This window comes from Meriones unguiculatus, chromosome 9, assembly GCF_030254825.1.
Source record: "Meriones unguiculatus strain TT.TT164.6M chromosome 9, Bangor_MerUng_6.1, whole genome shotgun sequence".
NCBI classification, from domain to species: domain Eukaryota; kingdom Metazoa; phylum Chordata; class Mammalia; order Rodentia; family Muridae; genus Meriones; species Meriones unguiculatus.
In genome coordinates, this window is record NC_083357.1 from 57,537,053 (window position 1) to 57,606,136 (window position 69,084).

Below are 69,084 nucleotides of genomic sequence, written 5' to 3' on the forward strand. Positions count from 1 at the left end.
CCCAGTCTATCAGGAAGTGAAGCCAGGGTGGGAGTGTAAGGCAGAAACCTGGAAGCAAAAGCTGAAGCAGAGCCAGGCTGTAGCACATAAGCCAAGTCAGTGGGGGCCTAACCATTTCACCTTTCAGCCCGAGGCCACCCAGCTGGCTTGGCCTGGGGTCACAGAGCAAAGACCACAAGACCTCTCCCAAGCAGCTTGCCTGAAAATAGCCAGAAACTTTCCGTTCCTTAGCATTTTTATCTACGGAGGCTTTTCCAGGCATACCCAAACTGCACATCTTCAGGGACACACCTAACTGCATCTGACAAAAGCAACATCTATTTAGGCTTTTATATTTTGCTAACAATTAGGTTTTCTATGTACAATAATCAAATATCCGTGAGTATATACCACGTTTGTGTGGGCACCTGTAGAGGCCAGATCCCCTGGAGTTAGGGTCACAGGTGGTTGTGAGCCACCTGATGTGGGTGATGAGAATTGAACTTGGGCCCTCTGGGAGGGCAGTGCACACTCTTAACCACTGAGCCACCTCTCTAGCCCCCTATTCATTCATGATTTAATCTTGGTAGGTAGTACTTGTAGGAATTCATTCATTCACTTTTTGTAAGTTATTGGGTCTTCTTCTCTCTTTCTCTAGTGCTGGGCTTACGGGAAAGTGCTACAACCTCTGCTCCCAAGTTTCATATGCAATTGCTTGTAACATCCTCACGATTCTATCTCTGTGATAACACAACCTTTGCTACAATGAAGTGTGAGCTTTCTCGTCCTAGTTTCTTTAGGACTCTTATTGTGAAGAGATGTGGATTTTTATCTTTTTAAACATTAAGATTTATTTTTACCTATGTGTCTCTGTGTCTTTTACTTATGTCATGTGTATACACAGGTATCTGTGGAGACCAGAAAAAGGTGTCAGAATCCCTGGAGCCACAGTTACAGGTGGTTGTCAGTGCTATACTTGAACTTGGGTCCTCTGGAAGACCACTGTGTGCCCTTAACAGCTAAGTCATCTCTCTAGGTAGAAATGTTGAATTTTTACAAGATTTTTTTTTGTTTCAAAGAGATTATCTTTAATATGTATCTTTTGCTTATTATTTGAAAAATTCATATAGATAATACTGCATATATAATATTTAATATATTATACATTTCACCTATAATATTGCACATATGTAAAATTTCCTATATAATATTGCATATATAATTTTACAGTATATGATCATAACCACCACCAACTCCTGTAAGGACAGCACTCAGCACATCCCCCTCCTACTTCCGCTCCTTTCAGGGGGTGTATTTTGTTTTGCTTTGTAACACAGTGAGTTCAGTCAGTATCACTGGCTGGGACCTTGAGTGGTGGTGGTGGCTTGATCCTTTGCTCGTAACCACAGCTACAGCGAGTTCGAAAGTCAGGTCCCGTCATGTCAGGAAGATGGCGTCTCGCAGCACTCCCTGCCATCCTCCAGGTCCTTCCCCACACTCCCCGGAGTCTTGCCTGGATGGATATGGATGCCCCGTTTAGGGCTATGCACTCAGCAGTCGCTCACTCTCAGTCCTCCGACGGTTGCCCACTGCAGAGAGAAGCTTCTTTGGCCGAGGCTGACCGCAGCAGTGCCCTGTGTGAAAAAGCAGAGACATTGAGAAGGCAGTCTGGCAACATGTCAACGGAGCGCAACAACAGAACTTCTGGAGGAGTCACGTCGTCTTGGCTTTTTATGACTCTAATATTACTGAGTTGGGGATTTATGTGCCTGGTGTTATTTTCTTGCTCGGTTCATTTTTTTTTTTAAAAACAGCTGTATTATTTCAGTGGAAGTATTTGCTGTGTTTACATGGGACCTGGATGTGGCTGAGTTGAGTGTGTATCCCGGAAAGTAATTCCTCGGCCCAGGAACGGTGGGCACCGGGTGGAAGCTCTGTATTGTCCCCTGAGTGGGATGTTAATTGAGAGAACAACACAGTTGCTGGATACTCCCACTACCGCCGGGATTGTGCCAGTGCATTAATACACTAGCGAGGCAGAGGCAAGAGGGTTTGCAAGTCCAAGACCAGCCTGGTTTACATAATGAGTTCCAGGACAGTCTGAGCTACACAGAGAGATGCTGTCTCAAGAAGAAGAAACACAAAAAAGAAAGAAAAAGCAAAAAATCAGAAAAAGAAAAAGAGGGGCCCCAGGGATGGCTAATGATACAGGCTGCTCTTCAGAAGACCTGGGTTTGATTCCCAGGACCCATATGGTAGTTCACCACCGTCTGGAACTCTAGTTCCAGGTGTCTTAGTTACTTTCCCATTGCCGTGATAGACACCATGACTGAGCAACTTATAAAAGAAAATATTTAATTTGGGACTCATGGTTTTAGAGGGTTGAAGTCCATGACCAGCATGGCATCAGGCAGGCAGCCATGACACTAGTGCCGTAGCTGAGAGCTGGGATCTGATTCACAGGCAGGGGCAGAGAACTAACTGTTCAGAAAGGCATGAATCTTTTGACACTTCAAAGCCACCCCCCCCCCCCCAGTGACATATCACCTGCAGCAATGCCATCCCTCCTCATCCTTCTCAAACAGCTCCACCAACCTGAGCAAGTGTTCAAAAGCATGCACTTACTGGGGCCATTCTCATTTGCAGGGGATACCATACTCTTTCTGGCCTCCATAGGAATTGCATGCACATGGTACATAGACATACACACAGGCAAACACATACATAAAATGAAACAAATCTAAAAAATAATGTTAAAACATAAAAAGGAGGAAGTGTTAGGGGTGAAAGAGGAAAAGATGTAGTAATAAGAAAAGCATAAGAATGTACATGAAGTACTGAGAGGACCAGGCCCGACCACCCCCCGCCCCCTCATGCCCCTAAGTTATCAGTCCTAGGAATTAGGCCATGGGTCACCAATTCCAGGTGATCCATAAAAATCAAGAAACAGCCTGGAGATAAGCACAAAAATGGGAGATATCTTATTTCAGGATGGGGTATCTGTGCTGAGCAGCTTCATCTCTTGTAGTAAAACATTCAAGGTACGGGAGTGCAGCCCACCTCTCACCTGGACTCAAGCCAATGAGGAATTGACCCTTGTAACTTCCCTGGCACCCACCAATGAGGTTTTAGATCACCTATCCCTTGCTAGTTTCCTGTAAAAAGGCCTGTGTGCCTTTGTCTAGAGATAGCCATTTTGCAAAATGGTTTGACCCCTGCATGTAGGTTTTTGAGAAATAAAACACTCTTGCCAATTGCGTATGTGAGAGGTGGTCTCCGTGCAGCGCTTTCGGATTTAACATTGTGAGAACAGCATTAAAATATACGGGTAGAGGGTATAGCAAAGAATGACTTGCTTAGACCGGGGGAAGATGCATTCACAGCGTTCCTAAAGCCTTACTGAGCAGTACACAAGACAACAGCAAAAGCATCCCAAGACATGTGTGCAAATGTGGAAATAAAATGACCACAAAATAAGGGATTAAAAGAATACTTTCGGAGCAGATTGCTGGCGCAGCCGAGCAGAGCTGAAACGTCAAGTCCTCAGATCTCCTTGGCTCCAGCAGGCTTGCACAGTGCTGCTCCGGGGATGGGAGCTGTTACCTATAGCATCCCTGGAGTTGAGGCCATTGGGGAGGGGAGACTGCAAGTTCTTTCCTATTAGTTGTCTGGAATCCCCAGTGTCCCACTGGGCCTTCTCCAGTGCTGCAGGTGGGGCTTGTGGGAAGAGCAGCCCGCTCTCTCCAGAGCAGCTTTATCCAGCGAGAGCTGGATTGTAGTTGTGTCCTGCCATCCCCCACTCAGCCATCTGATTCTTGACAAAGGAGCCAAAAATATACATTGGAAAAGATCAACATCTTTAATAAATGAGGCTGAGGAAACTGCCTCACACAAAAGAGCTAAAATAGGTTCCCCTTGCCCTGTAAAAACAAACAAACAAACAAATTCAATACTTACCAAAGCCCTTATTGTAGGAACTGGGACTTTGGAATGCTGGAGGAAAGTTCAAGACCTGGGCACAGGCATGTTTGTGAAGGGAGCTCCAGTCGCTTCTGAAATAATCAGCACAAGAATTGACAGAGGGTAAGACACAGAATTTAAAAGCTTCTTGTAACAAAGAAAACAATTACAGATAGAAGTCAGACTACTGAATGGGAGGAAATCTTTGTATAAGAACTGGAAACATTAAATACCAAAAAAAGCATACAGTCCAGTCGTGAAGGGGCAAACAGTTCTCAAGGTGTTTTCTCAAGAAAACACCTGGGTGTGGCAGCACATACTTGTAGTTCCAAGACGGTCATCAGCTACTCTACAGCCATGAGGCAGCCTAGTCCACACGTTGGGCTCAACTGCAATCTAGGCTATGCAGTAAAAGCAGTAAAAGCCTCTTTCAAAAAAGGAAACAAACAAAACCCCCAAAGAATGGTGAGGAGGAGAAATTTCCACAATGAATTCATGAAAAACAAAACAGAACAAAAAAACAAACAACAGCAACAACAAAAAAACCTACTACCTTTATCCGCCAGAAAATTGCAAGTTAAAACTACATTGAAATTCCACCTCTTCCTAGTAAGGAAGGCTAAGATCAAGAAAACAGTGGGGCTGAGAGGTGTCTCAGCGGTGAAGTGTACCTACAGAAGACTTGGATTCATTTCCTAGTGCCCACATGGTGGCTCACAAGCATCTGTATCTCCAGTTCTAGATTTGACACCCTCTTAACTAATTAAGCCTGGAGCAGTGGTGTGTGCCTGCAATCCCAGCAGCCTGGGAGACAAACTGGATCTGGGAGGCAGATCTGTGAGTTGGAGGCCAGCCTGGTCTGCAAAGTGAGTCCAGGACAGCCAGGGCTACACAGAGAAACTGTCTTGAAAAAAAAAATAAAAAAGGATAAACAAAAATCCCCAAACCCAGCACCTGTTCAGCATGTACTAGGTTGAACCTGTAACACAAATACACAAAAGATACTGTTCTGCCTAGTTCATGAACCCCAAAAGACCAGGAATAAACAGACTCAGTTGTAAATACATGAGGTTCTTTTTATTGTAAATTACAAGCTGCAGCTTGGGCCCACACCCCCAACCGCCTAATCGGCGAGAGCTGAGCGCTCTGTGCTCAGGTTAGTTGGGTAATTTAAAGATTCTGGTCCCTCCCAGCATGCCCAAGGCAGGGGCGATTCCTGCCTGGCAAGCATCTATTGGTCAAAATGCTACATTTTGAATTGATTGGCTATAGGAAGATTCCCAGACCATTAATGACCTGGTGTCCCTCCATAGGGGGATGGGCCAGTTTCCTAGCAACTGTATCTCTAGTGGGTGGGGAAAAATGCAGTAAGGTGGTTCTTCCCCTCAGGGCATTCCTGGACTTCTCCACCCACCTAGTTCAGGCTTTAAATAATAGCTGCTAATTTTTAATCTTTTGGTCTCTCAATACAGGCAAAGAGGAACTTTTATGTTTCATGAGCTTGTTGGCCATTTGTATGTTTGCTTCATAGAAATGTCTTTAAGATCTTTGTTCTTTTTTTTTTTTTTTCTTTTTCTTTTTGGTTTTTCAAGACAGGGCCTCTTTGTGTAACAAGCCCTGGATGTCCTGGAACTCATGGAGATCTGCCTGCCTCTACCTCCTGGACGCCGCATTGTTTTTTTTTTTTTTTCTTCTAGCAAGACAACAAGTGGGTGCATCCATAATTTAGCAATGTATGTCTACAGTTTAAGAAATGTATTCTGGGCCAGACAGTGGTGCATGCCTGTAATCCCAGCACTCAGGGAGGCAGAGGCAGGAGGATCTATGTGAGTTCAAGGCCAGCCTGGTCTACAAATTGAGTTCAGGACAGCCAAGGATATACATAGAAACCCTGTCTCAAAAAACCAACTAACCAACCAACCAACCAAACATACAAACAAACAAAAGTAATTTGTTCCTAGGTATGGAAATACAAAACTATAACCTAGCATTAGGGAGGCTGAAATAAAAAGGGTTTGAGGTTACACAGTGAATTATAGGGCAGCCTTAGCTACATAGCACAAGCTTGTCTCAAAAACAAAACCAGTGGCTGAGGAGATGGCTCAGTTGATAAAGTGCTTACCACATAAGCCACCACACCCAGCCCCCTTAGTTCACTTTCAAATCGGATAAAAAGTGCTTTTTAAAAAATTAATATATTTTGGGATGTATGACATGCGTGTGCAAGCAGGGCTTGTGAGTGTGGGGTGCATGCGTGCTGAGGCGACTATGTGGAAGCCCGAGACCGTCCTTGGGTACCGGTCCTTGTTTTCCACCTTGTTTAAGGCAGAATCAATTTGTCATTTTTCTGCTACATGCACCAGGTTGGCTGCATGCATCAGGTTAGCTGTGTGCACGAGGTTAACTACGTGCACCAGGATATTTGCATGCACCGGGGTAGATGCATGCACCAGGTTAGCTTGTCGCTAAGTTTTCTGATATACTTCCATCTCTGCCTCTGTCTCACTGTAGGGCACTGGCAGGCTCGGTGTCTTGTGGAGGTCTGTACTCTGCTTCCAAAAGGACATCTTTTTGGTGTGTCCTCCAGAGAGGATAAACACTGTGTCCTCCAAAGGCAAAGGTAAAGAGGGCTGTAGAGACAGCTATTGGTTAAGCATCTACACGGAGTCTCACAACCTTCTGTAACTCGTGTTCTAGGGAATCTAATATCCTCTTCTGCCTCTTTGGGTAGCAGGCTCACACATGGTATACTTACCCACATGCAATCAAAGCACTCAGATAAACTCATATTGCCATTGCTCTTGGTTATCCATGGAACCCTGCTATTAAGGTCAAAGTCTGGTGTTTCCAGATAGCCTCTGAGCTCTGTAACGATGGACATGACGGTGGACTCCATTTCTTAGTGGGGTTCCCTCTTTGCTTGATCTGGGGAACCCCAGATCCCCTAAGGTGTGTCACATAGTCCTCAGGGAAGATTACAGGCCCAACGACCCTTTCCTGATAAGAACCTTGTTCAGCAAGTACCCGGGAATTTCTGGAGATACCCACCTATGCTAATAAGATGTCTTGGAATCTTGGTTTTCAACCAATGACCTTTAACTGTACCTGGAGATTATCACCCATAGGATAATTAAGTACTGCTCTCCCTTCTTATGATAGGGCTGTTCTGTAACATGCAAATAACTATCCCTGGCACCCCCTAGTCCCAGCAAATCAACCACATTCACCCTCCAAACTCCTAATTCATGAAAGAAAGCTCTCTCACTCCACTCCTCCACCATGGCTGCCTGAGACTCGCCATTTATTCTGGAGAAGGAAGGGCTCCTTGAAGAATCACTGCTGAATGCCCTCAGCTTCGCTGCTAATTAGGCAGTTGCCTGACCAGCCACCCTTGGGGGCGGAGGGGGGTGGGGAGCTTGACTTCCAGTCAGTCAGCCACACACTGCTGGCAGACCAGGAAGAGCGTAAGAGCCAGAGCTTGTGTATAACTACAATGAAACATTATCTTCTCAGTACAGCAGGGTGGCTGCACATCCAAACACAGGGTTTCAACAGTACGTACAAAACCTGTGCAAGCCCAAGCTAAAACAAATCCCAGCATGAAGAGGGTTGATTGGGCACACAATACCACCCCCAGCCATTTATTAGCTGCTGGGAGAGGCAAGGATAGTTTTCGCTAAGTATATAGCCCCTGGCAAGTTGACTACTCTCAGGGGAAGAGCACACATGCAAGAATATTTGGCCTGCACTAATTGGACTTGATGGGTAAAGAGTGAAAGAAAGAGGAAAGAAATGTAGGTGGATCGTGGAGGGGATTAGATCTGAGAAAGTTGGGGAAGGAGGGTGAATGTCATCAAAACGAGAGCAAAAATCTCAAAGAAGTAATGAAAAGTAAGGAATAAAAGTTAAGCCAGGTGTGATGCTGCCTTTTAGCATGGCACCACCATGTGGGCACTGGGGTCAAGCCGTGGTCCTCTGGAAGAGCTCCAAGTGCTCTTAGTCACTGAAACCATCTCTCCATTCCTCTGGCCTTGAACTCTTAAAGTAAAGGAGTGTGATGGCTCACACCTTTAATCTTAGCACTCAGGAGGCAGAGACAGGTAGATCTCTGAGTTTGAGGCCAGCCTGGTCTACACACACACACACACACACACACACACACACAGAGAGAGAGAGAGAGAGAGAGAGAGAGAGAGAGAGAGAGAGAGTTTCAGGACAGCCAGGGCTACACAGAAACCCTGTCTCATAAAATCCAAACTAAATAAAAATAAAAATAAAAGGCAAACAGCATGTTCAAGCCAGCCTGAGCCACATAGGGAGTTCCTGTCTCAAAATAAACAAGTAGGACTCTCTGTCAGTGCATAATGGGTAGTTTTAACAAAATGTAAGTTTAGAACTGTATATAGAACACTCAGGGGCCTGGAGTAACACAACCATGGTGGTACAAGAGGCCAAGGGAGTGGATGAGGTCTGAACAGATGGAGCCTTGAAGGATAGAAATAGCAACTGCTAACTGGCTAGGGCTGGATACAACAGCTTGAGTAAGACTTGGAAGTAAACATATATGCAAAGTGAGAATTTTTGAGTCAGCTATTTTGACATGATTTGACTTCCCACCAGCGTTTTGTTTTAACATCTCACTAATATATGCAACAATCAGTCCTGACCCCACTTCAGCCTGTGGCTGAGTCATTGCTGTCATCATCACATTGGGCTAATCAAAAAGGGACAGAGATAAGGTAGAGATATTTGGCATATATATGTGTGTGTGTGTATAACTTTAAAATGTTTCAATTGTATTTTAAATTATGTGTCCATTTGTGGTTTTGTGTGTAGGCCTACACATGAGTGAGGGCAGGAGCCTACAGAAACCACAAAAAGTTGCTAGATCCCCTGGAGCTGGAGTTACAGGCAGTTGTGAGCTACTATGTGGGTCCTGGGAATTGAACCCTGCTTCTTTGGAAGAACAGTCAATGCTCCTAACTACTGAGCCGTTTCTCCAGCAACCAAACAATTTTTAAGCGATTTTAGGTTCTACATTAATGCCACCTTCTTCAAGTTACCAGATGGTGATGTGCAGGGAGAGGGATGTGAGAGGTGACAGTGGAAGCTAGGTAGGAGCCAGATCACAAAAGGCAGTATCCCATTCTACAAGGGTTGGACTCGGTCTTTTGGATGAGAGGGAGGACCGAAGGGCTTTTAAGCATGGTCACGCTTATTTGGTGACACAAAAGCATAGGAACAGGTTCAGCATCTGTAGTGCTGCTGGAGAGAAAACGCTATAAAATGTGGCTGTGCTCGGCTATCAGAAATGGAGGTGGAGTGCGTAGCACTGAGCAGTGTGACTAAGTTGCAGCTCCGCTCAAGGCAAAAATCTCAGAAGAAGGGACTGGAGAGATGGCTCAGGAGTTAAGAGCACTTACTGCTCTTGCAGCAGACTAGGCTTTGATTCTCAGTGCCCACATGGTGGATTAAATGGTCTATAACTTTAGTGGTAGAACAGCCAGTGCCCTTTCCAGCCTCTGTGGGGCCAGACTGGCAGGCAGTATATGTAGGCAAAACCCACCCATACATGTATGGTTGTGAGCCTAGCCTTTAATGGCTGAGCCATCTCTCCAGCCCAACCCACCCATACCTATAAAATAAATCTTAAAAGGGGGTGGGGAGGTGGAGAGAGCTAGAGAGTGGTTAATAAAACTGGCTGCTCTTCCAGAGGACCCAGGTTCAATTTCCATCACCCAAATGGCAGCTCTCTACTGTCTATAACTCTAGTCCCAGGAGACCTGATGCCCTCTTCTGCTCTCTGTGGGCATTTCAGTCATGTGGTGCACTTTCAAACATGCCTACAAAATACTCATACACATAAAAACGTGTAGAATGGCTATTAACATTTAATATTGATTCTTATAATTATTAAGGTGGAAGTTACTCTTTAACCTGATATTATATAAGTAAAAGATAAAGAAACCTGTTAGATTTTTAATATGCCTTAAGCACTGTCGTTGGGCAGACTTTAACCCTCTAAGCTATTTTGCTATTTCAAGTTACTTGCATCCCAAGTTACTTGCCACTAAGTCATCCGTTTGGACTGGATCTGCTTCATCACTCTGTTCTCATGGCCACATGCTCATGCTCCATTCTCCCCATGGAGACTTCTTTCTCTCCAGCTTCCTCTCCTCCTGCTCTCTCTTCTGCTCCTTCTCTTTGCATGCATGAGGTCTCAGGACCCCAAGTCTGGGAACCTAAACTCCACCTACCTCTCTTCTGCCCAGTCACAGGCTTCAGCATCTTTATTAGCAAATTAGGGATAATTGGGGAACATTCCTTACATCACATGGATATAAGAGATGGTTCAACATTCATAACGACGCCCATGGCAGGGCAGTAACCAGATCTCAGAGCACTGAAAAACCAGTGCACAAAACTCTCCGCCAACAAAAAACAAATAAAAAATTTTAATTGAAAAACAAAACAAACCAAAACAAAGCAGCTTGAAGGAGGCAAAGGAGGAACGGCAGCAAAAGCAAGAGGAGAAATGCAGACATCTGAACGTGCTGTTTGTTCTTGCAGGCCTTTTGTATGTCTTCTTTAAATACAAGGATCTTGAGAATGTTGACATCTTTCTTATATCCTTTTAGGACATTCCGTCTCAAGGCAAGGCAGAATGATTTTTTTCCTTTGAGGTCTACCTAGCAAATTTTGGAAACATTTTTGGTTGTCACAGTAGTGGGGAGGCCGAGTAGGTTGGGGCCAGTGAGGATGCCAGGACAAAGGAGTCTTCCACAGTGGACACCCGCATGATCCAAATACCAATAATGTCAAAAGCAGAGACTCCGTCTTAGAAATACCAGCCACCTTTACAATTTTGCCCAGGGTCAGTCTTTCAGATTAAAGAGTATGGGAGTATCAACTAAAAAATATTGAACTGGGGCCTGGAGAGATGACTCAGCAGCTACGAGCATTTGTTACTCTTGCAGAGGACCTGGCTTCAGTTCTCACTTCCTACAATCATCCACACAGGAGTTCACAACCATCCATAATTCCAGTTCCTGGGGATATGAAGGCCTCTTCTGACCAAATCAGGCACCAGGCACACATGGTACCCATACATACACACAGGCAAAGCAGTCTCTCTTTCTCTCTCTCACACACACACCAGAGGCTGCTGATATGGTTCAGAGGTTGAGAGTGCCTGCTGCTCTTGCAGAGGACCTGAGGCACAGACAGTTGGATATATGTTTGAGAACAGCTTGGTCTACGTAGAGAGTTCCAGGCACACTTGTAATTCCAGCACCCAGAAGACAGAGACAGGAGGATCGCTGTGAATTTGAGGACAGCCTGGTCTTCCAATTAAGTTCTGCACCAGCCTAGGCAATGATATCCTTTCTTAAAAACTTTCTTTTTTGAAATAAAAATTAAACACTACTGAGAGACCAACAGAACTTGAGTGTTGAAAGAGAAGTGAAAATCCATCCAGTTCAGGCAGTGATTGTGAATTCTTGATTTAACAACCTGTCAACGCATGAGAAAGCGCGCTGTACAAACTCCAGCACAGCCATGTGTTAGGAGCCCAGTTTCAGAGCAGCTCCTCTCTGGAAATTGGTTCCGTGTCTTTCCTTTTTCAATTAATATTAGCTTCTCTCTAGTAAGAAACCATTGGTGTCCGTTTCACAGGTTAGGTTTACAAATGGACAGTTCCTCTTCATCATAATTTGAGATTTATAACAAGGTAAACTTGTTTCTCTTATGCCAATTTGCTTAGTATTCTTACTGGAGCTTAGAAGTGGGCACATTACATTATACACAGAAGGAAGCATAATTATGAAACTGCAAAACAAATTATACCTTGATGTAAGATTACTAAAGAAACTTTATTACTGACATACAGAAGTAAGGTAAGGGATGGACTAGAGAAAGAAGGGGAAAAACAGAACAGCAGATGATGTCTATCTATTGGGTATATTCTTTTTAACGTGTATTATTTTATATGTATATCATTATTTATTTATTTATTTATTTGAGATGAGGCTTCTCAGTGTAACAGCCTTGGCTGACCTGGAACCTGCTTAGTAGACCAGGATGGCCTCAAACTCACAGAGCTCTGCCTGCTTGTGCCTCCCAGTGCTGTCATTAAAGGCATGTGCCACCACACCTGGCTATTACTATTTTTTAAATGTGTTTTTCGTTGTTGTTTTTCCTCCAAGATTTATTATTTAAACAGTATTTTGCCTACATGTATGCCTGCAAGCAAGAAGAGGGCACCAGATTTCACTATAGATGGTTGTGAGCCACCATGTAATTGCTAAGAATTGAACTCAGGACCTTTTAGAAGAATAGCCAGTGCTCTTAACCACTGAGCCCTTTTGCTTCGTTTTGTTGTTTGAAGACAGAGTTTCTCTGTAAAGCCCTGGCTGCCCTGGAACTTGCTCTATAGACCAGGTTGGCCTCACACTCAGAGTTCCAAACTTAGCCTGCCTCTGCCTCCAGAGTGCTGGGATTAAAGGCGTGGGGCAACACTGCCCAGCCTCTATGTTATTAAATAGTGGGACAACAGAGAAAATGTTCCTCATAAATTATGTCAAGCAATGGCCGTATCTTGCCTAAGGCCTAGGAAATTACACCAGCAGGGCCTTTCCTCTCAATTATAAGGAGTAAACAGGTTAAACAGGTACCTGTGTACACTCTCCTGTTGGGTTTGAACATCTTAGGCTCCTGAGTACTGGGATTTCAGGCCTGTACTACCACACTTAGGTGTTTTAGTATAAGGATGAATTTAGGAGTTATGAGGGATGGGCAGTAAGAGAGCCAACTGAGAACAGTTCTGATTTTGTGTTAGTAACTTCTTTCTTTTTTTTTTTTTTCTCCAAGTTTTTCATTTACGTATATGTGTATGAGCCTGCCAGAGTACCATGTACCATGTGCGTGAAGTGACTGCAGAAAACAAAAGAGGGCATCAGCTCCCCTGGAATCAAAGTTACAGGCAGGTGTAAGCCACCTCGTGTGTACAGGCAACCAACCTAGATCCTCTTAAAGAGCAATGAACGCCCTTAATCCCCAGCAACTGGTTTTTAAACCATACTTGCTATATGAACACTGCTAATGAAAACAAAAAATAGTACCAACTGAAAACGCCTTCCCACTTTCAGAAACGGAGTCACTGCACAGCTGCCCTGCAGTCCAGCTAAGGGCAGTCTCCCAGTTTCCCGGTGACAGACCTCAATCACCTTTGCGGAGATCCCTTTGTGTTCACGGGCGCTATGGGACCACACCACCGCCATCCTGCTCAGCACATCAACTGGATGCGGAATCTGCAGTAGTTGGGCCAGCCCAGATAAAGGACATAGGTACAAAGCAACAGTAGGCAGGCCTAGACAAGAAAATGGCACCAGACACCACATGGGTGCTATCACTAAGAAGAGAATTCCAGGTCTGGGCACATGAATCAGGCCAAACACACGGCAGGTCTACTTCCCATTGCTCCTGGACATCGGAGTTTACTGATCTGGGTTCTCCTGGCCAGGAATATCTAAAAAACTGGAGGCCTAATGGGGTCTAGCGCCTCCTGCACCGCCTCTACTCCACTCCCTCCCCCCTCCCCGCCCCCAATCGAGGCCAGGTTTCCCGGATGCCCAATGACGCAAGCGATCGGGGGCGGGGATGGGGAAGTCTGGCGAGGCTTCACCAAGTGGAGAGGAGATTCTTCGCCCCCAACAATGCCACTTTCTAGTGCCATTTCTAGGAGGAAGACACGTTGTGAGACCTCAACCCCGGCAACAAGGGGCCAGGAGGTGGCAGCAGAGGACCCAGCCTGGGCCTTGAAACCTGAGCCAAAAAACAGGCCGAGGAACGGAAGAGAATTCACTTGGGAAATATCGTCAGTTGTATTCAGTCAGAATAAACGACTGAATTTCAAAGAAATGAGAGTACGATTAATCAGAACGGGTTTCTCCCCGCCCCAGCTCTCACTGGCCTAAGCTGCACAGGAAGCCACCTAACGTGAACTGTCTCTTCAATGGGTAGAAACCAAGAGAATAGGGGGGTCGTGACCTTTAAAAACTGACGTCAGCAGGAGCCTTGTCACAATCTCTTTTTGTTAAGTTCTTATTCAAATAAAACGGGTGACCTCCATAGAGGCTGCCAGATTGGTGCAGATTGGGACAGACGAAGCGGTCACTAGGAGGACGGTAGCGATGCAGAATGCTGTTCTAGAGCAGCCAGGGGCTCTGGCCAGTCAGTGTGGATGGGGCACTCAGGAGAAACGCAGAAGCCTCCGTGTTGGCTTGCAGCAGGCTAAAGGTAACGGACCGAGGAGGCGCACGGGAGGCAGTCGCCTGATTTATATGCTAATGAACCCTTCACTCCCATTCCCTTACCACCCCCACCCCTAGCTGACCATCAAAAAACTCTTCCGGTATTGCAAAATATCCCCAGCAGGCAAAATGACCCTTTCCTGGAAAGCGATGTCTAGAGGGGTAACTCATGTTTAATCCCTCCAACACTGCCAGATCTCACAAGAGCCACACTAACCATATTGTACATACCCAAACCAGAATTCTTCTAGTTTTTTTGTTTGTTTTTTTCAAGACGAGGTTTCCCTGGATGGCCCTGGCTGTCCTAGAACTAGCTCTGTAGACCAGGCTGGCCTTGAACTCACAGTGATCCTCCTGTGTGATTCCACCCAAATCTGCGCAATATATTCGCATAACAACAGAAACTGACATTTACATCTACAGAACTATAGGCTGAATCTGACCCTTGAATTTAAAAAAATCATTATTAATGTTTTAACCTCAGAGTGTCTTAAATTTCTGCCTTCTATTAAGAAGTGGAAACCACGGCACCAGGTCACGCTGCAAGGGCGAGAGTTGGTGGAGTGCAGACATTCGCACGGAGGTCCCGCCAGTCCTGTTCCCTCTCACACCCTATCTGCCTCACTCACTCACACCATGAACTGCCTTCTTAAACTATTTTCGACCCCCTCAAATGCCTCATTATTTTAATTTTCCTTGTGTGACTCTTACAGTTCAGCAAGTTAAACAGAAATAAGATGATAAATAAAAGAAATAATGGCTATGTGACAAAGTATAATTCAGACTGAGTTCATGTGCCCAAGTAACAGAAATCAAAACCTAAGTTTCCTGACACCCAGTCTTGTGTTTCTCCCACTAAGAATTTCACATGGAAGTTCACTGAACTAAAGTAGAAATGGTCATAACCACTAACGGACAAACTCCAGCTTCTGAGCGATTCAAGATTCAACGCAAATTCCTAACTTTTCCCTCAAGTTATTTCTGCCTCCTCTCATCTTCCACATTATCTGTCCCATGAAATGGGGTGCAGCTTTATGACTTAATTTGAGCAATGAATTGTTATATAAGTTAATATGTATCCGATTGGGGAAGAGCGTTGCAGAATTTAGGAACAATTCTTCATGCTTATTTCACATTGTTGGGGGGTGCAACAAACTTCACGGTGACATGGTAGGGTAAGGCTTGGGCAGGCATGGTGGCACATGCCTTTAATTCCAGCACTCACAAGCAGGTGGAACAAAAGTAAGTTCAAGGCCAGCCTGGTCTACAAGGCAAGTTCCAGGCAGCCAAAGTGAGACCCTGTCTTTAAGAAAAGTAAAAAAGTGCGCCTCAGCATCTTAGGGATCTTAATAATCCACAGCGAGCAAAGTCCCTTGCCAGTTACTCTGGACACGAAGTAATGAGAAATAAAATCAGCGGTTTTGGCCCTGAGCATTCAGCATTGTTAAGAGACCCACCGGCCAGGTCCCAGATCCAGAACACAATATCCAGGCTTCTGATCACAACAGTAAAAGCTGAGAGGCAGCAAACTGCTGATTTCCCCCTATAGTTTCTCTGGTCACTACGTTCTGACTTTGAAGAAAAATGTTCTTTTCTCAGAGCCCTTCACACACGAGCCCTTCACTGTTCCTGCAGTTTGATTGGGGGAGAGAAGAAATGGAGGAGGCCCAGATTGCGTTCTCTCCATTCCAGAGCCTGATCCCAGAACTGTCTCCACCCACTAATACTCACACGTAACTTTGTCATAGGGCGACTATTACCACTCCCAAGGTGTCACAAACAGAAAGGATCTGCAGCTGGCGCCACTGCAATGTCAGGGCAAGCCAGCCAGGCTGCGCTCTAGCCTCACTGGTACCTGGGCTTGCCTGAGCCCGGAGAAAAGCGGCATTCTCTAGGGGAAAGAAGCCTTCTCAAGTGGGAACAAAAATGATGTGAGGCGAACACACATCCCGGGCACTATGTGAATTTGGGGTGAGTTCTCTTAGGCCTAGTCAATTTCTACTTTCCAGCAGCTCCTAAGCTGCCCCCTGGTGTGATCGGGATCCACCGTTTTCCTGGGCTTTCCCCCAAACCACCCGCGCCTGTCATCTTTGTACACTTGCAGAGGTCATAAATGCTGTGGGCTCAGTGAAAGCAGAGCTCCAGCGACGGTACCGCTGCAGGGATCAAAGGCCCGCCGGGGGCGGCCGCGAGACTGAGCCTGCGCAGTCCTGCTCCCGCCTAGGAAAGGGTGGCGGCCACGCGGGCTCGGTCCACCAGCGTGCTCGCTGGAGGCGGGAAAGTCTTAGGTCGGTACCCCACGCCTGCCCAGCCAGCCTGTTCTCTCCAGCGCCCGGCCCGGGGGGAGGGGGCGAGGAGGGCCGGCGCCTCTGACTCATCATCTCCAACCCCCTTCTCGCGCGCGCTCCAAGTCTCAGGACTTTGAACCTGGGCGCCCGCGCGAGGGGCGCGGCGGCGGCACCTGGGGCAGCGCGGCTGGGCCAGGCGCCGGCCCCCGGCCTTTGCCAGTGTCGGCAACTGCAGGCACGACGGCTGGAGACCCCCAGCCGGCTGCGGTTGCCTGGCCGCGGTGGCGGCGCCCCGAGGCGCGGCGGCCTTCCCGGCTCCTCCCCGCACGCGGGGCCAGTGGTCGCGTCCGAGGAAACTCGGCTAGGCCCTGCTCCCGGCGCCTCGCGTCACTCAGCAGATGCACAGCGCCCCCGCCGCCGAGGGAAGGCTCTTTATTTTCCAGTAGGTCACGGGGTAGCGGGGCATCTTGGGATTTGTAGTCTCTGGTAAATTAGGCAGGACCCGGATCCAAGGGAGACCTGGAGCACAACCGACGCGGATTCTGGGTTGGCCGGTGCAGCAACCCGGCTCGGAGTGGATGGGATTGTGAAAGGTGAACAGACGAAACAAAAACAAAACAAAACAAAACAGTGAGATGAGGCAGATGGGAAGCTGGATGGAGAGGCAGGGAGGAAGAAGGCGAAGAATGCGAGGAGGAAGCAGCTTGACGAGGAGTGAGGTGAGGGAAGTCACTAGTCCAGACATTATCTTCCTCTAGTAGGAAAGAGAAGAGAAACGGGCCTGGTTTGAGGGGAAAGTAAGGGCACTCCTCCGGGCTTCATGCACTTTTTGGGGGAGTCCAGTTGTAGTCCAAGGGAGGGCCATGATGCAGAAGTGGCTGAGAATGCCCCCCTTGGCGTAGGAAGACAGTGGCACCTGTCTTGCCCACTCACTCATCTGTTCTACTTCCTGTGCTAGCCACCACGGGACTGTTCTCCAAACCAGAAACCTCCTCCACCTCAGGGAGGCCCTGAAAACAGATGGGAGCAAAGCATAGGGTCAAGAAAGAACCCCAGGTAGGAGGGAAACCCCTCTCAGTTTTTCCAGTCTTTCCAATAATACGTTTTCAGCAGCTTCTTAATGTTTACGCACGTGTGTAGTCCCAGTCGTTAGATACCCAATCCCTTCCCAACCATCGTGAGGGATTCCAGAAAGCCAATCAGTTTCAACTCTTCCTTTCCCTGCTGCCCCACTATTTGCCCTTCAGTGGCACAGACTAGGACAGCCAGAAGAAAAATTAGCTGGAAGCTAGACGCCTCATGTTTTCCTCCCCGCACGCCCTACCTCCTGTAGCTCCTGGTAGTGCAGACTTGATTTCTTGAAGCATCCCGGCTTCCTCTGGCTCAGCAAGAACAGGGCGTATGTTGAGACCAGCACTGCCGCTAGGGTGAAGGCCTCAGCGCTGAGCTCTAGCACCAGCAACCCTGTCAACTGCAGGTAGCAGGGTGAGGATGCGTTCGTGGGCACAGTCCCTGTTTTCTTCTGCCCTTTCTCCTCCCTGGAACCTTTGTCCTTCTTCACCAGTACCTGGGAGGGGTCAGTCGAGGCAGGCCCCAAGGCTGTCTTCATCACCTCTGTCACCACCACAATGAATCCCAAGAGCAGGTTGAGTGTGTTGGATATCATCATGGCCCGCACCTACCGGTGAGCCAGCTCAGCCCTGACCAGCCCGAGGGACTCATTCCAAGCTCACACTCCTCCTACAGCCTAGCTGAAAACAAAGCTCAGACGCAGGACTGGTGGTGTAGGCCTGTAATCCATGACACTTGGGAGGCTGAGGCAGGAGGATCAAAAGTTCAAGGCCTGACTGGGCTATAGAAGACCATCCTGAGTAACTTATTGGGGGGAAATCTGGGGTTGTAGGTGAGGGGTAGTGTTTGCCTATTGCACACACACCAAAGGAACAAACAAAAGTAACAAAATTCTGCTCCTGTTTCCGTACTTTCAAACAGGATCATTAAGCCCTCTAACATTCTCACTTTCTTGCTTCAGTCAGTGACAAACAGCTTGAGAGGATAAATGGCTTTTTGGGTTGAGGTGTGTGTGTGTGTGTGTGTGTGTGTGTGTGTGTGAGAGAGAGAGAGAGAGAGAGAGAGAGAGAGAGAGAAGTGGGAGGCCAGGCCTGTATTCCCTTCTCTCACCTTCCAGATACGAGGTGCTCTTCGCAGCTCGAGGGTGATAAGCCCAGTGAGGAGACCCTAAATGGCGAGACGGGCAAATTGTAAACTCTAGTTTTGTCAGAGAGGGGTCCCTGGGACATTCCTCTCATCGTCCCTCATGGTGAGACTTACCGAGGCTCCAGGCCAAAGTGGCATTGCTGTGGCCATGTGACAAGCCGACTTCAAGCACGCAAGGGAGATAGTAAAGGGTACCATGGCTATTGCCAGCCACAGTTGGCTCACCTGGAGGCCAGAGAGAGGTAGTTAGAGGGGCCTACCAGAGATTCTCTCTTCTCTTCACACTGTTTTCACCTTTTAGATGTCAGTAATTGGGATAAATGCAAGTCGGAGGAAAGTAGTCATCCTAGGACAGTTAAAAGAGTGAAAAATCAGATGCCATTTTCCCCCTCTGCCTAACTTTATAGTTTACATACCTTTGTGTTTTCCCCAGAGGTGGAGGCAAGCTAGTTGGAAATGGGTTTTGCTTTGTTAATTTCTGCCTTTCTTCTTCCCACCCCAACCCCAGCTCAGTTCCCGGCACATGGTACAGGCACACTGAACACGGGTGGGACTGAACTGCATACAGTTAGCCAAAACCTGGAGGGGGGGCGGCAACCCGGCCTCACCGCCAGCACCAGCAGGTGTCCGCTCTGCCTGCGTCTTGCCCAGTGCTGCAGCTTTTCCAGGCGAACGCTGGGTCTCTCCTGTCTTGGCTGATGACCATTTTGATCCATTGTTCCCTTGACTAAGCACGTTGCTTCCTGGATTGGAAAAATTCATTATGGGACCTTTCAGGAAACGGGAAAACACAACATCTCTTTCATTTACCCCTCTGCTCACCCCCACTAAAGAGCTGAGACCCAGAATTTTACACCTACCTAGTCTGAAGCAGCCACTGCAATGGGTTGGAACTCAGCCGGGACACAGTACCCCTTAGGGGCCTGCTAGCTCAGAGCAGACAATCTTTTCCTGGCACATAGTCTGTCATCGCTGAGGTGTGGTGGGGCAAAGGTCAATATGAGGACCTAAAGATACAGGGAGTGGCCTTACGTAGACAACAGCCTAGTTCACTCCACAAGCTACCGGGCTTGCCTCAGTATTTCCACTTCCTGTTGCCCTATATTTCTGCCCATCTTCAGGGTTCACTTACTTCATCCCCATGGACAAAATCACCCTGGACCTCAATCTCCCCTAATTTCCATTCGGTCTTTGTTCTGTGGCTCCCTCCTCAAATTACTTGTTCTGCCCCTAGTGAGATTCTGTGTTACTATGTTTCTGCTCGGATTGCTCCACCAGAACCCTGTTTCCAGACCAGTTTGCATTCCTCTGGCTTTTCTGGGCAGTGTCTTCCTCCTCTTCTTCTAAGGGTGGCACAAATGTTCAGTCTTGAAAAGGATACTATAATCAACAGTGTTTTTGAGAGAAAAGGGTCCCTGGGGTGGAATCTCCGTTCTGTTGCTTTCCCAGTTTGGTGACCTTGGCTACATTATGATGGACATTATTTTACCTGCCTGAGTTCTGCTTTATTGCCAGATAAACAGAACTAGCTAACAACAATGTGTCCCTGAAGGGTGCCTGATTCCATTCTGAGTGGAGCACCATTAATGGCGCTGAGAAAGGTGTATGGACAGATGTGCTCCCTGTCCACTGACCACAGGGCTGACTCAGAAGCTGAGGTGAGAACATTTATTTCCACACTTAAGAAAGAGAACCAGCCTGCCCGAATGTATACTTTACAGGTCAAATACAGGATAGCACCTGAGGTCTGGAGATGAGGCCCCCTGTACTTGTGCCCCTGAGTCTGGCTGACCTCGAGTTGTTTAATCTGTTTCCTTCTCTATAAAGGGAAATTAACAATATCAGTCTCAAGGGGTTGCCTTGAGCACGAAGAGAAAATGCCTGCGAATTAGCTTGACCCAGCACATACCACACGACGAGGTGGCTATTATTATTTATAACCACCAAAAATTAACGAAACGGAGCCAGAAGGTCCCTGGGAGTTTGGGGCCCAGGAGAAAGGGAAGAAAAGTGGCTTTCCTCACGAGCCACTTCTGCCCTACTCACTGCTGAGCCAACATCATTGGAGCACTGTATCCTCGCTGATTTTCTGGGCACGGGGAATTGCAGTTTAAAGGGAACCAGACGGCTGTTGGTGCCCGGTTCCTCTCTTTTCAATCACTAAGCGAGAGTTGACTTTATTTAATGGCAAGGTTTGAGATGTAGGCCTTGGGATGAGAGTCTCATCCCCGGTCAGTGGAAGGAGAGACCTCGGGCCTCCTTTTTCTTACCTGTAAATGGGAGGATTACTGGAAAGATCTCATGCTGCTTAATACTTGAACAAGCATCGAGTAAATATTGACTAAATCTGAGTATGCCACTTAGGAGTGTGCAGCTACCGTTTGGGCTATAATCGCGTCGGGAGAAAGTATCACATCCCCCCTCCGCTCTGCATCCCCCCTAGTGTTGAGCACAGCGCCGGGTGCTTGGTAAGCACTCAGTAAATATTGTCGTATTGAAGAGCCATTAAAGCGTCCCAAAGAATGGAAAAATAGAATTCGTGAAGCAGGAGCGAGAAGTGTTTATCAAGAACGGCAAAGGCGGAAGAGTAACTTTAATAATGTTTCTTGTACGGCAGACATTAACTATCTCTATAATCGCCCCTCCTCCTCTCCCAAAAGAGAGACAAATTGTAAGGGAGAGGCTTTGAGATAAAACCCCAGGAAGAACTTCCCGAGCCTGTGCATGTTGGGGCAGAAGCAGCGGCAGAGCCAACTCCTTCCCTGGTATGTCCGGGTCTAGGGTGGGAGGGGCAGCCTGCTTGGAGGCTGGGGGAAGGACAAGATGACCTTTCACAATCTCCTCCAGTCCCCTCGAGGAACGGTCTGCGCGCCCCACCCCCGCCCCCTCCTCCTCGCGCGACGCCCCCGGACCCCAAAGGCCCGCACCCCCTGGCGGCCGACTCTCGCCGCTCCGGGGGGTCCCCCGGCCCCGGAGCCCGAGCGCGCAGCCCGCCGCGCCGCCCCCCGCATGCTAATGGCCGGGCCGCCTCCCGCCGCACACAATGCGGGCCGGGCCGGGGGCGGAGGGCCGGGGAGGGGCGGGGGCCGGGCCGGGGGCGGGGGGGCCGGGGCCCGGCGCATCTCCCCCGGCCCCACGTAACGCTGACGCCCGCGCCGCCGGCCCGCCGCCGCCGCCGCCCGCCCGCGCCGCCGCCCGCCGGGGCTCGTGAGTAGCCGCTCCCCCCGCGCCCCCCCGCCGCCGCCCTCCCCGCCCCTCCCGGAGGGGGCGCGCGCGGAGCAGGTGCAGGGGGCGGGGGCGGGGGAGGGGCGCCGCGCGGCCCCGGCAAACTTCGCCCGCAGCTTCGGGGGGCGGGGTGGGGGCGGCGGGGCCGGCGTGAGAGTTGGGGGGGGGCCCGGGGGAGGGGGCCAGGTGGGGGAGCCGGGAGCCCCGCACGGAGGGGAGGGCCGTGGCGCGGGGCGGGGGCGCGCGGCTTTGTAGGGGCCGTGAGGCCGGGCGCCGCGGCCTGGGGCGCAAGGGGCCTGGGGGTGCGTGGTGGGAGGGCGGGGAGCGTAGTGGAGGTGCGCCCCCAGTCTAGGTGCAGCCGGGGGGGTGGGGTAGAGGAAGGAGCCCTAACTCTCGGAGACCGGGCAGTGCACGGGTGGGGGGGGAGGGGAGAGGATGGGGGTGCTTCTCTGTGTCCCAAACAAAGTGTCACAAAGAGCTCGGCCCGCGGCAGCCGCGGAGGCGGCTGTAACTCTGCTTTTGTTCTCCTGGCCCGGGGTAGCTGAGCTCTGGCCTCCCTATCTCCCAACCCTGCCCCCATCATCCTCCTGGATTATTTTCCGCGGGTGGGGTGTGGGGTGTGCTGGTGGAGTCCCTTGTATGAGATCACAGGTCGAGCCCTGCTCGCCTCCCAGTTTTCGGGAGGGGTATTTTCCCAGGGGGTCTGCCACCCACCCCCCGGCCTGAGAACTGAGCCTCGTACAGGCACTTCACACTGACTTTAAGGGCCAGCTCTAGTTAAAGGGACTTAAAGCTGTATATATGTCTTCCTTACCCCCAATCCCCAGGCGCTCAGAACTTTCAGAATCGGGGTCAAGTTAGGACATGCTAGAACATGGGTCCAGGGTGAGATTGTGTGTGTGCGTGGGGAGGGGCTGTACCTTCCTCTCACCTCTTTATAGTTATTTGGGAGCCAGTAACTGGAATATCTCCCCCCACCCCCGGCCTTTTCCAAGAGCTCACTCTTAAAAGGTGTCCAGGTTCCGTGTAGTGTGGATTTGCAGCAGTTTTCAGAGCAGTGATGTTCAGAGAGCCATGGAGAGAGCATAAAAGTGAATTGTGTATGTGTTCTCCAGGTGGTCTCGGCTCTGGGCTGTTTAATAAGCCCCTTTCCATTTAATCTCACCTAGCGCTGTGGCTCATATTCCTTAGCTGGTTTAGGAGAGGGGAGATTGCCAACAGGGGGAAAAATCATGTGTTAGGGATGACCAGAGGCAGAGGCCTAATTACTGCTAGGCCCCAGAGACCCTGATCCTTTGCTACTGAACACTTGACCTTAAAATTTTTCAAATCACAAGGTTTGGGGTGGGGAGGGGCAGCCTTCTTGGTCCTTTATTTAGCTGATTCTTTTTTAACTCTTTTCACCATCTATCCATCCCCAGTAAGATGTGGTGGTCCGTCCCCTCCTGCACCAGCTCTCCTAGCATGTAAAAGTAATTGGCCTGTTGCTTTGGAAATATTTCTAATTTGTAACGATGGCCCTGCATCCCTGCAAAATACAAACAGGAGCAAGATAACCCCTGATTCCCACTGGGTGTGGAAAGTAGGTCAGTGCCATTCTCTGGCCAAGGCTCAGGGGTGGTGTTTAAGCCTTGAGTATAGAAAAATGTGAGGACTGTCCACAGACAATACATGTCTGACTTAGGTTCCAAACCAGGTCACAGACTCAGTCTCTGTTGGTACCCTCCCCTATTGAGAGCAATTTATGAGATCTGGTGCCTGAGACCTGGTTTGATGTGGTGATGACGGAAGCCATCTTGACAGGGCCTAGGAGGTCTCCGTGGATTTTACTGATTTTAGGCCACCTTCTGGGAAACTTCCCCTGAGGAGAAATTCATCTTCCGTTTGTGCTGCCTTATGTGTCACTGCTTTCCATCCTGGAAACTGCTGCATGCAAAAGTGTGGGATTTATTCTTGTCTAGGGGAGGAAGCCATGCCTTGTTTCTCCTCTTTTTGCCTCAGATATTAGGCCATTTTTCTGTGAGACATTTTGCTTGGTATTTTAGAGGCCCTAGAATCTTCTCAGAATCAGAATATGTGCCCATAGGTTAGTCAGCTATGACCATGCAGTATTCACACACACACACACACACACACACACCCCTCCCAGCCATCTGCTTCCTCTGAATATACCAGATTGGCTGTACACCAGGATGTTCCGGGAATCCCCAGGAAAGCAACAGAATGTGATGGACTCAAATACGATGCCTCAGTAACTCATTCCAGGATGTACAAACTGTAACTGTTATGACATTCTGTATAGCTAATTAAAAAATGTCTAGGTGTATGTATTTTGTATGACATCCAAAAGGCCAGAGTAACTCCTCTGATAGATGACCCCCATTGTTTCTCAGATAGGCTTCCATATTCCAAATAGGATTTAAAAAAAAAAAAAATTCCTAATCCACTAGTTTCTGTGTCCTCTCTGGTTCTAAAATGGCCAGTGTGGCCTCTCTAGCACTTCCTAGCCCTATCTGTGGTACTGAGGTAGCCAAAGTGTGACCTCTGCTAGCCCACTGCACTCTCCATGGTACTGAAGGAATGGCCATTTGTTTTAACATCTTTTGGGTGACTTATAACCACACAACTTTCCAGTTGGCAGGGACCGTAAATGTAAATTTAGCGCAGCTCATTTCACAGAGGCTAAGTGACTCACTGAAGGCTGTAAGGGTGAGGCTTGCAGTAAACAGCCTTGCACACCTTGGTTGTGCTCTAACTCAGCCTTTCTCAGGTCCCAGGGAAGGGTTTATTTGGAGGACCCGGAGGGCAAGAATGGCTGGCCTGAATTTGGACCCACAGAAACAACATCTTACCTGACAGTGGTTGTCTAGTGATGCTCTGGCAGGCCATTTTGTTAGTTCACCTGTTAATGTGCTCCTAAGTGAGGTTCTGCCTGTGACAGGTGTTTGCCCCTTTCCAGAGTCTTGGCACATTCACTAAATATTGAAAATTAAGCTTTGGACGTCCAGTCTTTTCTTTGCTGATAAGCAGGGCTACTGCGTGTCCCAGTTCTTTTTGATTAAACATTTGTAAGTAAAGTAATGCTGGAGTCCTCTTCTTTCTCAGCAACCCATTTCAGTTTCATAATTCTCATTGTAAGGAAGTTTATTATCAAATGTTATGTCTGAGGTTAAAGGAAAAGAAGGCCAGGCCCAAGTTCATCTGCCCTGAACAAGATACAATTCTATATGCAAGGAGGAGGGTAGATTGGATGACTTCTGGTCATCTGCTAAAGCCTAAATTCCATGGCCTTGTCTGCAGTTAAATATCAGGAAATCCTCCCACCACCATCCTCTTCCTCAGCTCTCTTCTTCCCAGCCCTGTGCAGCACTTGTCAGGCTAGGAATTTTAGATGGAGAATTTTAACCCCTTCCTGCTCAGAGCATGTGTGGATCCCCTATCTGTGCAGATGGCAAGGCCCCGCCCCCCGTCCCTCACTCCAGCCTCTTGAGCTCAGAGCCAGTGTAATCCTCCTCTTGTGTGAGGAAGCCTCTCCCCTGCGGAGAGGAGGAAAGCCTGCTTCGGAACAGCTCTGGACAAAGGGGCTGAGATGCCCCATCAAACCACAGCCTCCAAGGTTTGAAACGGGGTGAAACCTAAATGGGATTTGCAGTTTTTAAACCCCTTCCTTAGGCTGGTAGTGCCCCTTAACTTCCACGCCTCCCCCAACTCTCTTCATTTCCCTCTGTAGCTGGCTCTCCCTTCATGCCCCTCCCCCTCTGTCTCCAGACTCTGCTGCTGGGAGGTGTTTCTCTCCCATGCATGAATGAGTCTCTGTAATGAATGGAAATGAATGGATCAGGAATCCAGAGAGGGGGAGGGGGAGGAGGAAAGACCAGAAGACTGGATGCCGGCAGAAGCAAGGAGGGGAACCTGGAGGGATTTTGGCTGGCTGGCCCTGGCTCTGAAAGGAGCTGGTACCACTTGAGTAACAGGAGTATGGCTAGCCCTCCACATTTGTTTATCCAGTGGCACAGCCCAAGGCGAGTGGAAAGAGGGGTGTACTCTGATGGCCTCGTGTGTGTGTGTGTGTGTGTGTGTGTGTGTGTGTGTGTGTAGTGATGGTGGTTCTGAACTAGGTGTTTAAAACATCAGTGGAAGGAAGTCTGTCACATCAAGGGGCGCAAGTTTTGAGGAGAACAAATAGAGAGCTCGTGGTACCTCAAGGTCCAGGCAGGAAGAAGGGATGGGTTTTTAAGAATACAGGCTGCTAAGTGGGGTGATTTTACTGCTGAAAGCCAGGGCTCATCTGTCCTCCAATCAATCTGTCTTGTTTTAGCACCTCCGCACCTGTTGCCTTCATTAGCAGCTTTTCTTCCTCCTCCTTCCAATCCTCAGAACCAAAGAATGTGAAGGGGGTCCATGGAGGTGAGTGAAGTTCAGCCCTTGACCTGCAAGTACCTTCAACGGGTGCTCCCTCTCCTGCCTACTTTTTTTTTTTCCACTTCCTACTGTAGTAACACGTGTTATTAACTTGGCCCCAGCATCTAACTTCCACCCGTCCCACAACCTCTGGAGGTGAGAGGCACCGGTGTAGTCAGGTCAGGCCCCAGCCCACGGACACATTCTTCTTTCTGTTCTTCGTGCCCCAGATGCCTTTGCGTTTTCTACAGATGGGCCTTTTCCACTTCTCTATGTGCGTCTTTCCCCATAGGGCTCACGTCCCCGCATCCTGGTCGGCCCCCTGGAGCCTTCCCCACCAACCTTCGACGGCGAGCTGGATCTGCAGCGCTACTCCAACGGGCCAGGCGTGAGCGCCGGGTCACCTGGGATGGGAGCAGTGGGCTGGTCTGAGACAGGCGGACGGCGCTTCCCTTGTCCCGTGTGCGGAAAGCGCTTCCGATTCAATTCCATCCTGGCTTTGCACCTGCGAGCCCATCCGGGAGCCCAAGCCTTCCAGTGCCCACATTGCGGCCACCGTGCAGCCCAGCGTGCTCTGCTGCGCTCGCATCTCCGAACGCACCAGCCTGAGCGTCCACGCAGCCCTGCTGCACGGCTGTTGCTGGAGTTGGAGGAACGCGCCTTGCTACGGGAAGCCCGACTAGGGAGAGCCAGAAGCTCAGGAGGCATGCAGTCCAGCCCTGCGGCAGAGGGCCTGGCACGCCCTCAGGTTCCCTCCTCATCTGCCTTCCGTTGCCCTTTCTGCAAAGGCAAGTTTCGCACCTCAGCGGAGCGGGAACGCCACCTGCATATCCTGCACAGGCCCTGGAAGTGCAGCTTGTGTAGTTTTGGCTCCAGCCAGGAGGAGGAGTTGCTGCACCACAGTCTGACGGCCCACGGGGCTCCCGAGCACCCCCTGGCGGCTGCTTCTACGCCTGAACTCCAGCCTCCACCCCAGCCAGAACCCAGATCTGCCCTTGAGCCTGAGCCTGAGCCTGAGCCTAGGCCAGAGCCTGAGCGTGAGGCGAACCCTGCCCCGACTCCTGCACCTCCGGAGGAGCCCCCTGCGCCACCTGAGTTCCGTTGCCAGGTGTGCGGCCAGAGTTTTACACAGTCCTGGTTTCTCAAGGGTCACATGCGCAAGCACAAGGCCTCCTTTGATCATGCATGCCCTGTGTGTGGCCGCTGCTTCAAGGAGCCCTGGTTCCTTAAGAACCACATGAAGGTGCACACCAGCAAGCTGGGTCCTTTGCGTACCCCAGGGCCTGCCTCTGCGCCTGCCAGAGCCCCGCAACCTCCTGACCTGAGCCTGCTGGCTTACGAGCCGCTGGGCCCTGCGCTCCTCCTGGCCCCAGCTCCCAGCCCTGCTGAGCGCCGAGAGCCCCCGAGCCTCTTAGGCTACTTGAGTGTACGAGCCGGGGAAGTACGGCCCAACGGTGAGGGCGCCGAGTCTGGAGGTGGACGAAGCTATGGAGGATACCGCCCGCTGCCTTCAGCCCCTCCCAACCGGGCTCGGCGACACCGCACAGAGGAACCAGAGGAGGAAGAGGAGGTGGGGGAGGCAGAAGAGGAGAGCTGGGCCCGAGGCAGGTCGCTGGGCTCTCTGACTTCCCTGCACCCCCACCCAGGTGAGGGGTCAGGACAGTCTGCACCTGCCGTGGGGGCCCAGGCGAGATCGACGGCCACCCAAGGTATGTACGCGCTGTCTTCTCTCCGGTTGCCTGCATTTCGTTCTCGGTGTTTTGTCCAACACTCCTGTAGCTTCGTTTTCAGAAGACCCGTCTTTAATTTCCCCTGGGCTAGTTACTGGCCTCCCTGCCCCCATTTTCCCCCCACAGGTAGCTTTGTGACTTCCTAAGGTTATTAACTCTTTAACAAACCTCTGTCCCCCTGAAACCTCCTTCCTCTTAGGCCCAGAGGGATGGTGGGTGTATTGGGTGCCTGGCCGGGGCAAGAGAGCGGAACCCTCTAATTTCCTTTTAATGTGTTGCAGAGGAAAACGGGCTGCTGGTTGGAGGGACAAGATCCGAAGCTGGCCGAGGGGCCACTGGCAAGGACTGCCCCTTCTGTGGAAAATCTTTCCGCTCGGCGCATCACCTGAAAGTGCATCTTCGAGTGCACACAGGTGAGGGAGGCATTGCCCCTGGGGGAGGGTGGAGGAGGAAGAAAGGTAAGAACAGCCAGGAGGCTGGAGGACGTGCTGGGCTCCTTTCAGACATCTGAGTCACCTAACGGGGAGCTGGCATTTGTCCCTGGTCTTTGGGATGAAGGCTGGAAACTGAGCAAAATGCCAGTGTGGGTGTGCATGTGATAGTGCCCCCGTGACCTACTCTAACCCACTCCCCAGGTGAGCGTCCCTACAAGTGCCCACACTGCGACTACGCAGGTACCCAGTCGGGCTCGCTCAAGTATCACCTCCAGCGTCACCACCGAGAGCAGAGGAGCAGTGCAGGGCCTGGGCCTCCTCCAGAACCCCCGCCCCCTTCCCAGCGGGGCGCAGCCTCACTGCAGCCGCAGTCAGGAGCCAAGCCAGCCCAGGCCTCTGCCACCTGGCTAGAGGGCACTGCAAGTACCCGGCCTCCTTCGAGCAGCACCGGGCCAGGGTCCCGCAGGAAGCCCGCCAGCCCTGGGAGGACCCTGCGCAACGGGCGAAGCGGTGAGGCCGAACCCCTGGACTTGTCCCTACGGGCAGGGCCGGGAGGCGAGGCCGGGTCAGGGGGTGCCCTTCACCGCTGCCTCTTCTGCCCCTTTGCCACTGGAGCTCCCGAGCTTATGGCCTTGCATCTGCAAGTACACCACAGCCGTCGGGCTCGGGGCCGCCGGCAGCCCCGAGTTGACACTTCTCCACCCTATGTCCGAGCACCATCAGGAGAGACCCCTCCCAGCCCTCCCCTAGAAGAGGAGGGCAGCCCAGGGCTGTCTAGGTCCGGAGAGGCTGGTCTTGGGGGTCAAGAGCGATAGGGAGCCCTCTTAGGAGTGATTAGCTTAGTAAGCTTACCCCGCAGGAGCGGGGAAGTGCTAGAGGTAGTTGGGTAGAGCAGCCAGCAGGGAGCAGTGTGGGACCCGTATCCCAGCCCAAGGTGGACCAAGAGGTAAAGTGGACAGTGGGTAAAGGAGGGTGGGCAGGCAGTACCCACCCAGCCCAGGGGAGTCACAGTGCCTTAGAAGTGGCAGAGGTGAGGGTCAAAGAACGGGGTCCTAGGGCTGGTAGAGGATGTGTTCCTGTTGAGGAGCCACTCTGCCAGTTTCTGCTGGTCCATAGGCATGAGAGTTTATTTTTGTATAAGGGGTGGGGGTGGGGGCACTGTACCCTTCTAGCCCTATCAGGGGCCCTGTAGACGTTGCTATTTTTGGTACGATTCCTGTCATCCCTGTTGAAGAGTCATGTCCCCAATAAACAGGTGTCCTGAGGCACAAGGCCCTGTGTCTGCCTGTGTTTTGCTCTCCCTAGGCACTTCATTATCAGTGAGCTTGGTAAGGATGCAAAACTTTGCCTTACCTCTGGACTTTGGATTCAGGGACTCTGGATGGGCCCTGAGAGTTAGCATTCAGGATAAGTAGCCTAAGAGAGTTCTCTTGCTCTGTGGCCTGAGGACATCATTAGACAACTACTGGACTGTGCTGGACCCACCTGACCATCTCAGCCTCAAGAAGTGGGTGCAAGACGGAGGGGGAGGAGGAACTTCAAACAGCTCATTGAGCTGAGGAGGAGGAGGCTCATTCTCCCACACTCAGAGCTATCAGTGTTGGGCCAGTGAGGGGTGGAACAGCTGCTTTCTGGCCTTGATTTTATTTTCTGAAGCCTACATAGTGGTTATAGGGAAGTACTCAAAGTCAGCTCAAACACCGTAATCCAGGGGCGCGCTCTGCCTCCCGGGAGGCAAAATGAGAGTAAATACATTTAATATAACAATAGTACAGTAACAGTAATTACATATATAAAGTCTGCAGTGCCCACCCCACCTCCTCCAGTGGCTTGCAACACTTCATTTCCCATGACACCCCAGAATGGAATTCCATTCGACCCGGCAGAGATGAATCTTCTGGGAGAGTCGGGAGGAGAGAAGCGGGCTGTCGGCAGAGCAGCGTCCTGGGGGTGTGCAGTAGCACAGGCTGGGGAAAAGCTGGAAGAGGGCTCTTCCCCGTCCCCCGGGGCATAAAGGCAAGCGAACAGCACCACCGTGGTTCCTGCAGCAGAAGGCACCAAGCAGGGGAGAGCTAGAGATAGCAGTGGCAGGGGAAGCTCTGGTCCTTGCCCTCTGTCCAGGAAGCTGGGGGGCACGGGGGGGACTTGAGAGCTTCAGTCCTTCATTATGTCCCCTTGGCATCCCAGTCTAAAACGTGCTGAGCAGGGGCTGTGGCCGAGTTCTGGGTCTTCTCTGGAAGCCAGGAGAGAAGAGGGAGCTGGTTTGGGAGAGGCAAGAAGCTGACGCCCAAGCAACTGAGGTCAGGAAGGAGGGTCCTTAAGGAAAGGCATGCTGGATGTGGGGAAAGGGGGTTGCTGACTCACCTAGGTCACAGAGGCGTGGTGGGGTCACTCAGGGCTCGGGAATGACTCTGAGGACACAGAAATTGCAGTGTGTTTAGACATAGTCTCTAGTGTGTGTGTCTCTCTCCCCACTTCTCAAGATTTTGACCTCTGACCTTGATTGCCTCTCAGCCAGGCCTAGGGGAGAGGAGAAAGGCAGACTGGGTAACAAACCCAATCTGCAGCATCAGCTGAGAGTAGTAATGTCTGGTTCCTCTACGCCCCAGTTTGTCAAATGACCAGAAAAGCCCATCCAGAAAGAGACCACCTGCCCCCAGTCTTACTGCAGGGACTCACCTGCCGGGAAAGCCCTAAGATCCCTCCACTGGCCAGAGTGGGAGTGCTGCTCCCAAGGTGGGGGGGCTGCAGGCTGGGGCTGTTTCTTGGTCCTGGGGACACATCTCCAGAAGAGTCAAGTGTTTCTGAGGCTGGAGGGGAAGCTAGGGTGAGAGTAAGGTAGAAAACCCTTCCGAGATTACCTTAAACAACCAAGCTCCTCCGGCAAGGAAGAAAAAGCTCCATAGCAACAGGAAGCTGTGAGTCACCATAGCAATCCAGTTGCAAGAGAACCCCCCTACCAAGAGGCAGGAAATTGTCAGCAGCATCATTAGAGCAACCAGGGAAGAAGCGACAGGAAACTAAGAATTGCCGTGGTGAACCAGGAGGGTACAACAGGAAGCTGAGGCAGTTTCCATAGAAACTCAAGGAGAGCTAGAGAGAAAGGTACAGAAGTGCTTCTTAGCAAAAGGCTGCTGTAAGCATCTCCCTAGCAACCAGATGGAAGGCTCTTTTAGCAACGGGGAAGCTGTATGTAGTTGTCATGGCAACTGGGCTACTTGGCTAGAAAAAGGAATTGCTCAGCAATAGGCAGCCTGAACATCACCATGACCCAGCGGTTGGGGGTCACCCCTTGAGAGGTGCCTCACCCAGGGAAATCTGCTTGACGTCCAGATCCCAGGCCTCCTCCTCGACGCGGGCAGGCAGGGAGCAGGCTCCCGGTGAGAGGCCGGGAAGGGACGGGCCAGCATGCTCAAAGGATGACACGGCTACGGAGGCCCGGGTGCGGGCGGCTGCAGAGAGTGGGGAGTTGGGGTGGTGGGGTGCTGATGTGGAAAAGTCCTCCTGGCTTCCTGGGATAGCTCACAGAGGGCTTCCCAAGGAAACCCACATTTTGGGAAGAGATGCCCACTCAGAACTCGGTATTCCTTCCTGACATCTCCCCATTGTTTTGGTATCATTAGCAAGGTCTGACTTCTGGGGGCACACCCCCTCCCCCAGCACCCTGGAACTTACCTCTTCCAGTGAGCAGGGCACTCAGCGTCCGCTCGCCAAGGGCTTTGATGTCCAGGAAAGGTTTGTTCCCGATGCCCATGGAAACCATCTGCTGCACTCGGAGCTCTGGGAACAGAGACCGGGCAACCTCTTGGCCCTCCTGCCTCTGTGTTAGCCCATCCCTGTCCACTCTCTGATCTCAACTCTCACCAAGCCCCCCTTCTTTCTTCTAGTATCTCCCCTTCCTTGACTGTCATGGCATGGACTGGGACAGCCATCTTTGACCTCTTCAGGGATACATCTGTTCTCTCCTATGGATTTCATCTTGCCCATTTGGCCTCCTAACCACCTGACGTGTGTGTGTGTGTGTGTGTGTGTGTGTGTGTGTGTGTGTGTGTATGTGATATGGGTGTGAATGCAGGCATGGATATTTGGAGTTGAGAGGACGTGTCAGGTGTTGGTTGAGTCTTGCTCTCCACCTTGTTCTATGGCTGATCCTCTTAGTCATTTTGTTGTGCATATGCCAGGCTGGCTGTCTAGTGAGCTTCTGAGGGAAATTCCCGTCTTGGCCTCCCATCTCCTCTGTAGGAAGGATGTCATTACAGATGTTCCCGTTATTTACTAGGTCTGCCGTACTGCTGGCTTCCATGTGGGTTCTGGGAATTTGAACTCAGGTCCTCACACTTGCATGACAAGCACTTTTACCCAGTGAGCTGTCTTTCTGGCCCCTGAGTTTCCATGTAATGCTCAGCTTCCCTTCATCATGGACATGAAGAGCAAAAGTCGTGTTTTTCCACATCTCTGTGGTTTATGAAGTGCTTCCGTGTGTATCAACCTACTCTGTCCTATCACGCTGAGGTGAACAAAGTACTATGCTTTCTTCAGATTGATAGAATGATTCAGAAAACTACAACAACAACAAAGAAAAGATATTAATCCAGGTCACACAGCGAGTAAGTGGTACCAGTTCTTAACCACAGTGCAGTATATAGTTTAAACCTCTTTTGTTTAGACATTTGCTCTTGTTCCTTGGAAATGTCTAGCTTTCTCTTTCATCCTGGCTAATTTCCATCTCAACAATATTTTTTTTTTAAACCAGACTTCGAATCCTCAGTCTTTCTCTCACTGTCTTTGGTTTTTCAAGACAGGGTTTCTCTGTATAGCCCTGGCTGTCCTGCAACTCACTCTATAGACCAGCCAGCCACAGATTCACAGAGATCTGCCAGCCTCTGCCTCTACCGAGATTAAAGGTGTGTGCCACCACTGCCACCGCCGTCACCAGCTGCACACCACCACTTAGCTGAATCTTAAGGTGTCCTTTCAACCCCCTCTACAGTTTTCCAAGCCATCGCCACACACTCCAGGAAAGCTCCTGTAACTCCGAACCCAAGCCGAGCCACCCCGGGATCTGCCTGTTACCCTTGTTGTGGGCTGCCTGTCTCCACAGCAGCTGGGCAATAGAACTTGTCCACTTGACTTTGGTCTCTGGTGAGCTAGCCTGCAATGTGTATGCTTCTCGTGTGCGCCGTCGCCGAAACCACAGTTCAAAGCAGAGTCCGCTGTCCCCAATGTTTTCTGTCAGGCCCATGTCAGCGGTCTGAGGAAGGGCAGAAGAGACTGGGTTGAAGATGGAGGTGTGTCTTCATTAGCTGGCACCACACTGACAGGCGCTATGTTTAGCTTGTTTGATGTTCAGTAAGCATTTGCTCAACATCTATCAGATGCCAGGCTCTACAGTGTCTGTATGACAGGCCTAATTTAAAGAAGGGAAACTGAGGCTCAGAGACGTGAAGCAAGTTTTTCAAGAGTTTATCCGAGTATTAGGATTCAGATGCGTGTCTGTGCTATTCCAAAGGCAGACATTCTTTTTTTTTGTCCTATGAAGAGTTGGAACTAACACAAGGACAGTTTGGAAAGCTTTAGTATCATTCTACCTGCTGATCTAGGACCATGGGTTGCTATGGATGTTTATATCTGGCTAGATGCCTGAAGGGGGACCTGCCTCTTGGGTTCTGCTTAGTTCAGTGGAACTCAGTTGTGTGTGTGTGTGGTGTCCTTTCTCCTCATATACCAGGGAACACCTCTAACTCAGAAGTCTATTTTTTTTTTCCTAGTCAGGGTTTCTCTGTGTAGCCCTGGCTGTCCTGGAACTCACTCTGTAGACCAGGCTGGCCTCAAACTCAGAGATCCACCTGTCTGCATTTGAAGTGCTGGAACTAAAGGCGTGCGCCCCACCACCTGGCAGGCATGTGTTCTTAATGGGATAGTCTTTTTCCATTCTCTTTTGAAACGCCTTCTTAAGTCTTCTACATGAATTATATAGAAAACCCCAAAGGGGTTGACTGACAACAGGGATTTTTTTTCACCTCTGACACCCTAAAATTGATGACTAATTCGAGGCCAAAACCTATTTTAGGTGATGACGCTCCTGAACCTGGTTTGAGGTTGAACTCACAGAACATTTTCTCAAGGAGAACATGACCCAATATCCCCAACTCCATGTGGTATACCTTGAAGGCCTGCTTATAAACAAAGGTCTCAGATCCTCCCTCAGAGCCCTTGAACTTGCTGAACAAGAGCAGATCCTCAAAGAGGAAGACATGGCGGAGACACTTTTTCCGGCCACAGATGACAGTGAATGGGTCCCGATGCAAAAGCTGCCCCTGTTCCTTCAGATCTATCTGGAGAAAGAGGGGAAAGGTCAGTCCAGGGGCCCTTGGTGTGAAGTTACGGGACATAAGAGACCTAGAGGGAAGGGGGCCTAATGGATTGTTGGCATGGTCAGGAAGTCAGGGAGGGCCTCTCTCTAGCACCCTCTCCGCTGTTTCTCGTGCACACGTGCCTAGCAGCACAGTCATTCCTCCGAAGATAAAAGATGCACTGCATAGTTGGCACCCAGCCTGCCACAGGGAAGTGAAAGAACATGGGTAGGTCTGTCTCAGAGCAGCAGTTCTCAACCTTCCTTCATGCTGCGACCCTTTAATACAGTTCCTCATGTTGTGGCGACCTCCCAACCATAAAGTTATTGCCATTGCTACTTCATAATTGTAATTTTGCTACAGTTATAAATGGTAATATACATATTACCATGTATATTACAGAAGGGGAGTCAGAGCCTAGGGCCCTAGACCTCAGGTCTGCCTTTATGGTCACCAGCCCACACAGTCTCTAAGACCACAGAGTTATACAGTTAGAGCAAGCGTCAGTGGAGGCCAGGACCTTACCTCACAGCCTCGCACGGCTTCCACAGCGAGCAGATCTCTGCCTCGGGCCTCTTGTTCCTGGAGCAACTGTATAGCAGCCCTGAGGGCCTGGCGTTCGGAGCTTAGCTCGGGCCCAGCTTCCCTCAGGAGCTCCTCCAGCAGCTGTCTATACCGAACCAGCTGCTCCAGGGGCTGCTGCAGGGCCCGGGACAAACAGGGGCTGCCCTCCACAGAACCCTAGGGTAGAACCACAGCAGGGGATGAGAGGAGAGTCTGGGGCAGGTAGGAGCCAAAGTCAGGACAATATGTGAGAGGCTGGATAACAGAGGAAGACCAGGCAGCCTTAAAGGTAAAGAAAGGGGTCTGAAAGATGGCTCAGTGGGTAAAGGTGCTTTCCACTACGCCTGACAACCTGAGTTTCACCCCCAGGACTCCTGGGAAAAAGAGAACTGACTCACAAAGTTTGTCCTCTGACCTCCACGTGGGCACCATAGCGTGTACACACATATATATTCACATATGTGTGCACGTGTGCACACATACACACCGATAATAAACATGTAAAAAACGTCTTTTTTCTTTTTTAAGAAGAGAGAGAGAGAGTAGAGGTTAGAGATAACCCAGAAGCTAAAGGACCTTGCCACCAAGCCTGGGAATCAAGTTCCATCCTTGGGACCCAGGTGGTGGAGAGACTCTGTTGGAGTTTGTGTTTTGTTTTGTTTTTGTTTTTGTTTTTTTTTACACAATTTATTCATTTTATATCCTGATTCTAAACTCCTCCCTCAACTCCTCCTGATCCCACCCTCCCTCCCTCTTCCTCCCTATCTCCTTCCCCTAGTCCACTGAAAAGGGGAGTTCTCCTCCCCTGCTATCTGCCCCTAGCTTATCAAGTCTCATCAGGACTGCCTGGATCCTCTCCTTTCCCTTAGCAGAGGAATGGATATAGAAATTATGGCACATTTACATGATGGAATACTACTCGGCTCTTAGAAACAAGGAAATCATGACATTTGCAGGCAAATGGTGGGATCTGGAATAGATCACCCTGACTGAGGTAACCCAGAAGCAGAAAGACACACAAGGAGTGATGTTTTTGTGCACTGTGTATTCACATGCTGATTTCTGTGTGCAGAGCTGAGCACAGGCTGGACCCTGGCTTTGTGGTTTTCATGAAGCATCTCCTGTCTTAGTGTTTTGTGAACTTTGTTCTCCATCACCTTCTGATTGGTTTCAATTAAAAGCTGATGGTCAATAAACTGTGGCAGAATTAAGAAGTGGGACTTCTGGGTGGAGAGAGAAGGGGTCCCATGTGGGGACCAGAGAGAGAGATGGGGGGGAGCAGCCGTCGGAAGGAGTCAGAAGGATGAAACTGAGGACAGATAAAGAACCGTGTGGCAGGACTTAGATTAAGATGAATGGGTTAGCTAGTTGGGAACAACACCCTCAAGTAAGGCTTAAAGTTATTTAAATAAATGTAAGTCTCCATGTCATTAGTCAGAGCTAGAGCAGGCACAGAAAACCAGAAGATTAGCTGGGCAAGGTGGCACACACCTGTAACCCCAGCAGCACCTGGAGTGGCAGAGGCAGGCAGATCTTTGTGAATCTGAGGCCTACAAAGTGAGTTCAGGATACCCAAGGCTACACAAAGAAACACTGTCTCAAAAAACCAAAACTAAACCAAAACAAAAGTAAAAGAAAACCATAAGATTACAAGAACCAGCTCCTGTGAGTTGTCCTTTGACTTCCCCACACATGCTTAGCGCGTACACACACACACACACACACACACTGTAATTTAAAAAATAAAGCAGCAGGCAGGGGGCCTCTAGGAGACTTGCAGCCCTCCTGTGCTAGAAAGGAACTCAGGTAATGGCAGCTTATACCCTCTGGCTTTTACAGCCTCACATCTCTTCGTGTGAAATCCTTGGATCTTCATGCTCCCAGTGAGTCTGACAAAGTGTGTAGTGCCCTTACTTATCATAGTGGAAACAGGCCTTGGGGCTGGAGAGATGGCTCAGCAGTTGAGAGCACTTACTCTTGCAGAGGACCTGCGTTCAGTTTCCAGCACCCACATCGAGGCTCACAAGTGTCAGTTTCAGGTGATCTGATAGCCTCTTTGGGCCTTTTTGTGCCCTAGGCACAGTCCCAACACACACACACACACACACACACACACACACACACACACACACACCTGCAGGCAAATAGTTACACACATAAAGTAAAAATATAAATAAATCATAACAAAACAAAGCAAGCAAGTAAGGGAATAAAGAAAAACCCCAACAAACAAACAAAGAACAGAGGCTCAAGGAATCAAGAGTTTTGCCCAGATTCCCTCCAGTGGGGAACTATCAGTAGGAGCCCCAGCCTCCCTGGCTCTCACTGCACTGCTAGGCGACCCTGTTGGTTCCCACACAGAAGTGTGCGAGGTTACTGGAGATTTCTGCTGAATGCTCCTGGGGACATCCATGAAGGACTGCTTTCCCTGAAGAGTTCAAGGTGGGGTGAATTCTTAAGTCTTTCTGATCCTTTTTCTTAAAAAACATTTTTTTTCCATTTTATTTATTCAGAGAGAGAGAGAGAGAGAGAGAGAGAGAGAGAGAGAGAGTGTGTGTGTGTGTGTGTGTGTGTGTGACAGTCAGAAGACAACCAGCACAGGACTCAGTCCTCTCGTTTTACCATGTTGCTTCCGGGATGGAAGTCAATTGTTGGCCTTGGTGGCAAGTGTCCTGACCTGCTCAGCCTTCTCATTGCCCCACTTTTCTCTCCTGAGAGTTGAAGAACAGTTTACCTTGGTTGAGGGAACGAGTGCAGCCAGTCCGCTCTCCAGCTTATGCCTGTGCTTCACAAACTGTGCATAGAGGTTGAACTGGTCCCCCTGTGCCAGCAAGGAAAAGGTAGTGAGGCTTCCGGTGAGCAACCTGTGGACAGATTTCCTCTCCCATCCCCTCTGCCCAGGGAGGGAGAAGCAGACGGCACTCTGCCTGCCTTAAATTATAAAGGCTCTTTGGAGAGACAGTGAAGTCCACACAACGCTTGAGGACCAGTAACACAAGGGCCAAGGTGAGAGGGTGGGGAGCGGCAGCGGTCAGGGGGATGGTGGGTGAGGTAGAGCACGGGAAGGGAGGAGACCTGAGGTGGGGGACTGCTCACATGGCGAAGGAAGCAGGCCCCAATGCGCAGTGGATGGGTGACGCAGCCCTGAAGCTCTTGGAGAAAGTGTGTCCCATGGAAGCTGCGAAGCCTCTCTCGGGCACTCAGGGCTGCGGCCCAGGTGCCTCGGAGCTCAGGCGTCAGCTCGGGCCCAGGCGGTGGCACTGGCTCATTCAGAGTGGTTATGTATTCCTGCTCGCAGGCAATCAGTTCAGACACTAGACGCTGCTGGGCACTGTGGGTACAACCAAAGCGGCAGAGGTGTCACTCTGGGGTGACAGTATAGCGCCCTCTCTGCTTGCTTAGGAGACAACAGTTGTCCACTCACCTGATGCTTCGTTTGCGTTCCATGCGAGGGGTACCTATTCCCCAGGGCCCGTCTGGCCCTCCAGCCCGACCTAACAGCACGTGTTCTCGGGGTGAACATGTTCTGTCCACCACTTCAGTACTGGTGACCTCCAGGCCTCGGATCAGCACAGCCCTTGGGGGTCTTCCATCTGCTTCTGGAGCTATCTCAAGGCCTTCTTCCTCATAGTCCTCCCCACACGGAGTCAGAGAGCAATGTGATGGGGCTGCCCGTGGCCCGGGGCTGCTGGGAAGCAGCAGGGAGCTGAGGCTGGGTGAAGGGCTATGGGCTCCATGCTGGGCCCCTGCGCTGCTGGCACTATCTGCCCGTCTTCGTCGGTGGCCTCGTGGACTGGCCTCCTCTCCCAGCTGCTGCTGAATCCTCTTTTCCAGCTCTTGGCAGCGTGCCCGGCATCGGCCCCACTCTCGAAGAGCTGCTGGGCTTCCCAGGTCCAGGGCCAGGGCTCGCATCTCTTGGAAGGTCCCTGCACTGGGCTCTGGGGCCCTCCGTAGGGCCAGGGCTGCCAGCACAGCCTCACGACCAGGCCCAGCTCCTGCCAGCCGAGCAGAGCCCTCGTCTACCCATTCATGTGCCTACAAAAGCCGAACAGGTTAGAAATAGAAAAAGGTGAGGATACATACCACTCCCAAACACATATTCCATTGCCAATGGCTCCCCGGAAGCCATCACCTCCCCTCCTCTCCCAGGCCCAGCATTGCAGTATTAGCACGTTATTCAGAGATGGCATGGGCATATACCCAGCACATACATGGGACATACATACCAGTATGGAGTCAGGTTTGTACTAAGCCCTTTCACACAGCGTGTGACCAAAGTTTCATAGCAGATGTGTCTACAGAGGACCTACCTCAGGGCTCGGTCATTCAGCCTGGGCAAGGTAAAAGTCAAAGCCGAGGAGATGAGCTTCCAAGGTACCATTCCTAACAACTGCCTGACCAACCTCTCCAGGCTGAAGAGAGAAAACCAGTCCAGAAGGATGCACTGTACCCACCTGCTGGAAGAAGCGCTGTAGCCGAAGGGCCCGATGGAGGCCACTCTCAGCCTGCTCCAATCGTTGTTCAAAGATATCCAGAACTTTCTGGGAGGGGACATCCTCCTCCAGAGCCAAAGCTTCCCGGGCCTGGACTAGGCGCTCCTGGAGAAAGGAGTCTGTGTTCATGCTTAAGTCCCTCCCAGTGACCCCGCCCCCACCTCCTCTCTGTCCTTACCTGCACCTCAGTGCTGAAAGCCCGGAATCGTAGTTCTGTCTCTTGCAAGACTGACAGTGAGTTCCCAGGCATGGAGAAGCTGGCCAGCTGCTTTTCCCCTGGGCCAGAGAGCCACTGTAACACCTGAGACCCAGTAGGAGCTTGTGAGGAAAGGGGAGGCTGTGACGTGACCAGGCTAAGATCCACTCAGCTGCCATCATCCCAATGTACAGGCCCTTGGTTATCCCATTTTGTCTCCCTGATGCTGTGAGGCTGGAAATACTGACGGATAACTGTTCCCATAGGATTAAATGAGAAACTGGGTATGTCATCCTTGGCAAAGTGCCATGTGAGGCAGAGCTGGCAGGAGACACCGGTTAGTGTGCCAGGGCAAGACCAAGATGAGGAAACGGATAAAACTGATATGAACCAAAGACGGGAGGATGAAAGTTACTTGGATAACAGGACCAAGAGGAATCTCACATCCACTGCGCTCCACTGAGTAGTGGGCAGGAAGCCTAGGCATGAAGCCTGCAGGATGGCCCATAAGATGGTGTGTGTGTGACTGGGTGTCCAGTCCTACTTTCCTGCTGTAGAGCTGGACGGAATCTCCTACTTGTTCTGAAATGTTTGACTAAGTTCTTTTTTTTCCTCTAAGAAAGTCTGGAAGCTGGGGTGGAGCAGCTGGAAAATGAGGATTCTCAGGACGTTCCTAAAGGCCAGTGCCAACCAGAGGCACATTTAACGCCTCCTGCTGAACTCCCTTCTCATCTTCCCACCTGTGTGGGTGCTAGCTGTGTAAGAATGGGTGACTCAGCAGCAACACCTCATACCCAACAGAGCTAGACCCCAAAGCCAAGCAGTTGAAACTCCAAATTCTGTTCTCAGAGAAGGGTTTTAAACGGGCAGGAACATCTAATCAGTAGGGGCAGCTACTAAGGGGCAGAGGCTAACGGGCAACAGCCCTGGACACAAATCCCTGGCTCCCCTTCAGCTCAACTTTGAAATGACCCTTCCCACATTGACACGCAGGTCCATGAGGCATATACTCACAGTACTGGGAGCTGAGGAAAAACAACCAGGTTTTAAAGCCCCCCTTCCCCTCACAGTTTGTAGACAGCAAATCCCCACAGGGGATTCTTTTGAGTTCAGAAGAGAAGAAACAAGGTCATTTTTATTCTTAGATCTTAAGACGCCTGTGCTTCCTCGCAGCGGCTGTCAATATGTTCTCCTTCCACAGGGCAGGAAGAGATAGGGCCTTCTCCCCTCCATTTTGGAGGATGACAATGCATAAGGAGTCATGGCAAAATGTAGAGCCAACAACTCTAACAAGAGATATTTATTGTTTCGTGGTTAGGCCTGCAATCCCAGCGAAGGGAGGTGAAGGCAAAAGCACCACGAGTTCCACGGCCAGTACCGGCTACATAATGAGTTCAAGGCCAACTGAGCTACATCAGATCCTCCCTCAAGAAACTCCCCAAAACAAAACATTTATTATCTTTACACTAAGGCGGGAGTACCCTGAGCCCACGAGCTGTTGCCAGGGTTCCCTGTGGGTGGTGGACACTTTCCACAATATCTAGTGATTCTAACCAGAGATAAACAGAAGGCTGACCACCTGACTTCTCCTCTTTGCTGGTGCCGAGATGTTCCTGCTCTCAGGTCGACTCTCACACTTCTGTGACCAACCTCTAGGGGCAGGAGGAGGGGAGCTGGAAGAATGCCGTCCATGCTTAGTAATAACAGGAACGCCAAGAAGCAGAGGCTAGGCTCCCCAGCTAAGTGAAGATACGGGAGTCTCCTCACCTGCTGGAGCTGGCGCCGGTGTTGGTGTCGTTCCTGCTTCTGCACGTGTAGGTTGGATAGACGCACAAGTTGGTGAATGGCTTCATCGACCTCCTGGTACAGCACAGCTGGGCCTGGACCCTCTAGCCTGGGGAAAGAGCGGCGACACTGACTCCTGCCCTGGCCGAGCTTTTCGGTTCCGTGTTTGTATCGTGAGGCATGCAAACATCGGAGGTGTCACGGCACTGTGAACCAGGGTCGCACTGTAACTCCCCTTAGTGAATTAGCTTGGCTGAGACATTTAGCATCTCTCATCCTCCAAGTCCCCATTTCTAATGATAGCCGGCACACGGGGCTGTTGTGGAAGACGTAAGCGTAAAGGCATGGTATCTCGTCCAGATAAAAGTAAGGTGAGGGGGCTGGAGAGATAGCTCAGTGGTTAAGAGCACTGTCTGCTCTTCCAAAGGACCAGGGTTCAATTCCCAGCACCCACATGGCAGCTCACAACTGTCTGTAACACAAATTCCAAGGGATCTGACACCTTTACACTAACGCACATAAAATGAAAATTAAATAAATTAAAAAAAAAAAAGTAAGGTGAGGATTATCTGTCACTGACAGCTCTCTGCTATCTCCCTCCCGCTGGCCTCTGCACACCCATCTCTCGTCTCTCATACTTGCTGCTATGGGTGGAGCGTAGCCGCATCAGGATGGCTCCTCCGTTCCTCTGTAGTGCCGTCAGCCGAGGATCCGCCAGCACCTTTTGAAGGGGCTCAGGCATTCCCACTGCCTCCTTGAGACAATGAAACATTTTGATTTCCACCAGAGAGTTCCCACCCCAACCCCATCCCTTTCACACCTGCCACTATTCCACCTCATTCCATACCTCTTCGTTTCGCTCTGCTGTTCCCTCTAGCTCCTCAATGGCCTGCCGTACAGACGTCAACACACCTTGACACAAGGTGCACAGCCTTGCCACTTCCTGAAACCCACATACAGAGAGGGAGTAAAAGGCCAGGGTTTAGGATAAGAAATATGCTGGGTGTGGTGATGCAGGCCAGAGACAGGTGGTTGTCTGTGAGTTCTAGGCCAGCCTGGTCTACAGAGTGAGGTCCAGGACAGCCAGGGCTATGAAGAGAGACCCTGTCTCAAAAAATGGAAGACAGAGAGAGGAATCACAGGATGGAGAGGAGAGTCCTGAAGACTGTAGTGGAAATAAGGCTGGGTTCAGTTTCTGACTCTGTTGCTTCCAGGTTACACAATATTGAGCAGGCCCACAAACCCCAGAACTCATTTGACTCAATGGTAAAGTTCGACTAAAAGTAGATTTTGTAAAATTTCGGGAAACGGTGTCAGCCTGGCGCCAGGCATGCTTGTGGCAGCACGGCTCGGTGTGAGCTTCCCTTTCCTCTCTTGCCTCTGGGCTTCATGCTGCCAAAGTCCCGCCTCCACCTCATCTGCTTTCCCTACGAGACACAGGCGTGCTGGGAAACCCTGTTTGTTTTCAGTGTGCTCATGCTGACTCCTCTGTTCTGAAACACAGCACTTAGATTCCTAGCTGGTGCACTTGATGGTAAATGGTCCTTTGTGGATACTGGTGCAGTGGGCAGGTACAGAGACGACACCATCTCCGGAAGTGAGGTAGATTGACCCTCCAGGCCATGTGGAACCAACCTCCCAACTCTCAGAACTTTCTAGAAACCCTCGGAACCAACACAAACACTTTTCTACTTGTTTTATGAGGTCTTGGTATCTCCCACTAGAAAGCATACAATACTTAATGTCGTATTAAGAACCTGACAAACACAGGTACGTGTGTGTGCAGGAAGCCGGAGAGATGGCTCAGAGGTTAAAAGCATGTATTGCTTTTCCAGAGGACCCAGGTTTGATTCCCAGCACTCACAAGTTGCTCACAACGGCAGGGGTCTAATGCCTCTGGCCTCTAAGGACACCCACACACATGGCATTCACTCTCATAGACACACAGACATATATACATGCTTAAAAATGAAACAAATCTTTAAAAAAATTTAAAAGAATTTAAAATTTTGGGTGGTGACTAGAAAGATGATCCACAGGTGAAGAACCCTTGTTGCAGTTGGCTGATGATGGCAGACACCTTTAATTGCAGCATGCAGGCAGATCTTTGTGAGCTCAAGGCCAGCCTGCTTTACAGATACTGTTCTAGGACAGCCAAGGCTACAAAAAAAAAAAACCCTGTTTCAAAACAAAACAAAACAACAACAACAACAACAAAAAGAAAACAAGAAAAAAGTTCTTGTTGCTTTTGCAGAGGACTGGGGTTTAGTTCTCGGCCCCGTGAAGTTAGTGGTTTACAACCTTCTGTAATGCCAGGGCATCTGATGCACTCTTCTGATTTGAGGGCAACAGACACAAATGTGGAAGACCTATATACATGTAGACAAAACATTCATACATATAAAGTAAATACATAAAAAATAATTCCTCCCATCTTTCCAATAGCCAACAATAACTGTTCAAGGCTCATGAGCCAGAACTTTTTTCTGAGCTGAATGGAACTGTCTTTTTGTGTCTTCTCTCCTAGACTATGCTTAGCTGGGTCATTTCCAGCTCCCAGTGTCCTAGGTGCTGAAGGAGTTTACCTGGTGAATCTCTACCCAGTGATTGGGGGAGAGGTCCCTGTGACCTCCTAAGTCCCACTGTAGTTCTTCTGGCTTGGCCACTCTCTTCAGCTCCTTCTCTGACAGCAACTCGGCTCCCTGTAGACATGAAAACAGGAGTTTTCTGCACAGGCACCTGGTGATTCAGACCAATCTGAGAGATCACCAAGCTTTCCGTCCCCTCCCCGTTACTGATAGGGGACTAGGTAAGAGAGAACCAACCTGAAGACCACAGAGTTCAGCTGGAGGGTCTTCGTGAAAGAGAATCACGAGCCGCTGAATGAGCGGAGGGTCGCCCGAGTCCTAAGTGCAAAGAAGAATAGCCCTACATTTTGGACAGTTGGATGACCTGGGATGGCTGCCCCTGGCGAACACTGAGGATCTAGCGGACAGGCCTGTCTCGGGGAGTTGATTACCTGAAGCTGACTCAAGGTAGGCATAAGTGCTGGAGGCAGTGTGGGTGCCTTGCGGAGATCTAGCAGGATGGTCAGCCCCAATAACTGTAGATCAGGCCTGTGGAGGCAAGGAGAGCCAAAGGTGTGCGTATGTGTCTGTGCGTGTTGGGGCGATAGCAAAGAGAGAACAGGAAGAACACAGGTCTTCCAGTTTAGGGCTGACAGTCTTCAGAAGTTAGTACTGCTTTATTTGAGAAGCAGTGAGTAAATGGTCAACGCCTGGGGCATGTGCCCAGCAGGCAAACTAACGATCGAGAACCTATGTTGACATGACTACTGGGTCAGAGGCCTAGCACTCCATGTGCTATAACAGTATAAATTCAAGGTCATGGCATTTGTCTCCTGGGTACTCAGTGTTCACAAAGTATCTGTCGGATGAATGAATCCACGCACTGATAGTCCAGGCGCTGTCACAGAATACTGAGACAGTCAGCAGTGCTGATTTTGAATATCATGAAGATATCCTGGAAGCCAGAACTGGCAAGGTCAGGGTCAATGACTTGGAAATCTGAGGATTGAGGTAGCAGGCCAGTGCCGTGAGAAGGAAAACGGGTCCTCCTGACGCAGCAAGCAAAGGCCCAGGGTGCTGAGGTCTGCACGCTTACCTGAGCAGTGAGTGGAGGTAACGAAGAGTGGTCTTCAGCGTCTCTTGGGAGGGTGAGGGCTCCTCAGGAAGGCACGGAGGCGGAGGCGTGATCGTCAGCAGAGCTCTCCCAGTCTGATCTACCCCTCCTGAAGACAGAAAGCGGCCAGGCTGTCCTGGCTGGGAGCAATCTTTGACTACTCCCTTCCTCCTCTCCTCCCTCCCAAGTCCACTTCAACTGCTTCACCTTCCCAAAGCCCCCTTTTGCCCACCCGTGTGTTTAACATGCCCTTGTTTGCATGTGTGTACCCACATGTATCTGGAGGCTGGAGGTTAATGTAAGGTGTCTTTTTCAATCATTTTTCACTTTGTTGTTGTTGTTTTTTTTTTTTTTTTGAGACAGGGTTTCTCTGTGTAGCCCTGGCTGTCCTAGACTAGCTTTGTAGACCAGGCTGGCCTCGACCTTTCAGTGATCTGCCTGCCTCTGCCTCCCTGAGTGCTGGGTAAGTTAAAAAAAAAAAAAAACAAAAACAAAAACAAAAAAAACCCAAAAAAACAAAAAATCAAAAACAAAAGCACAACAGCAACAAAAACCCAGGGTCTCTCCCTGGACCCGGCGAATCTCTGGCCCAGCTAGACTGGCTGGCCAATGAGTGCAAGAAGTCCACTGTGTGAACCGTCCCTTGCTTTCCAGCACCGGGGTGCCATGCCATGCCCAGCCCTTATGTGGATGCTGAGGATCTGAACTTAGCCCTTGTGCTTGCCAAGCAGTCACTTTACCGACTGGGCCATCTCCCCAGCCCCTTTCCTTTGACTCGCTGATGTCCACTGACCAGTCAAAACGAAGAATCCAGATGACATCAAGTCCCAAGCTACAAGTGGGTCATCCAAAATGGAAACTGGGGGGCTTTGTTCTGGGATGCTGTCTTCTTTTCCATCCTGCATGGACTCCAGGGGCTGGGCTGGGGGGTCAGATGGGAGCCATTCTGGACCTGTGGGTCCTGTGCAGACAGATGAAGAATTACTCTATTTTATCCCCAGTCTAACCACAGCTTCTCCTCCAGGCCCCTTCCCCAGGCCCAGACTGCCGTGGCCTTTGCCCCTGAACCTCATTGTCGTCTCACCTGCCATACACACCGGAAGCAACCCTTCTTGCCCACTCTCTCTGATCTCCTCTTCTGGAGGCCCACAGTCTTCTGGGGAGGCAGGCTCTTTTTCTTCTGCTGGCTTGAGTTCCTCTTTTGATTCAGACTCTGGCTTCCCAGAATCCTCTCTTTCCTTAACCAGGCTGCATTCTGCAGGTTCCTGCTCATGGGGCGAGGGCAGACTGACAAGGACTTCCTGCTGTCTAGCCTCTTCCTTGTCCCTCGGGCCGAGCGGGGTACTCTCCCCTCCACGGCTAACAGCACCTCTGCCGCCAGCTCGCTTCTTTCTTCTGTTTCCTTTGCCTGTTCTTCGAGGGGTACCAGGTGCTCCTTCAGCCCCCTGGGCCACTCCTCCCCCAGCCTCCCCTGACAGGAGGCAGGACTGAGAGGCCTCCCCGAGAGCCTCTGCTGGGGGCTCGGATGCCTCCGGCACAGGCACCTCTGTGTTTGGGTCAGCCTCAGCTCCTGGGGGCGAGTGAGAGGACGCTCCCGCGCTACTCCCCTCACCAGGTGGGCGTGCCCCGTCCTGGTCCCGAGACCCCAGGCCTTTGTGGTGCATCCATGCCCGGTGTCTCCGGTGCCGGCCCTTCCCTCCAGTAGTCTTACGAGTGGGTACTGTGCGGGTCCTGGAGAGGCCTGAGGCCTCGGCATCTATGGGGCTTCCCCTCACGGGCAGTGTCACCTCCAACAGCTCTACATATTCACCCTCTGGACCTTCGGCGGGAGCATTGTGTCCATCCCCAGGGCTCCGGGTTCCCAGCGCCTCCTCAGGGAGCGGGGAGCTAGGAAGCCCTGGAGGTCCCGAGGGCAGTTCTGGAGGCAGTGTGCTGGGACGATGTCCAACCATGAGGCCCTCTTTGTGCACAAATCTTGGGCAGATGAGCTCAGCCCAGGGCAGCCGCTGGATCCCAGAGGGTGCGGACAGGAGGCAAGTGCTGAGGCGCCCTGTTGGCCGGTCCTTGTTAATGCCTTGTAGCCACTCGGGTGTGAACAGGTAGGCACAGGCTTCATTGGGCACTGGCAGCTCCTGTACCCGCCCACCTCCTGGGGCCAGGCATTTCAGTGCCAGGCGGGGCGCTTGGGCAGAGGTGGGCACTACCTGCAGGTAGAAGTCTCCAGGGCGCAGCAGCTGCCAGGGAAGGGCTGCCAGCTGCACTACCACCTGCTCATGCAAGCAGAGCGGCCAGCCCTCGTGGAAGAAGAGGAATCCACTATACTGGGCCTGGAGAGAGAAGTGAAGAGGCTATACTCAAGGCCCTTGCTGAAGAAACCAGCAGGAGGGGGCTATGAGAATGACTCCCACACTAGGCAGGACTAGGCTCATGTCTAGTGGGTTAAAACCCCTGGGGGGGGGGGGGGGAGGAAAGGAGGTCACAGTGGCAGGGGAAAGAACCAAAACTGTTGGTGGAAGGGAGTTTTCCTAGAAAGCTCGTTGTCTGTGTGGGAAAGTGAGGACCCACTCATTACAGAGACCTGCTCGACAGATGCCTTTTTCCGAGAGGACTCAAAGACTGTGAGTCTTTGTGTCTGTAGAAATGGAGAATCTTTTCTGAGGGACTGTTTTTAAGACAGTCACGAGGAGATAACATTTGAAACTTGTTCTGGAAAAGTCAGGGTCTTTTAGGGGGAGTCAACATTTGTGTTTAGCGAAAATGGATATGCCTGCGCATGCGTTAGTATTTGAGTAGTCACAATTAGTGGGAAACCAGCAGATGAGACCTAAGGGCTCCTGTGGAGAACAGTATTGGGAAGAGCGTGTCTCTAAGCGGGAGGAAATTGGCCTGGCAGAAAAGGGTTGACAGCCACTCACACAGGCTTCCTGCTGGACCTTGGCAAGCAGGTGTTTAGCAGGTACTAGGAAGTCCAGCGTGTACCTCAGCGCATCCTCCTGGTACGTCCTCTCCACCACCTGGAACACTTGGCCCAACAGGGTTGGGGCTGTGGCTTCAAAGGGTGGATACAAGGCAGCAAGTGTGCTCTGCACGCAGTCCTCCACTGGTTCAGGCTCCTGGGAGGGAAAACACCACGCTAGAGACATCTAGGGATTAGGCGAGCATGGCTCCTTGGGAGTTGGCCGGTCTGCAGACGGCCATGCCCTATATCATACGTACACCGTGAGTAATTAGAAAATGCTGGCCGAAGGAGCCAAGGGATGGAAGAAGCCTGGCCGGTCAGTGCACACAGGCTTAGCAGCGCTTCACGCTCAACCTCTTAGCGACCCAGGGAGAATCTGTTAGGGTGCCTCCGGATCAGGATTGTTTCCAGGCACTTGTTAATTAAGGTGATTGCTTAGGTTCACCCCACGAGAAAAGAGACAGGCTGGGCCACTGGACCCAGCTGATGGTTAAGAATTCTGGTGGATGGGGGTGGGAGGTGGGGTCTCTACATAGCCATCTTGACAATAGATTCTCCCATACCTCACCACGCAGATACCTTCGTTATATTTGGAATGAGTGTGTGCCCACTCACAAACCACTGCATCCTGGAGATGGTTGGTTGATGGGGGGGGGGAGAAGATTGTGGCTAGCTCAGGTCTTTGTAGCATCCCTTTCTTCCATTTCCAGAGCTTGGGGGATTGGCTACAAGGAATTGGGTTGAGCCATTTGAAAGAAGATAAAGACAGAGATGAAACTCTTGGAGAATTGATGCTATGCATTTCAATTTTGATTTTTTTTTTTTTCCTTCTAATTCCAGGGGGTTCCGTCTGACAACCTGGACCCACTGTCTCAAAGACTAAGCCGTGTCCCATTCTGACCCACCTCCCTAAGTGAATCATTGGGACACCCTTCTTGTCCTCATTCCCTTGGGTCTATTTCTTGGCAAGTCTCTTTCAAGATGGCTTTTTTCAGTTCCTTTTATCAGACGTCTTTGTTATAAATAAGGAAAGTACTCTGCAGTATTTACCATAGCTCTCTGCTCATTGCAGACGGTCCTGCTTTCACCACAAGACAAAAATTACTTATTTTGCTCTTAAATCTCTCCAGCCAGAGTTGCTTAATCCCGGCTGTTTGAAAAGATTAGGGTCTTCAGTCACCCCAGAGACCAGCCTTCTGTGTTATCAGCGCACAAACTCGGCTCCGAGGTGTGGGCGAGCAGACAGACCCCTCACTGTTCCCGGGACTGTGTACGTGGGTGGGAAGCAGGCTAGGGGTGAGGTTGAGTGGGCCCCTGCTCTGAAGTTAGGATCCGGGGAGCTATTGCTTGAGCAGCGAAGCAGCTGCAACCCATTAGGGGCGGTGAGCTCATGGCTGAACAAGAGTCGCAGCCACAGGAAACGGCCTCGGCAGGAGGGGAGGAGGGGTCTGGAGCAGGCGGAGGTGGGCAGGAGCCCAAGACACCAGGCCTCTGGTCGGCTGGGACCAAAAAGAAGAGCGAGACTGAGTCAGCTCTCACTGGCCTAGTTCCTGTCTTGCTCCAACCCCCTGAGCGGGGAGATGCTTCCCGGGTTCTCTCCGTAGCCATCGCCCCGGCAGGGCCTCTCCTCCTCCTCCACTCTGCAGTGAACGCTGTAGGCTGCACCCTCCCGGGCAGTGGGCGCCCTAGCTGGCAGAGCCTGCCCCTGCCAGAGTTCTTCAGAGCACTTTTGGCCGGAAAGTTCCCGGCTGAGTGTTCGCTCCCGTCGACATGGGCTTCTGGTACCCTTAGTCGCTGCTCTCGGAGCCACCACCTCGTGCACAAGATTCCGTCCAGCTCCCTCCCAGCATCAGGAGTGCCCCGAGGCTTCTGTTCCCTGCATTGGCATATGCCTTGGGGAACTTTGTCCCCAAAACTCTGGTTTGGGCTCTGGCAACGCCACGCCCACTGGTACTGCGGAACACCCCTGACCGACCCTCAAACAGCCCCCTTTCTGTGAGGGAATTTCCCTTTGGACAAGCCCTTTGGCCCCGGCCCAGGCACAGCTGTGGCTAGTCCCTCAGGGCCGGATGGGTGGGCCCATCTCACCGGGCTGGGGACAGGGATGGAAAATGGTGGTTCCAGGCAGGTCAGTTCTCATGACCCCAGACAGTATTGCAGGGCTGCCGCCAGACCAACTCGGAGAGGGTCTCCAGGAGTGTAAAACTGGGATAGGGAGGGGGAGGGAAAACTCAGAGGGGGTGAAAAAAAAAGGACTGGGCAGGACCGAGAAGGCCGGGGGGTGGGATGTGGGCAAAGACCACGGAAGGACAGGGGGGTGGGGAAGACGCGGCAGAGGAGAAAGGAAGGGTCAAGGCAATACTCGGGGAGGACCTGGGCAGGCAGCGGGCCGGCAGGTCGAAGAAAGAAGCGGGGGGATGGGAGGGTGGAGAGTCCCCGGCGCCGATCAGCGCTAGGCGGGCGCAGGAGACACGGGGCTGGGGGCCCGGAGCGGGCTGCGCGAAGGCCGAGGGACGCGGGGGGTGCTCCGCGGGACTCACCATGACTGGGCGTCTGTGGGCGTCCGACCCTCGGGCGGGCGGGGCCGGCCAGCCGCCGCCTCCCCTCGCGGCGTTCAGTCTCCCCGGGGTCTAGCTGCAGGACAGCTCGCGGCGACCGCGGCTCTGCCCGTTCGCTCGGGCGCCCAGGCCGCGGGGGCCCCGCCAGGGAGGGCCGAGACGGCCGCCTGCACGGCCCCGCCCAGCCCGGGACCCCAGCCGAGACGGCCCCCTGCCCCCCTCGCCGTCAGCCTCGCCTCCGCTCCCCTGGATGTCTGCGGCCAGCCAGCCCCGCCCCCTCCGAGAACCCGCCCCGCTGAGGACGCCCCGGCTTTCCCGCGTCTTCCCGCTCCGCGGGAGGGATCGGCTCAGCCTCAGCTCGGGACCCGGCCGGGGACCCGCCTAGGATCGAGGTAGCCCGGTGGCCAGAAGCCTTCCTCCTTCTCTGAGGCCCACGACACTTCTCCTGTCCGTGGCCAGACTTGGCAAGGTCCTGGGGCCCAGGTCGACCCCCCACGCTTTGGTTCCCTTTAGGAAGAGCCGGGGAACTGAGGGTATTCCCCCCAAGCCTTGGGCGTTTGCCCGCCCTTCTTTCCACCTTCTTGGGTCTCGAGCCTCCAGGCGGCTACAATGGGCTCCTGTGTGCTGCCCGGGGAGGGCGGGGGATGGGGGGAATTACGGGGGAGTAAAGGCTTGGCCTTGAGGGTTGGGGGTGTCATGGCCGAGGGGCCTGGGTTCCAGGATCAGGAGCCCTCTGTAGGGTTCTGAGGACGTTTTTGGAGTTGCTCCTCGCTGCTTTTTTTGTGCACCTCATACCCCTGTTGCTCTTCCGATGGAGGGAGGGGAGGCAGCAGCTCCCGGATTAGCCCTCGCGCTCCCGGACTGATGCTAGATCGCTCCTTCTTGCTGCAGAGCGATAGTGGCCTGTTCGCTATCTAGGGCTCGTGGTGCTGACTATTATCTTCCACGACAGACAAGAGGGTCTAGGTTCCTGTAAACATTTCCAGCCTCACCCCTTCTGCCTCACCGACAAACTGCAAGTACCTCTTCTGCGTGGAAAATCAAGGCCGGGCGGGGTCCCCCAGAGGGGCTTGGGGGACCTCTGCACAGCAAGGGGTTGCCCTGCCCCTCTGAGTCACCGAGGACTTGGCCAAAAGGTGGACATTTGGGAGGCGATCTGAAGCTACCGAGTTCCCAGCCAGGGCGGGAAGGCGTTGTCTTGTCTTGCAGCTGGAGGGTAAAGTTTATTTAGAAGACTGTGAGGTAGTGAGATGAGGCCGCAACAGCAGGAGGGGAGGGAAGGGCCCCTGTGGCAGGCTCCTCTCTCCTCAGGATGCTAAAGGCTACCCTTTCTCCTGTGGGTCTGGAGAAGGGAGAAACGTAATTCAAAGGTTCGTAGGGTCAAAACGGAATCCCGGGTAGGGAAACCCTGTGACCCGCCGGCTGGAGCTATTTCCAACCTTCCAGCTAAGCTAGACTCTCCGGTCTCTGTGTAACTAGTGACAGGAAGCCAAGAGAGCGAGATTTTGCTACCCCCTGGTGTCTGCCCGGTACATACTGCCCACTGTCAGACCTTCTTGGGAAATGTTTTCAGAGGACGGCCTATGAAGCTTACTCATCATTGCCTCAAATCTAGTTCACCTAGTCTCTGTCTGGCGCGATGGAATCTTCTCATCCTGGAACGTAACATTCCCTATCCTCCAATCATTTGGTAGAATACGGGGTTTCCCACAGCTGGGCAATGGATGTAAACACACGCGATGGAATAAGGATCCGTTAAAAAGTTTTGAACTGGTGAGAGGAAGGAGTTTGGATTCCGGTTCTGGGATACAAATTAGCCCTTCTTTGCAGGAGTTTCCGCACACGGTGTGTGTGCTCTTAGTGGTTAATAGCCCTTTCTCCATAGCATCTCTTACGTACGGGTGAATGCACAAGGTAATCAGCGTTGATGTGTGTGTTCTTTGACAGATGTTGTGAAGGATGAGGTTAAAGTCAGATAGGAAAGGTACCAGGCTAACGCTTTTCAACTGTATCTGTATGTAGTCACTGTATCTGTATGTATACCCCTTTCATAGAAGAAGAGATTTCACTGTATTGAAATTATGTAACTTTCCATAAGCTGTACAATACAAGAGGAAGCCAGGGCTTATGCCCAGGTGTCTGACTCCAGAGCTTCCACTTTTAATCAAGTTGTAAAGTTATAGAGCTTTAGCTGTCAAGGTACAGAAAAAAAAAAAAAAAAAAAAAAAAAGAACTGTATTATACCACCTTTTCTCTCCCCTCACTGTCCCATTTCAAAATATATTAACTTTGCTTTCGTGGCGGTCAGTGCCGAGTGCCTAAAAGTGATGAATGAATACGTGGGCTGGAGGAAAAAGTCTGCTTCTATCTAGACTTGGTTTAGAATAATAGCTAAATTATTTCCTAAGAAGTTTCAATGGTTCCAGTGGAGAAATAACACCATGCGTAGTAGTATCCTAATTCGGGAGAAGAAGAGACAGCTGTGTCTGTCATGTTTATTGCCTAGCTAATGGGCTGCTTCTAAGTGAGAAAGTTTAAACATGAATCAGGGCCGGTGAGGTGGCTGAGTCAGTAAAGGTGCCAAGCCTGACAACCTGAGCTCTGTCCCCCAGGCCCACAAGGTGGAGGCAGAGAACCAACCTCCCCAAACTCTCCTCCTGACCTCCACGGTGTACGCGTGTGCGCGCACTCAACTCGCACACACAAATAAATAAAAGTAATAAAAAATATAAAAATATGCACCGGGGGCTCAGTGGTATGAATGCAGCTCAGTGGTAGAACACTTGCCTAGCGTGCACAAAGCCCCGGGTTTTATCCATTTGACAGCACATAACTAAGTAAGAATCCGAGTCCGATCTTGGCAACCCTCCCAAGAGCCCTATGTGTAGCTGGTGACTAGCCATTCTGACGTGGTCTCACTCTGTTCTGTTATCCACACTATTCATATCTATCTTACTATGTGTTTATTTGTCTGTTTATTCCCTGCCTCGTGCTGTAGGCCCACCCCCTATCACATGAAATACAAAAACAAACTTCGTGAAGCTAGGAATCGCATCTGTTTTTCACCGATCCTTGCCCAGCTAGTGTCTGGTCAGCCCTCCAAAGATTCTGTCAGTCCAGGTGCGGACTGTAAGGGGAGCGAAAGTCCCCATGGAACAGGAACGGAGGTGGGAACACGGGAGAGGTAGAAACTGGTTGGGAATGGAAGTTGGGGGGTTGGGGTCGGTTTCAGATCTTTCCCAAATTTGACTCTTACTACTTTGTCCTCTTGAGGTTATTTGCAAACAAAAAAAACACAGTACAGAATTTAAAAAAAAAAAAAAAGATACATCTGTAGGCCAGATGTAAGTTCATTGTTTTATAAGGGTTGGAGAAGGCCGGGCTTGAAGCTCAGAGATCCTCCTGCTTCTGCTGGGGTTAAACAAAGGCGTGCGCCGCCGCCACCTGGCTAAAGAAGGGCTTCTGAAAAGACTGCAGATTTAGCACAGGAACCCTTTTGTATAGCTGTTACTCCATTTAGAAGCACAAGGTTTTTAAAATTAATTTATTTTCACGTGCTTAGGTGTTTTACCTGTGTGTGTATCTGGGTACCACAACCTAGCTTGGTGCCTGTGGAGTTCAGAAGAGGGTAGATCTTGAGGGATTGGAGCTCTCGGTGGGATGGTTGTGAGTCACCCTGTGTGTGCTGGGAATAGAATCCGGGCCTTCTGGAAGGGCAGCCAGTATGCGTTAACTGCTGAGCCACCTCTCCAGCCCCATGTTCTGTTTCTTCCTACAGTATTGCTCATACCTATTTCCATGCAATGGGGTAACTTTCAGGTCGGCTGTGGTAGCACATACCTATAATCCCAGCACTCAGGGGGCAGAGGAATCCTAAATCTGAGGCCAGCCTGAGCTACATGGCAGATTCAAGGGCAACCTGTGCTACACAGGAAGATCCTGTCCCAAAGAAAACAAGCCAAGTTCTTTACACATACTGTCTTCCGTCAACGCATCAAGTAGATGCCCATCATTTGTTAAGTTGCTTTCAACTTCAGGGGGTTTGTACTATTTTAAGTTTTTCTGTGTTGTGCAAAGGAAAGTATAACATGGATTGCACAACTTTACTCCTTATTTTGAGCTATTTCTGCCTGGTGTATTTTACAAAGTGTGATTACTGGGTCAGAATGTAGGAGACATTTTATAGGTCACTGTGATGATTCATCCTGGTTCTCACCTTGGCCAAATGTGGAATCAACTAAAACAGAAGCCGCCGGGCACTCCTGCCAGGGATTTTCTTGGTCAGAGTATTTGAACAGAGACCCACCCTGAATGTGGGCAGCACCTCCTGGTACCAGCCCAAATGAAAGGATGTGGGGGAAGGAAGCTGCTTTTTATAGTTTGCCTTCCCTTCTTCTGGATAGTCTTTCTGTCTTGTTGCTGTGGTATCCCTTTGGTGCTGTTCGAACCAGCTTCTTCAGGCTTCCAACACAGACTGAAGACAGTGGCTGTCAAGGAACCCCCGAGGACGTCAGCCCCAGACTGGAAATGGTAAGACTTGAAGCAGCTCTGGGAACCTCTGCTTCTCCGGGGTGAGACAGCTGTTGCTGGACTACCAGGACCAGTTCCTGTAACTGGTCCTGTAACTGGTGAGTAAATCCCCTGTAATATGTGTCCTCGTTTGTGTCAGCTCTCCTCTAGAGCACCCTGGCGAGAGGCTGTCTTATTGAGAGATAAGGCAACATTTGGACGTCAGGCGTCACGAGAGCTCTCAAAATATTAAAAGGTTGGCTGTGAGGAACAAGACTTATTCTGAGTGGCCCAAAGTGGAAGTGCATCCGAGAATTGTTGTAGTTAAGCAGAGAAGCTGAGCAGGGTCTACTTAAGGGAGCTGTTAACACTTGGAAATGCCCGAAATGGAACAGTATCCCCTTACGTGGTAGTTTCCCCTTGATGAAAACTTTTATGCATGGTGAAAGAGTTTTTAAAGAAACTGTTTCATAAGCTTTCCAGATTAGTGATCTTTATGTTTTCCTAGGCTGATTCTTCTGTTCCAAGAATAAAGGCTGTTAAATGAGCATATATTAAAATGGAAATCATGGCTAGGCATGGGGACAAATGCCTTTAATCCCAGCACTAGGGAGGCAGAGACAGGCAGATCTCTGTGAGTATAAAACCAGCCTGGTCTACATAGTTCCAGGCCAGCCAGGGCTACATTATAAAACCCTGTCTCAATTAAAAAATAAAAAAAAAGTTCCTAGGTTGGGGAGATGGTTCAGAGGGTGAAGAAGCTTCCAAATTAACCTAATTACCTATGTTCAAGTTCTAGGTACCACTGTGAGTAGAAAAGACCAAATCCTGGAAGTTGCCTGACCTGTCATGGCATGCACACCTGTACTATACACACACACACACACACACACACACACGCGCGCGCGCGCGCGCACCACACAAAATACATAGATTCCTAGTATTAAAGCTGCAGATCAAAAGGCTGTTTTTCCTTTCTGTGTTTATATCTAGCTTTGAAATTAATTCTAAAAATTATTTTAAAGAACCGTGTTTGATGACCATTTAGTTTTCCCATTTATAAACACAGTCAACGAAAGTTTAAACAGTGAAACATTAAACAATAAACATTTAAAAAATTTAAGACAAAAGTTTCTAAAGGTTTATAATTTTTTTTTAAACTATGGGTACATGTGCTTGGTATAGTTGGAGGCCAGATACCTTGCATCTGGAGTTACAGGTGCTTCTGAGCCTCCAGATTTGGGTGCTGGAAACTCCTGTCCACTGCAAGCAAGAAGAGCAAATTGTCTCGTCCTCCTCTTCCTCCTCCTTGTCCTGTTCCTCCTCCTCCTTTTAATAGAATAAGAGATAGCTTATTCTGGAACCATTTTGAGTGATCATGGCCTGGGAACACAGATTTCAGTTACCCATTGTTCCATGTTCCAGCACTGAAGGGGGTTCAAGAAGGTTTATAGTTTTACAGAACAAAGAAAGTCATAAATCAAGGCAGGTTTGAAATACATTGGTTGGTACCTCAGAGAGGCACGTATACTGAGAAGGGGGGAGCTTTCCTATAGGCCCAAGATGTTATCTGACTGCATTCTTAGCCTTTGGACTGGTGGGAGCTTGTGATCTGCCAAGTTAATAGAGGTCAAAGGTTCCATCACTTAAGCCACAAGATGTTAGTTTTGTTCACAGTCAGACACAGCTTCTTTTCAGGAGTTTCTCTTCACACTTCTCCCTGTTGGCCAATCATCACATTTTGTGCATGGAGGGGCCACATTATTATATTATTATATAATAATAATATATTATTTATTAAATATCTTAAGGTTCTTCATTGCTAGGATGCTCGTTCCTAGGGTCTGAGGTCCATGAGGCTGCTTTCGGGGCAAGGGCATCAGTCTTCAGGAGAAAGGAGTATCTGGTAAAGACCATTCAGAAAGAAAGTCCAGGACTGTAGTAAAACTACTGGCCATTATAATTTAGATCCAATGTCTTAAAAAAAAAAATCTCTGTATCTGGCATAACATTTACCTGTGATACAGATTGCTATATCTAAAATTAAGTAATTAAGAACATAATTTGGCCTAAAGGAGTAAAGATTATAGATGAAAGAAACACATCTAAAATAATCACAATTTACATATATATATTTACAAAACAGGCTACATAGTTCCTCCTGTATCTAGCCATTTGTACTTGATGGGCTATCTTACTTATACTTAACAGTTGGAAATAAGGCTTTTGAAGGAGTCACTGCAGTACTGTGTCCTTTTTGTATTAGTAAACTAAAAATATTGTTCAATTTTTTATTTCCAGATAATGGTACTATGTGATATTTTAGATACTGATTACATCAAGAAATATAAGTAAGTATAAATCATCATGGATGTTGTTATTAGAGATCAATTAGAAGAATTAACCCAAACCTCTGGGTATCTCTAGCCAGAGCAAATGGAGTTAAATTTAATTTAAAAACAAGATTTTTGTTTTGTTTTATACAAGTTATACTGAATACGAGAATATATGCATGAATATATTTATAAAGACAATGAAAAACTTGAAGATTTCAAAGGTTAGTTTTGAATAAGGAAGGGGTTTAGGATGAGCCAACAGTCCTAGCAGAGTGAAAGGACACAATATTTTCATTGGTAACTTCATTAAAACCAACATTAATACCATTTTATTTGCCAGTTGGTAGTGGCACACGCCTTTACTCAGGCAGAGGCAGGCAGATCTCTGAGTTGGAGGTCAGACAGGTCTACGAAGTGTGTTCTGGGACAGCCAGGGCTACACAGAGAAACCCTTTCTTGAAAAACAACAACAACAAAATTTCATCATTTAGAAATATATCATTAGGTATTATAAATAATTTTAAAAGTCTAATCACAAAAATATTTAAGAAAGAGGAGCAGCAAGAGAAACATTTATTTGCTCAGGGTACTTGATTGTTGGTGGCATTGAAGGTGAGTTTCAGCCAGAATTTTCCAAGTCCAAATGACTGGGCTGGTAGATGGCATAAGAAAGTTCAGCATCTTCTAGCAGTGGATGAGAAGAGCCTGGAGACACCTGATCTTTACTTGAGAATGAAGTCACTGATGTGCTTTCTTTTCTACGTTAGTAGTAATCATCTGAAGAAGACTGTGCAACTGATTTTGAACATAGAGTTGAAAGCCTTTTACAGTACCAAGTGTTATTTATTTATCTAATAGATCAAATTTTATAAGTAGACTGAAATATTTGTCCATTAAAACATGTTTAATAATCAGCATTTGAGTTAGCAGAAAGCTTCCAAGTAAGCCTCACTCTTTAAACAGAATTCCACCACCCCCCCCACACCCCATGGTTAAAGCAATGACTGGCAATCAAAAAAGCAAAGGCTTTGCCCAATGGAAAACCCTATAAACCTAAAATTTAATCATACATTTTAATGTTTATTTAGTTAAAGAATACTGAGAACAGATCAATACTTAAAAATATATTGTAGAAGGCTGGGGTGTAGTGGCGCAGGCCTTTAATCCCAGCACTTGGGAGGCAGAGGCAGGCAGATCTGAGGAGTCTGAGGCCAGCTGGGTCTACATAATGAGTTCCAGGACAGCCAAGGCTACACAGCGAAACCCTGTCTCGAAAAGCCAAACTGAAAAAAAAAAAAAGGAAAAGGAAAAAAAATCAAGCATTAATTTTATCTCAGGATATAGAATTAACCTTAAAAATCCTTTGTAGTATTTTATTAACCTTATAACCTTTATAGCATTTTTATAAATTTTTAAGTATAATTAGGCTTATAACCTCTCTAGAATTTTAATTTAGTTACAAACATATTTTTAACAAACGTTTACAACATATTTAATCTTAACATTATTATTCTTATTACAGAATTTAGGAAACAATTTTAATGAGGTAATTTTATTTAATTATTTTTTAACTTTTTATTTTTCTTATGTAAATTGCACATCATGCGCGCGGCCTGGGGCCATGGTGATGTGCAAGCACTGTGCTGAGCTAGCCCTGCCCATTGCAGGCCACCGCACTTGGAAGAGCTGGCTCTGCCCATTGCCTGGGCAAAGCGGGAGAGCTGGTCCTGGTGCGGCAGGCGCGGGGGAGGTGGCGGGCTGACCAGCTCAGCTTCCTCCCACGCCCAGGTCCAGAGCTCTGAGTTGGCTCACCCCAGCAGAGATCTGCTCAGTCTAGAAACTGCTGACCCATGTGTAAAGAAAGGGGCAGGTCACACATCCAAAGCCGAGGGATCTCCATGACACAGGGCAACAGCAGAAGCTCTGAGAGGAGTTCCAGGGAGCCTTCACAGTGCAGCAGAAGCCAGAGGCCTTGAACCACACCGGTGACTAATTGTAATCAACATTTGCAAGTAAAGAGGTGTGGGCGAAAGTGTGTACTGTAGGACACACTGTGACACACTACGGCTTAGACTATGAGGGCTTTTGCTTGTTTTCTTATCGGTGGGAGGTTACAAGGGCAGAGGCCAGATAGGAAGGGAAAGGGAGATGACGGAGAGTGGGTTGCACAATGTGAAATTCTCAAAAAATCAATAAAAATTTTTAGTTAAAAGGGCCTGGCTAAAATGAAGTTCTTGAAGAAGCTGACTTTATCTGTTTGTTTTTAAAGAAGCAGTAATGGTCAAAGATACCCTTAAAGTTGTATTTAGACATTCACATGTTAAGAGCAGAGATGTGAGCTACCCTCTGTATCTTTGGGATAAAGCGCTTAGTATCTCAAGGGCAATTGTTTATTAGAAAAAACCCAGCCTGCAGTAGGAGTAATGTCTTAAAGTTCATTGGCAGGGGATGCTGTAGAACTCAGTTAGGATAAGATCAAAGGGACAAGAGCTTGACAAAAACTGCATGATTATGTATATTTTGTTTTTAAAAGGAGACTTAAATTTTTAAAATTTGAAAACGTTAATTATCCCAAAGAAAGATTTAGGACCATTACTCATCTCTATTTGTTTCACCTATGTAGTAGTCACACTTATTACATATACTTTTTGTCTTTTATCATTATTTTATTTCATAAATTTTAACTTCACACCAGCCTCCCTGGTGGCACAGCACTCAGGGAGGTAGAGGCAGGAGGATCTCTATGAGTTTGAGGCCAGCCTGATCTATAGTGTGAGTTTCAGGACAGCCAGGGCTGTAACACAGAGAAACCCGTCTTGTAAAAGCAAAACAAAACAAAATTGAATTTTACTGTGAGCCAAAATAAGGCTGAGCTAAGTTAGCAGCTCTAATTTACACAAGCACTTACTTATAAGCCAATTTGGCAATAAGTACAATTTATAAAAATAAAACCTAAAACATAACCATACGTACACAGAAAGTTTATGTAGATAATCATACATAAGGTCTATTTTTAATGATTTGTTCTTATTTTATGTGCATTGGTGTTTTGATTGCATGTGTATCTGTTTGAGGGTTAGATCCCCTGGAATTGGACAGTTTTGAGCTGCCATATGGGGTGCTGAGAATAGAACCCAGGTGTTCTGAAAGAGCAGCCAGTGCTCTTAATCACCAAGCCATTTCTTCAGTCCAAGTTATATTTTATTAAACCAAGATTTTGTTTGTTAGGATTATATTTTTTATAATCCTCATTATGGAAAGGAAAAGGTATAGACATCTTCAGTAAACATATCTATTAATTTATATATGGTCCAACATTTAACAGTTTTATATTAGAAATATTTTGAAGAAATTATATAAATTTTGTGATATATATTTATATTATATAAAGAGAGCTTATTTTGAAAGGAAATTCTTATAAAAAATATATATATATAACACTGAAAGTTCATGAAATATTTAATATTCCTAAAGATGCGATTTTAACAGATTTTAAGATGTTTATAGAGTACTCAAATTTATAAAATAGTATGTATTTATCAAGCCTTAGTATATATTCACAATATTTAAATCTGAATCTGCACATGCATTCTAGTTGGGCCTCAGGTCTGTGGAACTGACGTCACAGTTGTGAGCTTCCATGTGCTTGCTGGGAATTGAAGCCGGGTCCTCTGGAAGAGCACCCAATGATCTTAACTGCTGACCCACAGCTCCAGCCCCAGAGGTTGTTTTATAATTGTGTCCCAGACTGCTGTTTTCTAGCAGGTGACTTGGGGGTCACAACTTGTGCTGAGTCAGATCTGGCCGCCTGTCCACAACAATCAAGTTCAAAGAGCTAGCTTACAAGTAGAAAGCAGAACAGGAAGATTTTCTTAATGCAGGCACTTGGGGAAAACGGACAGAGAGCCTGCAAACCTCTCAAGTCTGTCTTTAGGGTCTTGATGTGTGTATGAACGTATGTATGTATGTACATACGTATGTATGTATGTATGTATGCACACACATAGCCAAGGCTATGCACATCTAAGCAGTCCTGGCCAAGTAACTGCTATGCCCACCATTGTCTCATTATCTAGGTTTTAGTTTCATTCAGAGTCACAAGTGCTGGCTCTGGCCAGAATCCTTCCAGGGAAACTCCCATATCCTGAGGGCCCATTCTTTCAACTGTCTGATAATTAGATTATCATAAGTGTGTATTTGGAATATCTTTGTATCTATCAGACTCACTACATGAGAAGAAGAATCACATTTTCAAAGATGTTCCCCCGAAAACAACCGTGTGTTGTTACGTATGACCCAGAAGCAGAGTGTGTGCGGGTCTAGGAAATGTCTATTTTGATGTTACCTCGCTCAGATATTTAGTGGGTTTCTGTGAGACAACAGGAGCAGAGGCACGCCAGAGCCCCTGTTTAATAGGCTGGCTCAGTCAAATGACAGACAGGGAAACTCCCTGCGATGCTTGAAGACAGTCTCATTGAAAACCCCAGGAATGTTGGCCACAGAGCAACACAGTCTTGGCTTCACTTGATTGTCATTAACCTGAATTCCCCTAAACTAAGGGGACCTCCCCAGAGGGCGTGGGACACTGAGATTTTGGGCTTTAAGGCTGAAAGGAAGCTTTAGGGCTGCTTTGTGTAATAAGCCTGAGAGTTAAAAGAAAAAAGCCGCTCAACTGAAAACAGAGACAAAGAAGCAAGGATAGAGAAGAGAGTTGCTTTAAATTTTACGTGTGGTTTTTATATAAACCATAAGAAATTTTATTAATTATTTATTAGTGTTGTAATTGTTGATGCAAAACACACAGCTTTCATTTTAAAAGGAATAAGAGTTTATTCTGAAGGGGTTTTGAGGAACCATGGTCCAGGAACACAGAGTTCTTAATTGTTGGACCATCTTTCCAACTTCTGTTTTTAGATTTATTTATTTTATTTTGGGTATAAGTCTTGGTCTGCGTGTACCACATGCCCATAGTGCCCGCAGAAGCCAGGAGATAGCCCTGGAGCTGCAGTACAGCCTTGTGGGTTGTATGGGGACTGGATGTGGGTCCTCTGTAAGACCAGAAAGTGGTCCTAACTGCTGAGTCAGCTCTTCAGCCCCTCATCTGTTTTACATTTTTGTTGCTATATGTATGCAATATTTGTACGCACGTGTGTGGAAGTCAGAGGACAACATTGGAAAATCAGCTTTCATCATCTACCTCCCTGAAACATTTTCTCTCTCTTTTTTTTTTTTAAATTTATTTTTGTTTTATGTGTATTGGTGTTTTGCCTATGTGTATGTCTGGGTGAGGGAGTCAGAAGCTCTGGAACTGGAGTAACAGATAGGTGTGAGCTGCCGTGTGGGTGCTGGGAGTTGAACCTCGATCTTCTGGAAGAACAGCCAGTGAGTGCTCTTAACTGCTGAACAATCTCTTCAGCCCCCAAGACAAGTTTTCTGATTGTTTCTGAAGCCGAAAAATGTACTCTGGGCTAGTTGACTGTTTTAGTTTCAATAAGAATGGCCCCCATAAGCTCGTATATTTGAATGCTTAGTTACCAGGGAGTGGATTGTTTGAAAGGATTAGAAGGATTAAGAGGTGTGGTCTTGTTGGAGGAAGTGTTTCCCTGGGGATGACCTTGGAAGTTCCAAAAGCCCACGTCAAACCCACGATGATGATAATGAACTAAACCTCTGAAATGGTAAGCAAGTCCTCAATTAAACGCTGTCTTTTTATAAGAGTCATGGTGTCTCTTCAAAACAGTGGAACAGTGACTGAGACAGGAAGCTTTAGAGAAAGAGTGAGGAAGCTCAAAGTATCAGAAAAAGCATACTTGGGCTCTGGCCAGCATCTTAAAGACAGAAATAAAGAGAAAAAGTTACACCTTTTTGAGTTGGAATTCAGAAAGATGGGCAGATCTAACAGATTCTCACAGTGGCTAGAGAACAGAGCACCGAGGGCAGAAATTCTGGGAAGGAAAAGTACATTGGCTCACTAAAGCACTACATATTCCTCATACCTTTCTCTCATTACGGTGGAGCTACCTTTCTGTGGCCTTGTCCCTTGGCCAAATGGTTGACCTGCCCAACTAGCTTAACACTTAAAGAGGAGACAATGCCACATCTCCACCCAGAGGTAGACTCCATTTTTCAGGGCAGCATTTCCCACTCTGAAGAGACAACCTTAAAAAAAACAAAACAAAACAACAACAAAAAAACACCACCTTTAGGATATGGCCTGAAACTGGAGAATGGATGTTACCAATTTCTACCATTAAATCCTGGAGATCCAGCCCCAAAGTTCTTCACCACAGATCAAATGACTTGTCTGGTGTTTTCGTTCCTACCCTCACGGCTAGCTTCCAAGCAATAATGCTCATTTATGGGTGATAAAATGACCAGAGCTCCCCTTTGACATTCCTGGTCTCTAACCAGGACAGAAACCAAGAGAGTTTTAGTTTATGGCCAAGGCTTTGAATGGCAGCCAAATCCCTAAACTGCTAGCTCAATTCCTAGCTGTTGCCCTTATCAGATCCCGGAATCTGAAGAGGCAACCCTGTCATTTAGGAAATGGTGGTGATTGGCTTCTTCTGCTGGGTGGGGTCTTTGAGTGTAGCAGTTGAATAAGGGACAGGCTGTATAACAGCCAGGTGCAGGAAGGACAGGAAGCCCTTGTCTGGTGACAGAGATGTAACAGATAAGTAAGGCATGGGAGGGGGGGGGGGGAAGAATCGCTGAAGCTTTTTGAGCAAGTGAAATGACAGGAGCGGCCATGGTTAACACAGAGGCTTAACATGAGACCTGGCTGAAATCCAAAGAAGCCAGAGCAAAGGATATTTTAAATTATCTGGATTGAACTTCACAATAATCTGTTTTCCTTGTTTATTTATCATTTATTTATTTATTTATTGAAACAGGGTTTCACAAATATAGTTATGGCTGGCCTGAAGCTTGCTCTGTAGACCAAGCTGGCCTTGAACTCACAGAAATCTTTGTGCATTTGCCTCCTACGTGCTGGAATGACTGGTATGTGCTGCCACGCCCTGCTGGATCAGAATCATTCTGCTTCTCCTCTGGTTTTTTTTTTTTTTTTTCTCTGAAACTGTGTTGGACAGTGATGAACCAAGGATCTGATTTCAGGTTCTTTAATAGCTCTTGAGATGCGTAGAATCGCCGTGTGAGGTCCCTACAGAGACAGCCAAGAAGTTATGTGTTTCCTTGTTGCATTATAGATAGTTGCTCAAGAAACAAACAGAAAAGGATGAGTTGGCAAAGATGTGGCACAAATTAGGGCCTTGAGTGATCGACTATTATATTTCTACTTACTAAGCCAGAGCAGTTCTCATGAGCAGAACATCTGGAGCCCAGCAAGTCAAATATTATTGTTATTGGTGTGTGTGTGTGTGTGTGTGTGTGTGTGTGTGTGTTCGCGCGCGCGCACGGTTCTGGAGACTGAATTTAGCACCTTTGCCTGCTGGGCCATCTTGGCTGCCCTGCTGGCCTCCGTTCTTACTAATTCCATGAGAAATGATTTTAGGGCATTGAAAGGTACAGTAAGAAGACAGACATACACGCCCAACTCTAAGAGATCTGGGTTGGAAGAACAACTTTGGGAGTGAGTAGCAGTTAAATTCATGGTTGCATGTCAAAGCATCATGAGAGAGTTGTATGAGAAAAGAGAGCTAAGAACAGGACAATAACACACAGTTGGTGTGGTGGTTTGAATGAGAACAGCCCCCACTGGCTCATTGATTTAAATGCTTTGTCACCAGGGAGTGGTACTATTTGAAAGGATTAGGAGGCCAGGCATGATGGCTCTCAACTTTAATCCCAGCACTCAGGGAGGCAGAGGCAGGTAGAGCTCTGAGTTCAAGCCAAGACTGCTCTACAGAGTGAGTTTCAGGACAGCCAGGACTACACAGAGAAACCCTGTCTAGAAGAAACAATTTAAAAAATAAAGAAAGGATTAGGAGATATGGCCTTGTTGGAGTAACGGTGTCACTGGGGGTGGGCTCTGAGGTTTCAGAAGCTCAAGCCAGGCCCAGGGGCTCTCTTCCTGCTGTCTGCAGATCTGGATGTAGAACTCTCAGCTGCTTCTCCAGCACCACATCTGTCTGCATGCTGCCATGTTCCCCACCAAGATGACAGTGGACTAAATCCCTGAAACTGTAAACACCCCCAATTAAATTGCTAGGTCACAGCGTTTCTTCACAGCAACGGAACACCGACTAAGACGGTCAGTCGGGAGCAGAAGTCTTAGTTTAGCAAAGGCAGCACGTATACCTTTGTCTGACGCAGCAGGCCCGGAACTGAGCCTTCCGCTCAGCTTCCTTTGACAAATCCACCCTGCCTGGGGGCCCTCTGAGCTCTCCAACCACAGTCGTTCCAAGGCCCCCGTTTAGTTGCTTTTGTACATCTACATTCCCAAATTTCTTAAGCTAACCCTCCCGCATGACCTGGGTGGGTCCTTCTTAGGCCTCCAGGGCTTGAACGTGGTAGGGAAGCACGGTGGGTCCCACTGAAGGACTAAGGAGAGGGACGCCTTGCCGCCCACCGTCGGGAGTGTCCGAGGAGCTGGCAGCGTGTGAAGCTGAGGCTGTGGGAGGGGAACGCTCTTGTGATAGAAGGGATTAGAGAACTGAAGGAGGAAAGTAGCCGTGGCAGACTCAGCCAATCACCCGTGTGTGTGTGTGGGGGGGGGGGGGGGGACGGTTACAGGACACAGTGAAGCGTGTGCCCTGTCTGGGTACTTCCTTGAGACCAGTTCACACATGCTTGGGGACATGTGCGTGTCTTGGTGTGTATCATCTCTCCTTAGGGCGCAGGGGAACAGGGCGGGTAGTGGCTGAGGGCAGGTCAGTGTGCCCTGACAGTCCACCTAGGGGTTTATGGACTTTGGTGGCAGTTCTTCTGGTTATTCTTGCAGACTATGCCAGCGTCTGCCAGGTGGAGGCCGCGTTAGAGAAAGATTCTTGCAAAATACGTTGAGGTGTTTGCATATTCGTGTGTACGGTTGTCGATGTGGCCATGGCATGGGACGGACTATGCGCACTGAGTGGTAAAATTGAGATGAGGTCACATGATCAGGGCAGCTTATAAAAGAAAGCGTTTAACTGGGCTTACCGTTTCAGAGGGTTCAAGTCCATGACGGCAGAGTGAAGGCCTGGAGGCAAGAACAGCTGAGAACTCACATCTTAAGCCAGAAGGAGGAGAAAGAAAGAGTGAGTGCGTGGGAAGGGAGGGCTGGGGAGACAGGAAATGGCCGCAGTTTACTGAATCCTCAAAGCCCACCCTCAGTGACACACCTCCTCCAATAAGGGCACGCCTCCTAATCGTTGCCAGACATTTTCACCTACTGGGGACCAAGTATTCAAATGTGTTGAGCCTTTGAAGGCCTTTGTTTCTTTCTTTGTTTCTTTCTTTCTTCCCTTTCTGTTTTTGAGACAGGGTTTCTCTGTGTAGCCTTGGCTGTCCTGGACTTGCTTTGTAAACCAGGCTGGCCTCGAACTGATGGAGATCTGCCTGCCTCTGCCTCCCCAGTGATGGGATTATAGGCGTGGGCTACCGCACTCAGCTAGGGGCCCATTCTTATTCAAACCATCGCACGTGGCTAGGTGTGGTACCAGCTGAGACCTCAGCCACCCTCCAACCCAGGAGCAGGATTGAATCTTTGTCTAGGTGTGTCTTCCCTAAGGGTTCAGGGGAACTCGGGAGAGTGGTGGGCGAGTACGGGTCAGTCAGTACCCTGGTAGTCTACCTAGGAGTTTCATTCTCTAAGTCAGTTGCTACAGTGTTCCTGCGACACATAGGGACACTGTGGGCATTTTATCACGGTTCAGTCACATCACCCAGCTTTTACAATGTCTTTCGAAAACACCAATGCAGTAGTTTTATAAGTTGAGTATAATTACCCTTAACACAGAGGTAACTAAACTTGAGATGTGGAGAAGGTAAGGTGATTTCCCTGCATCGCAAGTCCAGGATGTCAAATATGGTTTTTAAAATCTGTGTGCTTTTATTTATTTTTATTTTATGTGTGTAAGTATTTTGCCCCCACGTATGTATGCACACCATATGTGTTTGCAGTACCCATGGAGGCCAGAAGAGGGCACTAGGTGCCCTATGTTGGTATAATGTTCTTTGGAATGTATACAATTTACCCTTGTTCATTCAAATGCTGATTTCTCTACCCCACTGTCTGGTTTCAATCCAGAAATTGCACTGTGATGTTTATTCTAGGCATCACCTGTCTCAAGTTTGTGTAAACATTTGTTCTCTGTATTTTCAATAAAACAACCAACCAATGCTGTGCAATGGAGAGAATAGGGTGGGACATCCTGGTCCAGAGGGGAGGAGAAAGAAACAAGGGAAAGGAGTAGGAAAAGAGATGGGCAGGAGAGGACTTGGAACCATGAGGGAGATGAACTGGACCTAAGATATGATTGAAAGCAAGTATAAAGTGGGAAATCTGAATGGGAGGAAACTATGTGGGCTTGGAAGTTTAAGATGGAGTAATCATTGCCCAGCATTGTGCTCTAGGTTAACTAAATAAATCCTAGTCTCTGTGTGGTGATTTGTGTATACAGCTGGTTTGGGAATAACCACTGTTTAATTAAAAGATGAACCAATAATAAATATTAATATTCAACTACAAATGGTATGTCAGTGAGTGGCAGAATTTACAGTAATCTAGCAAGAACTTACATAGAAAGTAAAACCATAGAGCAGTTTTTTTAGTTCTGTTCCTTAAAAACAAAGCAATGGCAGTTCCTAAACTAGGAGCTCACAGGTTCCTGGTTAGACAGACCCCCTGCAGAGCAGCAAGGCTTCCAGTAGGCTGCAGAAAAACAAAAATCAATATGGACAAACCCCAGAGAGGCAGTTTCTTTAAGAAGAGAAAAAAAGTGGCTCTTTAACAAGGAAGCTTCTCCAAGCCAGACTTTACCAGCCAAGGCAGAAAGCAAAAATCTCTTTGAGAAGGGGTTCTTGTAGGTCTGAGGAGCAAACATTTGTGTACTCAATAACTTCCCAGAGTGAGGAAGGGGTCAGGAGCCAGTGAGAGAGGCAGAAAAAATACCTCTCCGTGGAAGCAGGAGCCAGAGATAGATGGAGAAGCCTGAGACAGACTGA

At 49.2% G+C, this 69,084-nt stretch overlaps 3 protein-coding genes across 20 annotated transcripts; 1 reads left to right on the plus strand and 2 right to left on the minus strand.

The window, feature by feature from the left end:
* Positions 1-711: 711 nt before the first annotated feature.
* On the minus strand, positions 712-20,436 carry Tmem253 (transmembrane protein 253). 5 transcript variants are annotated; one of them, XM_060391253.1, is made up of 8 exons: positions 19,615-20,386; positions 19,363-19,497; positions 18,869-18,979; positions 18,719-18,775; positions 18,105-18,215; positions 17,862-18,008; positions 3,937-4,031; positions 718-1,613 (listed from the first exon to the last, which is right to left on the minus strand). In XM_060391253.1, exons 2-7 carry the CDS (start codon positions 19,468-19,470, stop codon positions 3,945-3,947), a joined length of 621 nt encoding a protein of 206 aa, XP_060247236.1. In that variant the 5' UTR covers positions 19,471-19,497; positions 19,615-20,386; the 3' UTR covers positions 718-1,613; positions 3,937-3,944. The 5 variants fall into 5 exon arrangements, with proteins under 5 accessions (XP_021507948.1, XP_021507949.1, XP_060247236.1 ...); XM_021652274.2 differs by having other exon boundaries at positions 713-1,613; positions 17,862-18,215; positions 19,615-20,434; XM_021652278.2 differs by lacking the exons at positions 718-1,613; positions 3,937-4,031 and adding an exon at positions 16,937-17,547 and having other exon boundaries at positions 19,615-19,739.
* Positions 16,008-29,815, plus strand: Znf219 (zinc finger protein 219). 6 transcript variants are annotated; one of them, XM_021652266.2, is made up of 5 exons: positions 16,008-16,220; positions 26,298-26,386; positions 26,673-28,089; positions 28,392-28,523; positions 28,746-29,815. In XM_021652266.2, the coding sequence occupies exons 2-5, from the start codon at positions 26,381-26,383 to the stop codon at positions 29,357-29,359; spliced, it is 2,169 nt and encodes a 722-aa protein (XP_021507941.1). In that variant the 5' UTR covers positions 16,008-16,220; positions 26,298-26,380; the 3' UTR covers positions 29,360-29,815. The 6 variants fall into 6 exon arrangements, with proteins under 6 accessions (XP_021507941.1, XP_021507947.1, XP_021507943.1 ...); XM_021652268.2 differs by lacking the exon at positions 16,008-16,220 and adding an exon at positions 20,864-21,519; XM_021652271.2 differs by lacking the exon at positions 16,008-16,220 and adding an exon at positions 21,589-21,616.
* A 435-nt stretch (positions 29,816-30,250) lies between these two features.
* On the minus strand, positions 30,251-51,690 carry Arhgef40 (Rho guanine nucleotide exchange factor 40). 9 transcript variants are annotated; one of them, XM_021652257.2, is made up of 24 exons: positions 51,116-51,689; positions 48,532-48,729; positions 46,701-47,943; positions 46,410-46,577; positions 45,599-45,725; positions 44,955-45,051; positions 44,761-44,841; positions 44,521-44,637; positions 42,783-42,878; positions 42,574-42,689; positions 41,918-42,044; positions 40,133-40,255; positions 39,916-40,059; positions 38,886-39,496; positions 38,558-38,792; positions 38,196-38,282; positions 35,423-35,638; positions 34,709-34,879; positions 33,618-33,795; positions 32,220-32,324; positions 31,853-31,996; positions 31,224-31,366; positions 30,909-30,955; positions 30,251-30,586 (listed from the first exon to the last, which is right to left on the minus strand). In XM_021652257.2, exons 1-23 carry the CDS (start codon positions 51,116-51,118, stop codon positions 30,914-30,916), a joined length of 4,572 nt encoding a protein of 1,523 aa, XP_021507932.2. In that variant the 5' UTR covers positions 51,119-51,689; the 3' UTR covers positions 30,251-30,586; positions 30,909-30,913. The 9 variants fall into 9 exon arrangements, with proteins under 9 accessions (XP_021507932.2, XP_021507928.2, XP_021507929.2 ...); XM_021652253.2 differs by having other exon boundaries at positions 30,251-30,777; XM_021652254.2 differs by having other exon boundaries at positions 30,251-30,802.
* Between the last annotated feature and the right edge of the window lie 17,394 nt (positions 51,691-69,084).

Bases quoted from the DNA above. Each gene is read 5' to 3' on its own strand.
- Tmem253 (XM_021652273.2), bottom strand. From the start codon at position 19,470: ATGGATCAAAATGGTCATCAGCCAAGACAGGAGAGACCCAGCGTTCGC. The intron at 18,216-18,718 runs GTGAGAGAAGGG...GCTCACCGGTAG, and splicing joins GAGCACCTCGTATCTGGAAG to GTGCGGGCCATGATGATATC. The intron at 4,032-17,861 runs GTAGGGCGTGCG...TGATTATTTCAG, and splicing joins ACTACCAGGAGCTACAGGAG to AAGCGACTGGAGCTCCCTTC.
- Znf219 (XM_021652266.2), top strand. The intron at 28,090-28,391 runs GTATGTACGCGC...AATGTGTTGCAG, and splicing joins GAGATCGACGGCCACCCAAG to AGGAAAACGGGCTGCTGGTT. The intron at 28,524-28,745 runs GTGAGGGAGGCA...CCCACTCCCCAG, and splicing joins GCATCTTCGAGTGCACACAG to GTGAGCGTCCCTACAAGTGC.
- Arhgef40 (XM_021652257.2), bottom strand. The intron at 38,793-38,885 runs GTGAGTGGACAA...TTGTACCCACAG, and splicing joins GAACGCAAACGAAGCATCAG to TGCCCAGCAGCGTCTAGTGT. The intron at 33,796-34,708 runs GTATACCACATG...GCCCTTCCTCAG, and splicing joins TTTATAAGCAGGCCTTCAAG to ACCGCTGACATGGGCCTGAC.